The 60,906-nt window shown below is 39.7% G+C and overlaps 1 pseudogene; it reads left to right on the top strand.

Annotated features, from left to right (window-relative positions):
- The first annotated feature begins 6,042 nt into the window (after positions 1-6,042).
- Positions 6,043-39,255, top strand: LOC149166319 (uncharacterized; annotated as a pseudogene).
- Positions 39,256-60,906: the final 21,651 nt, after the last annotated feature.

Genomic DNA, 60,906 nt, shown 5'->3' with positions numbered 1-60,906 from the left:
AAGCGTGGGTGTCCATGTGGCCGTGCCACTTGCCAACCCACGTTTGCTGCACTGTACCAACGTCTTTAATCACCTGCATCCGGGAGTTCTGCATCATTCTCCACCAGATCAGTGCATTCCTATAAGTAAGAGCTGTCATTTAAAATGTCAAACGAGCTAGTGTTTATAACTCTTTCACTATCCACCCCCAGATTTGCTAGGAGATCTGCCACTTTATTGCCTTCCTTTTTGACATGTTGGAAAGTGATTGCTCTATTGGTTAAGAGAAATTTACTATATGCTCTAAATGAGTCGCTAATCTCCAGCTGCTGGCCACTTTGTGAGCAAGTGTTCCTTGGAGAATTTGATTGGTTATGTTGATATTGATTTGTGAGTCTCCTTCAATTACAATAGGAAAGAATCTATGCTGCTGATCTAGGCACAATCCCTGCCACAGTCCTTTTAGTTCAGCGGAATTGTTCATGTCCCAACCTTTTGAGCCAAAGAATAGCAGAAGTGATTTGCCTCCATGATTCTTGAAGATGCCTCCATACCCTGCCATGCCTAGGTTGCCTTTGGAGGCTCCTTCAAAATTTAATTGTATCATTCCTTGGGAAGGAGGCTACCATTTACTTGGAGCTTTGGGATTTTGAGAGAGGTTGTTGGGGTGCTCATGAGTTTGGTTAATCTAAAGATACAAATTCTCCCAAACGTTCTTCTCCCGGGGAAGGGTAGGAAGGTCTTCTTCATGCCATTTTTGAAGAGTCAAGGTTTCCTAAAGGTTGTCGTAGAAATTACTCCATATGTTATCTAGAGGTGTGCATTGATTCTTAAAAATGCATTTGTTTTTATAGTCCAGACGAGAAGGCCTGGAATAATTTTTCATAGGGAGTTTAGCAACCTGCTCTTGTAAGGATCGATTACCCAGGTACGGATGGTGTTTATAATATCCCCTGTTACTCTACCTCTTTTTTGACATCTAAAATCGGTTTTTTTCCATAGTTTATTGGCAAGTAGCATGGGTCCATAAGATGTTGTATTGTCTCTTCCTGTTGGTTGCAATTAGGGCATCTTGAGGGCCCGTGGGAGTTTTTTTTCCTTAGATTGTCCCAGGTGAGTATCATTTTTTGACATAACAGCTAGAGAAACGTTGAGACATAGCAGCTAGAGAAACGTTGAGATCTTGGGCCAAATACCAGGAGACCAGATTTTATCCCACATAGGGTCTTTTGAATCCTGATTGCTAATCAAAAGGTTGTATGCTTTCTTTGTGGTGAAAATCCCATGTGGTGTATACCCCCATCTCAGAATATCCTTCTTGTCTGAGAATCTAATTTTTCTATTCGTGAGTTCTGTGTCAATCTCATTGTGGATTTGCTCTGTTCCATGTCTGATAATTTGTGCAGCTTTTAGCCATTGTCTATATCCCTAGTTAAGGGCTGGAATCTAGTGTTGATTGACTTTTTCCTTCTGTTGTGGTGCCCAATCATCTGTATGTGGAGGTTTAAACAAATTGCTGAGTCGTGGTCTTTGTTGCCATGAGTCAACCCAAAAACGAGCATTGCTACCATCTCTGATTTCCCAAAAACTGTGCTTCTGTATCATGTTGCTATGCTGTCTGGCTGCATTCCATATTAAGGAGCCCTTTTCAGTGGGAAGAAGTCTAATTAAATCTTTTGGCGGTCTGTTATTTGCATATTTGGCAGTCCAAAGTGTAGCCCACAGTGTGTTTGGAGCTGAGATCTATTTCCACAATATCCTTGCTCCCATAACAACATTGTTGTGTTGAGGATCTCGGAGACCCACACTTCCATATTTTTTGGGAAGGAAAACTGTCGTCCATTTGACCAATGCCCATTTACTATTTTGGCTTGAGGATCTCCATAGAAAGTTACGTTGTAAATTTTTTATTCTCTTAAGCACCCATTTTGGTGCTGCTAAAACAGAGAAAAGATATAGAGGCATTGATTGTAGAACGGCTTTAACCAACACCAACCGACTAGCCATATTAAGGGCTCTAAAGGTCAAAGAAGAAAGATGGACTTCAAGTTTTTCGAGGAGCAATTGTCAAGAGGCATGCTTAAGTGCCTAAATAATTTGAGGGTAGAGAGGCTTTAGAGAATCCAAGAATGCGAGTTATAGAGGATTGAGTGTAGGGGGCATGTGAAAAAAGAAAATTTGGGATTTTTTAGTGTTGATACTGGCTCCAGATGCTTCCGAATATTCATCAAGCAGGGATTTAAACATTAATGCTTCTTGAACTGAAGGGTACCCAAACAACATGTTGTCATCCACAAACTGTTGATGTGTGATGGCTGGGGAGTCATGGAGTGAAATGCCTCTGAGCTGTTGAGTTTGAATAGCGTTCTTTATTATACGTCCTAACCCTTTAGCCATTAGCACAAAAAGAAAAGGAGAGAGGGGATCTCCTTAACAAATGCTTCTAGAGCGGTGGAAAGGTCGTGAGGGAATGCCATTTACTAAAATGGAGAAAAAAGTAGAGGAGACAAGATTCATGACCCATCTGACTCAGGGAGGAGAGAATCTAAAGGCAGTAAGCATTTTTTGAATGTAGATCCAACTTAACTTGTCAAAAGCTTTAGAGAGATCAATTTTGAGAAGCATACCTGCTTTTTTGTTGTGATTTAATGAATGAATTATCTCATGTGTGAGGATGATGCCGTCAATAACTTGCCATCCTTCTATGTATCCCGATTGTTCTGGCGATATTATCAAGGGAAGCAGCGGTTTCAGATGGGAAGCGATGACTTTGGAGACAACCTTATAGATAACACTGCAGAGAGCTATTGGCCTGAATTTGTCCAGAGTTATAGAATGCTCTTCTTTAGGAATGAGTGCAATAAAGGTAGCATTTAGAGATGGAAGCAACCAATTCAAAGTTCTAGATTCTTCCACAACCTGCCAAACGTCCACTTTGATGAGATCCCAGAATTTATGAAAGAAGTTGGAGGTAAAACCATCTGGTCTAGGAGCTTTCCCCTTCTTGAGCTGATTCATTGCTGATTCAACTTCCTGTAGAGTAACCGGTCGAAGGAGTAATTGATTATGTTCTTCCGTTATGATTTTAGGGATATGCTGGAGAATCCGTTCTATAACTGGCTGTCTATTGGTTTGTGGTTCCTGATGAACGCTTTTGAAATGTTGGAGGAGCTCTCTTTCGATATCAACGTGTTCTTCTGGTATTTTTCCTTGCTGATTCTAAATTTGTTTGATGTTGTTGTGCATTCTTCTTTGTATGGTGATGAGGTGAAAGAATTTCGTATTCTGCTCTCCCTATTTTAGCCATCTTACTATGGATTTCTGCTTCCAAATGATCTCCTCTTGTTTTGTTCTTTCGTCCAGCTGATTATGAAGGTTCTATTCCTTTTCTATCAGTGCTTTTGTCTTTCCTTCATTAATTATTTTCTGCTGAAGTTCCATCATTTCTTGTGCTAGAGCTCTTTCGGCTTGAAAGAGATTTCCAAAGGTCGTTTGATTCCATTGCTTGATATGCATTTTGAGATATTTGAGCCGTTGTTGAAATTGATACATTTTTGATCCTTCAGGGGGAATGAGGCTTTTCCATACTAAGAAGACCATATTGCTGAATTCTGGGTGAGTAAGCCAAAATGCTTCAAAACTAAAGGGTCTCCTTTTGGAGTTGCCAGGTCTTTGCCATTGAAGAGATATGGGCCAATGATCTGACCCAGAAAGAGGCAGGATTGTGGCAGTGAAGTCTCCTCCTAAATGAATGGCATTATCAGATAACAAGAAATGATCCAATCATGAGGCTGTTTACTGCGGGCCTGATCTTTTATTGTTCTAGGTGTACATTCCATTGTTAAAGGGAAGATCAATGAGCCAGTTATTTTGTATAAAATCCTTCAAGTGGCTACTTTCCATGTCTAATTTGACTCGGCCTCCATTCTTTTCCTCAAGTTTAGTAATCATATTAAAGTCGCCACCTGTAATCCAAAGAAGATGTACTCTGGTAGAGTTGAGCGTGGCAATTGTGTTCAGCAATGCCAATTTGTTCATGGCATCCTGAGGGAAATAGACATTGGTGATATGTCCATGAGTATTGGTCCCAATAATATGAAAAGTAGCTTGTATGAAATTATGAGTCGCATGAAAATCCGTGAGCGAAATAGCCTGTGTATCCCATGCTATTGCAAGTTCCCCTGAAGCTCTCGAGGCGTCCACTGATACTGAATGGCTTCTTGGCCATGCTTTTGAGAGAATGGTGCCAAGTGTATTACTGTTACATTTTTTTTCTTGCATGAGGAAAATTTGAGGTTTCTCCTGCTGAATCATGTTTTTTATCATTCTGTACTTCACAAGGCTGTTTAACCCTCTTAAGTTCCATGATGTGAGTTTCATGGTTCAATATTGGGTAGCGGCCTGTAATACTTTGTTTACTTGGAATATCTTCTTGAATCCACCAACATTTCCCCAATGATGATGGTTCTTTGCAGATCTGTATTTCTTCCTCGTTTCTTGGTATCTTTGGGAAGGTTTTTCCCATCCCATTGACTACTCGGTTGGATCCCTAAATTTCACTGCTGATGTGCTCTAGAAAGGATTACCTCCAAACTTTCTAACTGTCTATCTGGGATTTTATCAAACTCTTTCCTCCTGCATGCTTGCTCAAGGCTGAATATATCTAGATCCCCAATGTCAATACTTTCAGGCTCCTCTTCCATATGTTTGGGCTCACTGCTTCCCGCTACTAAGTCATTTGAATGGATTGGTTCTTGGAGAAAGTTATCAATTTCCATTCCATTAGACCTCCATTCAGTTTCCTTAGTGGGATTGGATGTTGGGCTTACCAGGGCATGAGGTGGCTTCAGGGCTTTCCTTGTGTCTGAGGGTTGGATTACCGAAGATGACTTGGGTATATCATTGGTTTGGTTAGGGGGTTCAGAGTCATTCAATGCTGGTTGTGCTAGGATATCAAAGTTGTTGCTGGTGGAGGGTATGGAGGAGATGGCTGTGGGATTTTTGGAGCCCAAGGCAGGCTTTTTGTGGTGCTTTTTCCGGGTATTTACTTTGGTAAATCCTTCCGAATCAAGTTTTTTTGAGGTGGTATTGGTTTTGGTGGTTGCATTGAGGGAGCAGTCACAGAAAAGATGACCATGTGCATGACATTTTCTGCATCTAAATGGAACATGTTCATAATTTATAGTCTAAATCCATTCAAAATCATCGTGATATAGAATTAGCGATTCTGGAGTGCCTTGTTTAGATGCATGTAGTCACAGATGTGAGCATAAGACGTATACCTTCTTAGTTTCATTTCTTCGGCTATCTTTATGAAGTTGCCTAGACCATTTCCAATGTCTTTTAGCAATTCTTCATCCTAGTACTCCAATGGAAGGGAATACAGGTGGATCCAGACCGGTGCCCAACTGAAATCCTCTTTGTCTGGATTGAATATTTCGATCCAGTCTCTAAGATACAGGCCCACAGAGTTGAAGAAGTAGGGGCCACCGTCTAGGACTCTGTTACGGTATTCTATGCAGTTGAAGATAGCCGTAAAGAAGCCTTTAGGTCCGAGTTGCAGGGTGACATGTCCTTTAGGCTTTCTCTGTCGGCCAGAATCTAATAAATTTCCCTATGAGAGCGTATTCCTTCATAAATTGGATTTGGGTATTGATCCTCTGTCCAGGTAGTTCTATCTCGGGTCACTTTGCTGCAATTGGTTTGCAAGTGGCAGAGGTCACTTTGGGGATCTCTCTATTCAATGTAGGATGGTCTTGCTGCTGAGTCTGAGGCATTGCCTCCGTATCTTGTGGTGATTTTTGCTTCCCATTCTCTGTTAGGTTAGTCTGCTTTGTGGTGCTATCAGGCTGAACTGTATCAAAATCCCTTTCAGTCCCATTGCGAATCTGAGTCTTGTTGCTTCCGCTGGGGGGAGGCTCCGAGTCCCCCCTCAGAAGGGGATCCATAGCAATGGGTTTGATTGCTGAGTAATGCTGTCGCTAGAGATGCTGAGTTGTTCATGTCCGGTGTTGTTCAGAGAGGTTCAGTTGCTGCAGAGTTGACCAGAAACCCTAAGCAGCCATGAAGCGCCGTGCAGGTTAAACAAGCATTAACAAAGGCACCAGTCCTTATTAGTCCTGATTTTACTAAAGGTTTTATAATTTTTTCGTTTGCTTTTGAACATACTGTTGCAGTTGTCCTTTTGCAGAAAAAAGCTGATGGATATGAGCAACCCATTGCGTTTTTCAGCAAGGCTTTAAGGGATGTTGCACTCAAGTACAATATAATGGAAAAATAGTATTTTTCACTGATAAAAGTAATTAAATATTTTAGAGTATATATCATTCATTCCCATATAATTTCTTATGTACCTAATTCTGTAGTTAAAAATCTATTGACACAAAATGGACCAGATGTTAAAAGAGGTAAATGGATTTCCATCATTCTGGAATATGATATGGAAATCAAGCCAACCAAGTTCATCAAAGGACAATGATTAGCCAAATTAATCGCCGAATCTAACTTTAATGATTTAGATATTAACTTTGTAGCTGAATTGGATGATCAAGAGGAATAGGTGACTCCACAACTAGATGAGGATTTCATGACCTCACCCTGGTATGCAGACCTTATTTATGTTTTATTTAATTTAAATTCTCCTCCTGGTCTAACAAAAACAAAGGCTAGATTTCTTAAACTAAAAGCAGTTAAATTTTGCATCATAGAAAGTGTTTTATATTGGAAAGATGCTGGTGGTATTCTACTAAAGTGTCTATTGAGTGATGATGCAGAAAGAACAATGCAGGAATTCCATGAAGGTGATTGTGGTGGCCATCTCTATTGGAAAACCACTGCCAATAAGATCCTTAGAGCTGGTTTTTACTGGCCTACAATTTTTCCAGATGTCCATAAAAAGGTAACCTCTTGTCACAAGTGTCAAATCTATGAGGGAAAAAGAAATTTTTTTCCTTTGCCTTTGAAGACCATATCTGTTGAATGCCCTTTCCAACAGTGGGGATTGGATTTCATTGGAGAAATCCATCCTCCATACTTTTCTCAAAATAAATGGATCCTCACTGCTACTGACTACTTTACAAAATGGATTGAGGCCACTCCTTCTAGACTAGCTACAGATGCTGTGATCATAAAATTCCTAGAAACCAATGTCCTGTCTGGAATTGGCTGCCCAAACAAGCTTATTACAGACAATGCTGCAACCTTTAGGTCTAATAAAATGATATATTTCTGCAATAAATACCATATTACTTTGGGGAATTCAACTTCTTATTACCCATAGGGTAATGGGTTGGCTAAATCTTCAAACAAAATTTTGGTAAATATTATCAAGAAATTGCTTAGCAGACAACAAAAAGTCATGGCATAACAAACTCATAAATGCACTTTGGGCTAACAGACTCACTACTAAGAAATCAATTGGCATGTCTCCATACCAATTGGTTTATGGAATGGATGATGTTTTTCCATCCTCTTTGGGAGTTCCAGTCATGAAATTAATTCAAGAATTACAGACGAGAAAAATGACATTCAAAGGAGGATTGATCAAACAATCCAGTTGCAACAATATAGGGAAGAAGTTTATAACAAAGCTCAAGCCATTCATGAGAATTTTAAGAAGGTTTTTGACAGAAGGACAAAGGCAGATAATTTCACCATTGGTGATAAAGTATTGAAGTGAGATTCAAGAAGAGAGGATAAAGACAAGCATGGAAAATTTGACAACTTATGGATGGGGTCTTATGTCATTTATGCTTTCAGAGGAAATAATGTATTTTTTATCAGAAATTTGGATGGGATAGAATTAGCTGGTGGACTTGTCAATGGCAGGATGCTCAAACACTATTTCTTTGAGGAATAAATATTTTCTCAACATTTCTCATTGTAAATATCGTTGTCCTTATTTTTTAGATTGGGTGACTGTTGAGCCTTGAACCTGCACCTTCCTATACACCCTCTCAGCCTTCTTTTTCCACTCATCTTATCCACCAAGTTGATTAAATCATTGTATTTTAGTTTAAAAACGAGCTTTTGACATTGTTTTCTAACTACGCTGATGGCTGTTGTTTGGTTTAGAAATTTGTTCAGATAGCTGCGGAAGCTTCTCAGTTTCCGCAGCCGACACAGGTTTCCGTAGCCGACCTAGGTTTCTGCAGCCAGCACAGGATTCCGCAGCCGTTTTGTCAAACACCATGCTACAGGTGTCCTCTGAAGAAATGAGCCACATGGGCAAGTTACAGGAGTCAAGGACATGGAACGTGTCCCTCCAGATCATCCAGCACGGCCATAAAAGCCCGCGGTCAAACAAGGGGCAAAGGATAGTCAACGGAAGTGTTCAGCGGTGGCACGACTCTGCGTAGCTATTTTTTTGAGCACGTGAAGCTACGTGGCACAGTCCTTAGCCACGAAGACATCCTGATAGCGTGAATCCAACAGCCATACCTCTCAGATTTAATAAACATGATGACAGTTACCTAGATCCGGGCTGAAGAGGATTTACGTGTCTCTGGCAGCGTGGTTAATAGCGTAGATTTAGTTAATCTGTTTAGCTTTCTTTCTTTATAAATAACGCGTCCATGAACGCTGTAAAAAAGGTTAATCTTTTGGAATGTAATTCAAAGTTGTTTTATTTCCCCACTGCACTTTTACGTTGCTGTTTAATATATGAGAAGACTGGTTTAAACTTAAGCTTGTAGCTGTTCGTTGAATCGGTTGAAGTGGCAGAGGGCCCCTGCTCACTGAAGCCTTGTACAGTTTTCCTTTAACTCTTGCATTACTTTTTCCTGTTCATGTATATTAGTTGTACAGTTGTCATTTAAATGCTGCGTTTCATTTCATCATGTATATTAGCTGTACATAACAAAGCTTTTTGATTTCTGTTGATTTACACTTTCATTGCTGCTCTTTTATGGTTACAACTGATTAGTGTTTTCTGCAGGTTTTCTTAGGCAGCCCGGGGCAATTTTTCATCTTTTCTTTTTATAACTATTGGCACACGAGATCATCTTGTCTTTGTCGCTGACTCTTGTTTTCTGAAGTTTAATTTCCAGTACTGTCGTTTCCTTAAGTTGTACATTTATTTTCTGCTCTTAGATATCATGCTATTCATCTGTTAACGGTTTCTTTCTATAATCAAATAACTTTATTGGGAACCAGAATATCACTCATTATAGCTTGATTTAGTTTGCTTTAGATCTCACATTGCTTGACTTGTTTATGACTGTTTCTCACAGGGTAAATTAAGCTGAAAGGCAAAAGGTCAAGAAAGTTAAAGTAGTGTGATTAGTTTCTTTTATGCAGTTTAAATTCTTTTAGATTTCACATTGCTTAACATTTCATGATATCTTTTCACAAGGAAGATTGAGTTGAAGAGTTGAAATAGTGTGGATTAGTTGTTCTTACTTTTAATTGAATTTAGTGTAGATTTCACTTTCATTTTCATTCAGCAACAAAGATACTGGGCCGATGTCATTAGTTCATTGTTTGATGTCTTTATTTCTTTTTAAGAATTGATTTCATTGCAGTTATTTTAAAGCTTTCTTTCTTTTAAGTTTTTAAAAACCACTTAGAGATCACCATCATCATCCATATTTCACTTGCTTTATCACCTTTTCATCATCTCACATTAGGGAAAGATAAATCCAAAAACAAACTTAAAAAAACTAAAAACGACAAAAGACTAAATGTTTGGTCATTTTAGTGTGATCTAAATTGCTATTTATAATGTCAACCCGGGGTTCGTAAACTGACGAAGTGAAGTGTACTATATGTACTAGATAACCATTTCCTTAGTCTTTTGTCGTTTTTAGTTTTTTTTTAAGTTTGTTTTTGGATTTATCTTTCCCTAATGTGAGATGATGAAAAGGTGATAAAGCAAGTGAAATATGGATGATGATGGTGATCTCTAAGTGGTTTTTCAAAACTTAAAAGAAAGAAAGCTTTAAAATAACTGCAATGAAATCAATTCTTAAAAAGAAATAAAGACATCAAACAATGAACTAATGACATCGGCCCAGTATCTTTGTTGCTGAATGAAAATGAAAGTGAAATCTACACTAAATTCAATTAAAAGTAAGAACAACTAATCCACACTATTTCAACTCTTCAACTCAATCTTCCTTGTGAAAAGATATCATGAAATGTTAAGCAATGTGAAATCTAAAAGAAGTTAAACTGCATAAAAGAAACTAATCACACTACTTTAACTTTCTTGACCTTTTGCCTTTCAGCTTAATTTACCCTGTGAGAAACAGTCATGAACAAGTCAAGCAATGTGAGATCTAAAGCAAACTAAATCAAGCTATAATGAGTGATATTCTGGTTCCCAATAAAGTTATTTGATTATAGAAAGAAACCGTTAACAGATGAATAGCATGATATCTAAGAGCAGAAAATAAATGTACAACTTAAGGAAACGACAGTACTGGAAATTAAACTTCAGAAAACAAGAGTCAGCGACAAAGACAAGATGATCTCGTATGCCAATAGTTATAAAAAGAAAAGATGAAAAATTGCCCCGGGCTGCCTAAGAAAACCTGCAGAAAACACTGATCAGTTGTAACCATAAAAGAGCAGCAATGAAAGTGTAAATCAACAGAAATCAAAAAGCTTTGTTATGTACAGCTAATATACATGATGAAATGAAACACAACATTTAAATGACAACTGTACAACTAATATACATGAACAGGAAAAAGTAATGCAAGAGTTAAAGGACAACTGTACAAGGCTTCAGTGAGCAGGGGCCCTCTGCCACTTCAACCGATTCAACGAACAGCTACAAGCTTAAGTTTAAACTAGTCTTCTCATATATTAAACAGCAACGTAAAAGTGCAGTGGGGAAATACAACAACTTTGAATTACATTCCAAAAGATTAACCTTTTTTACAGCGTTCATGGACGCGTTATTTATAAAGAAAGAAAGCTAAACAGATTAACTAAATCTACGCTATTAACCACGCTGCCAGAGACACGTAAATCCTCTTCAGCCCAGATCTAGGTAACTGTCATCATGTTTATTAAATCTGAGAGGTATGGCTGTTGGATTCACGCTATCAGGATGTCTTCGTGGCTAAGGACTGTGCCACGTAGCTTCACGTGCTAAAAAACAGAGCTACACAGAGCCGTGCCACCGCTGAACACTTCCGTTGACTATCCTTTGCCCCTTGTTTGACCGCGGGCTTTTATGGCCGTGCTGGATGATCTGGAGGGACACGTTCCATGTCCTTGACTCCTGTAACTTGCCCATGTGGCTCATTTCTTCAGAGGACAACTGTAGCATGGTGTTTGACAAAACGACTGCGGAATCCTGTGCTGGCTGTAGAAACCTGGGTCGGCTGCGGAAACCTGTGTCGGCTGCGGAAACTGGGAAGCTTCCGCAGCTGTCTGAACAAAATTCTAAGCCAAACAACAGTCATCAGCGTAGTTAGAAAACCATGACAAGTTCCACTAAATGCAATGATTTGATACGACAAGCCCCATACCACTCCTCTTCCACGATGTCATTCCATACACACCTTATTCATTTCTAACGGTCCCATGATCATTCTAAATTTATGGACTGCTCTCCCATTTATTGGCCGTACTTTGAGACGTGACCTACTGTACTACGACTCTCCTTCACCATAATTTCCGCAGCCATCTACTGAGACGTGTGCGCAAGTCATCCGATTCAAAAGGATCAGCCGTTATTCTGCCCATTTATCACTTCACTCCTGCATGCATTCGATGTTGAACTCGTTATTGTTGCTTACACTTTACTCCCTCGGTACTCATACCATTCCCTGTTCTCCATTTCCGCTGCATCCACTACAGCTTGCTCCAAACCCTGGCTACAATCACCACATACATCCTGAACTTCGATTACGGCCACTCTAGTTACCCTAAGAATCCCGTAATCAGCCCATTTTTCCCAAACCTTCATACGCAGTAGAATTTTCAGTCGGAATTTAAAGCCGAGAATGGGAAAACTACTAAGAGCTGAACCAGAAGGACCAAAATACCTGGAGGGTTATCCTCAAACGAAGGAGTTGTTGAAGAAAGCAAGGTGGCTGAGATTCATTCAAAAGTTCAGGGGCTATAACAAAGAAGTGACTAAAGCCTTTGCACGGTCCTTTAATGGACACGCAGTGGAGATAGGAGACTTAAAATTTACAGTGACCGAGGCCACAATAGCAGCTGCAACAAGTCTCCCACAAGAAGGTGAAAGGTGGTTCAAAAACAGAAGTGTGGACGATCAAGGATGGAGAATCCTGCTCCAAAACCCAGGTATGGATACCTCTGTATTTACAAAAGGAATCCCTGTGCATGCAATAAAATAAGAATGGTCCACTCTGTTATTACTTATCCAGAAATTTATCACATGCGAGGGTCGTTTTGGTACCATGTACATGTATCATGCCAGGCTAATGATGAATTTTATGGAAGGTTATACCCTTAATTTGCCTTATTTTCTGTTATCAAGCTTGAAGAAAATGAGCTCTACTGTTCAAAAACACGTAGGCAGTATTGAACCCCATCTTTACCATCACGGGTTCATAAAAATCCTTATTGAAGATCAGTTGAAAAACACTAAAGATACTTGGGAAAAGTTTTTGACAAGAAACCACTTCCAAGAACTGACTGAAGCCTCTGGAAGCAGTTCCCCAAAAATTCCAAAGAGAAGTAGGAGGAAAGAAAAGAATATTACAGCCCAAGACTCTCCTACAATAGACATTCAGGAAACTATTCAGAAAGAAGAAGAGGAGGGAGCTAAAAACAAGAAACAGAAGAAGGACAAAGGCAAGATAACCATTCAAGAAACCTATCCATCCCCTGAACAGTCCATAGAAGAAGATTAGCAACCTCTGTCAGAGAGATTAATAGATCTTCAAGCTGCTGCCATAACCAAGAAAAAGCAAAGAGGAAAACAGACTGCACAAGAAAAGAGTACTAGTTCATAGCTAAGAAGGAGCACTAGGCTAAAAGGGAAGGGGAATAAAACCAAAGAAAAACAATCTCACTTTATTGATTTAGATAAAGAGACACTTGAGAAATCTCCAACTCAGCCAAGCATTGAGCCAAGTCCTCCACGTGAGGAAAGCCCTTTTCAGCCGGAAAGAGAAAGCAGTCCTCCTTCACCAGAATTTGAGTTCAGGCCGAGAAAGACACCTGAGGTAGATTCTAATCAGCAAGAAGCATATAACTACCTAGAGTCCTTGGAACAATCAGCTGCAGGACCAAGCACCACCTTGCCACTTGATGCACAAGTACAGTCTTTAAAACAGGAAGTGTTTGAATTGGAAGTCCTAAATAGGCACATCAAACAGGAAAACGAAGCACTCAAAGAGTAGAGTAAGGTAGACAAGATTGTCCATGATAACACTATGCTCCATTTAGGACTGTGGCAAAAGAAGAACAGGAAGCTGAAGAAAAAGTGTAAAAAGTTGAGCAGGGCATTGATTAATCTTAAGTTCAAATGTCTAGTCAGGAAACCAAGGACCATTTTAGCATCAAAGAGAAAGAGAAGAGGGCTAGATGTTCTTGCAGAAGCCTCAGAGCATATGGATTGAGGGAAAATAACAAAGTTTTGGTTGCATGAGGACATGCAACACCTTCACAGTGGGGGTATGTTGAGCCTTGAACCTGCACCTTCCTATACACCCTCTCAGCCTTCTTTTTCCACTCATCTTATCTACAAAGTTGATTAAATCATTGTATTTTAGTTTAAAAACAAGCTTTTGACATGGTTTTCTAACTACGCTGATGACTGTTGTTTGGCTTAGAATTTTGTTCAGAAAACTGCGGAAGCTTCTCAGTTTCCGCAGCCGACCCAGGTTTCTGCAGCCGACCCAGGTTTCTGCAGCCAGCACAGGATTCCGCAGTCGTTTTGTCAAACACCATGCTACAGTTGTCCTCTGAAGAAATGAGCCACATGGGCAAGTTACAGGAGTCAAGGACATGGAACGTGTCCCTCCAGATCATCCAGCACGGCCATAAAAGCCTGCGATCAAACAAGGGGCAAAGGATAGTCAACGGAAGTGTTCAGCGGTGGCACGGCTCTGCGTAGCTCTGTTTTTGAGCACGTGAAGCTACGTGGCACAATCCTTAGCCACGAAGACATCCTGATAGCGTGAATCCAACAACCATACCTCTCATATTTAATAAACATGATGATAGTTACCTAGATCCGGGCTGAAGAGGATTTACGTGTCTCTGGCAGCGTGGTTAATAGCGTAGATTTAGTTAATCTGTTTAGCTTTCTTTCTTTATAAATAACGCGTCCATGAACGCTGTAAAAGGCTAATCTTTTGGAATGTAATTCAAAGTTGTTGTATTTCCCCACTGCACTTTTACGTTGCTGTTTAATATATGAGAAGACTGGTTTAAACTTAAGCTTGTAGCTGTTCGTTGAATCGGTTGAAGTGGCAGAGGGCCCCTGCTCACTGAAGCCTTGTACAGTTTTCCTTTAACTCTTGCATTACTTTTTCCTGTTCATGTATATTAGCTGTACAGTTGTCATTTAAATGCTGCGTTTCATTTCATCATGTATATTAGCTGTACATAACAAAGCTTTTTGATTTCTGTTGATTTACACTTTCATTGCTGCTCTTTTATGGTTACAACTGATCAGTGTTTTCTGCAGGTTTTCTTAGGCAGCCCGGGGCAATTTTTCATCTTTTCTTTTTATAACTATTGGCATACGAGATCATCTTGTCTTTGTCGCTGACTCTTTTTTTTTCTGAAGTTTAATTTCCAGTACTGTCGTTTCCTTAAGTTGTACATTTATTTTCTGCTCTTAGATATCATGCTATTCATCTGTTAACGGTTTCTTTCTATAATCAAATAACTTTATTGGGAACCAGAATATCACTCATTATAGCTTGATTTAGTTTGCTTTAGATCTCACATTGCTTGACTTGTTCATGACTGTTTCTCACAGGGTAAATTAAGTTGAAAGGCAAAAGGTCAAGAAAGTTAAAGTAGTGTGATTAGTTTCTTTTATGCAGTTTAACTTCTTTTAGATTTCACATTGCTTAACATTTCATGATATCTTTTCACAAGGAAGATTGAGTTGAAGAGTTGAAATAGTGTGGATTAGTTGTTCTTACTTTTAATTGAATTTAGTGTAGATTTCACTTTCATTTTCATTCAGCAACAAAGATACTGGGCCGATGTCATTAGTTCATTGTTTGATGTCTTTATTTCTTTTTAAGAATTGATTTCATTGCAGTTATTTTAAAGCTTTCTTTCTTTTAAGTTTTGAAAAACCACTTAGAGATCACCATCATCATCCATATTTCACTTGCTTTATCACCTTTTCATCATCTCACATTAGGGAAAGATAAATCCAAAAACAAACTTAAAAAAACTAAAAACGACAAAAGACTAAGGAAATGGTTATCTAGTACATATAGTACACTTCACTTCGTCAGTTTACGAACCCCGGGTTGACATTATAAATAGCAATTTAGATCAAACTAAATTGACCAAACATTTTTGCGCCGTTGATAATTTAACCTAAACTAAAACGACAAAATAAATTTAACCTTTGATAATTTATGTAGAGTTGTCTAAGACATTAAATTGACTAGACATTTTGGCGCCGTTGCCTTTTCTAAGGTCTTAAAACCTACATTAAATTCATCATTAATTAAATTCAGCTGCTCCATTATGTGCTTTTGTGCTTCTGATAGATTCATCCCCAACTGAACTGCCATCTTGAAAGTCTTGACTTGAAATTCAATGGGGAGCAGGACTTCTTTCCCATAAACAAGTTCATAGGGAGAATGTCCTGTTGTGTTCCTCCATGTAGTTCTATAGGCCCATAAGGCTTCAAGAAGCCTTTCTGCCCAATCTCTTCTGTGGAGATGAACAGTTTTGGTGATGATGCTCTCAAGAACTTTGTTTGTAGATTCCACTTGACCATTTGCTTGCGGATGGTACGGAGTAGATTTTCTGTGCTTGATTTTGTATTCTTCCATCAGCTTCTCCATCAAGTTAGATGTAAATTGACTTCCCTGATATGTCACAATTTCTCTTGGGACACCAAAACGAGTAAAAATATCCTGAAAAAGAAATTGAACAACTGAATTTTCAGTGGCAAAAGGCAATGCCTTGGCTTCTACCCATTTAGTGACATAATCAGTGCAAATCAATATATATTTCTTTTGTCTAGATGGTGGATTAATAGGTCCAATGAAATCTAAAGCCCATTTTTCAAAGGGTTCGATGAGTACCTGTGGCTGTAATGGCATTTCATTTGAAAGAGTTGGTCTCCCAACTCTTTGGCAACTATCACACCTTCTAACATATTGTTTTGCATCTTTGAAGAGAGAAGGCCAATAATATCCTAAAGAAAGGATTTTATAGGCCGTCCTCTTGTCAGTAAAGTGTCCACCGCATGGTTCATCATGACATGCCTTGAGGATGTCAGGCATTTCATCTTCCCGAACACATCTTCTGATCACACAATCTAGCCCTGTTTTAAACAATTCATTAGAAATCCATGAATAATTTGAACTCTCCTGAATAATTTTCCTTTTCTCATTAGGAAATAAGTGTGGAGGTAGCTTCCTTGTAACCAAATAGTTAGCAATATCTGCATACCAAGGAGTTTTAGTAGTTACTGCAAACAAATATTCATTTGGAAACTTATCCTCTACAGGAGAATCTTCGTTAGTATTTTGGATTCTAGACAAGAAATCAGCTACTGTATTTTGTTTCCCTGGTCTATCTAACACAGTAATATTGAATTCTTGTAAAAGTAAAAGCCATCTTGTAACTCTGCCATTAGTAACAGGTTTGTTCATGAGATATCTAATTGTAGAATGATCAATATGGACAAAATTTTCATAGCCAATTATATAGTGTCTAAACTTGTTGATTGCATGAACAACAACTAAGAACTCTTTTTCAGTCACAGTATAATTTAACTCAGTAGGAGTCAAATTTTTACTGGTGTAGTAAATGGCATAAGGAACTAAATCCTTTTGACCCAACACAGCTCCTAGAGCTGTATCTGAAGCATCTGTAGAAATATGGAAAGGAAGTTTCCAATTTGGCCCTCTCAAAATAGGTGCTTCAGATATTCTTGTTTTCAAAGTTTCAAATGCAGATTGACAGTCAGGATCCCACTTGAATTCACAGTCTTTTGTAAGTAATTTGAAGAGCGGAGATGCTATCTTGGTGAAGTTTTCAATAAATATTCTATAATATCCAGTAAATCCAAGAAAACTTCTAACATCTTTTTGACAATTTGGAATAGGTAGCTTGGAAATGACTTCAACTTTTGATCTATCAACTTTAATCCCATCTCCTGAAATATGATGTCCTAAAACAATCCCTTCAGTAAACATCATAAAACATTTTTCATGACTTAATGAAAGATTTGTTTCTTTACATCTTATAAGGACTTTTTTCAAATTTTCTAATGCCTCTTCAAATGAATTACCATAAACTGTAAAATGATCCATATAGACCTCTACACAATCATGAATTAGATCAGAAAAGATTCCTAGTACTGCCCTTTGAAATGTGGCAGGTGCATTACATAATCCAAAAGGAAGTACTCGGTAAGCAAAAGTTCCCCATGGACAGGTAAATGTGGTCTTGTCCAGATCTTCAGGTGCTACCTGAATTTGATTGTAACCACTAAAACCATCCAAGAATGAGAAATAATTTTTGCCCGCTAAAGTATCTAATACCTGATCAATAAAGGGTAAAGGAAAGTGATCCTTCAAAGTTGCTTTGTTCAATTCCCTGTAATCAATGCAAACCCTCCATTTACCATTCTTTTTAGGTACTATAACCAAAGGAGAAACCCACCGGCTATCTGAAATGGGGTAAATGAAGTTTACATTAAGTAACTTTTGGAGCTCTTCTTTCACTATCTCCCTAAGGTTTGGATTCATCCTTCTTTGCGGTTGTCTGATTGGTCTACTATTTTCCTCAATGTAGATGTGATGAATGCAAGTCTTAGGGTCAATACCTTTCATGTCGGTATACTCCCATGCAAATGCAGTAGAATGTTTTTGCAAGATTTTGGTTAGCTCCTCCTGTTGTGATTTTTCCAAGTTTCTGTTGATATTCAATGTTTTTCCTGGAAAAATCTCAATGGCAGAACTACCAAACTCTTCCATAGAGAAAAGAGACATTTGTCTAGATGATAGACACTCAATGTCAGAATCCAACTGAAATTGTGTGTGGTCATATTCTGAAGATGGTTCAAATTTTTCTAATGTATTCAGAATTTGACTATCTTCACTAATCTCAGAAATGGTAAAGACAGGTTGTATAGTATCTTCATCATCAACCCACTCATTATCTCCTATTTCTGTAATTGCTTTTGCTGGAGGATACAGATTGAACTTCTTTGTTGAATTACCATCAGAAATATACATATCCCCAAACCTACAACTGATAAAAGCATCAGCTGTCGCTAGCCAAGGTCTTCCTAAAATAAGAGGATGTCCTCCTAGATTACTCTTGGGAGTTAAAATCATGAAATCCACTGGATATTCCCAAGAGTCTAAGGAGACTGGAATGTTTTCTAATACACCATCTGGTTTAATAATTGATCGATCTGCAAGTTGCAATAAAGTAGGTGTAAAAAGAAGATTAGGAAGTTTTAGCTGTTCCATAGTCTGTCTACTCATGATGTTGATAACAGCCCCTAAATCAATCAAAGTATTTGGTATTTCTACCCCATTGATGTGTGTTTTGACAATTGGACTACCAGGATCTACATATTTCTGCATAGTAATTTTTCCCATCATGATATCTGCAATTTTCCCTACCAGGTGGATTCTTTTGGTATCTCTTGGTTTCCTTCCTGGTCTTTTAAGACTCAACTCCTTTATTGTTTTTGCTAGAATAGGAATCTCTTTAATGGCTTGTAACAAGGGAATCTTGATACAGACATTCTTCAATTCATCTAGAAAATTATAGTGAGGCAACCAAATTTGTTTTTCCACTCCTTTGTCAATTTGTAATCTTTCAAGAAAAGGAGGTGTGGATAAAGATGCAGGTTGCTCAACTATGGGAGTTGTGGGGGTTAATTCTTTTTCTTTTTCTTTTTGAGTGTTTGGGTTTTGAAGAGATGCTTCAGAACCCTTATTAGCTTCAAGAGAATCTTCCTCAAAAAAGCTTTGCTTTTGAGCATTTATAGAAGGCTTATCTAGGATTCTACCTGATCTGAGTTGTACTTCATTGAGAGGAACAATCATATAGGTAGGAAATTGTTGACCTTCCATCATGTAAGCATTTTGAGGGTTTTTATTATTGGGGTTTGGAAATGGCTGAGAAGGAAGTTGATTTGACTTCTGTTGGAATGGAAGCAAGAGTTGAGAATTTGGATTCTGTTGAGAAGGTTGTTGTTGTTGTGGAAATGGCAATGATAGTTGTGGATTTTGATTTGGAAGTTGTGGAGCTTGTTGGTCTTGAAAAGATGGGGGATATTGGTAAAATTGAGCAAATCTCCCATAAGGATTTTGCATACCTTGTACCCATGATTGAAAAGGATTTTGAGGTTGGGACCAAGGTTGTTGCCAAGGATTCCAATTTGGTGGGGGTTGAAAATTCATAGAGTTGCTAAACCCTTGATTTTGTTGCCCCTGCCAAGGTCTCCTTGCAACAAAACAGAGAGATTCGATTGTATTTGGATCTTCTTGAAAGACAACTTTGAGCCCAGGAATTGAAGGACAATCCTTGGTCTCATGATTCTCTGAACAAATTACACATGTTTCTACAACTTTTGCATCCAAAGGACATTCCCTTAGAGCATGTTTCTTCCTACACTTTGGGCAAAAGATGGCCAAAGCCTCAGCTTCTGCTTTCTGCTTATTGTGAATCTTAAGGGTGTCTAGTTGTTCGCTAAGACTCCCTAAGATGTCAGTTTTGAATTCATCAAGCATGTTGCCAATCTCAGCCCTACTTACTGATCCAGTTGCAGATTTGTTTGCTCTGATGAGAGAAGGATCTCTAGACCCTTTTTGAGTTTTAGATTTCCCCCTTGAGAGATGGACACATAGCTCTGCTATATCATGAAGTGGAAGTTGAGATATGTCTCCTTTTCCCATCATTTTCAAAATATCTATCCATTCATCTCTAATGGCTTTTAATAGAAGGGCTTTCAAGGTCTCCTCATCTAAGTTACTCATTTTTGCTCTTTTCAGGTTGTATTGAAATCTTTCAAGTAAATCCTCCAAGTTTTCATCTTCTCTTTGCACCATTTTGAATACCTCATCCTTGTGATTGGTGGGCATACAATAGTCTAGGTACCTATCCCAAAATGTTTGTTTCATATCATTCCAAGTCCTAATGGATTGAGTGAGTAATCCCATGAACCATTTCAAGGCTGCTCCTTTCAATGTTGAAGGAAACAGTTTGAGTTTTTGAGAGTCTTCCAGATAATCATAAGTTCGACACACGACTTCAAACTCAAATAGAAATGTTTCAGGGTCCTCATTCCTTAACCCATGGAAGTTTGGGAGGACAGATGGTGAGATGTTTTTCATTGTGGCTCGGGAGTCCTCATCGACTATAGGAAATCCGAATGAGTTATCTCCATCCCTATTTCCTCCAATGTTACCTCTACCTCCTCCATTGTTTCCTCCTCCTCCTCTACCTCTACCTCTACCAAATCCAGTTGCTCCTTCCTCTGTCATGGTAGTTTCCCTGGAGACTTCAGAGTCTTCTGGTTCTTCTACTAAGGGTGAACGAGAAGGAATTTCTCCCTCTTCTTCTTCAGATGATTCTACTTCTTCAATTACAATTTGTCTCTCTGTAGAAGGAAGGAAAGGATCTCTTTCTAATTCAGATTCGATGGAAGGTGTGGGAGAGTCGACTCCTGCCTCTTGAATTCCAGGAATCCTAGGGCTAGGAGTGTAAGTTGGAGATGATGGAGGTGTCTCTTGTCTATTCCTTGAAGTAGATGGACTTGTAAAAATCGAACTCTTGGCTCTAGCTAAAAACCTTCCCCTATATTCTCTTGCTCTATGCATGTCATTTTTTTTATTTCTTCAAGTCGGGGTAATAGTTCCTTTTCTGATCTTCCAGGTCACTCTAGGTGCAAGAAGAGAGCATACTCAAGAAACTATTAAACCAATAACTTTCTCTTTTCTGATCCTCCAGATCACTCTAAGTGCAAGAGGAGAGCATACTTTGAGAGGTTATCAAATTTCCTTCCTTGAAATTTTCTTGTTTTTTTTTTAAGAATTTGGCTACCTAATTTCACTTCCCCGACAACGGCGCCAAAATGTTTGGTCAATTTAGATCACACTAAATTGACCAAACAGTGACCTATTAACAGAAGTTGAAGCCTGTAGAGAAGGCCCTGAGCTTCTATTAATGAGTTACTATAGGTGGTGCAACACAGAAATCAGAGGTGGGTGTTGCTGAAATAAAAAATCAAGGCTATTGATCACATGTTCTTGGCACCTCATAGGGAGAGTGCCATCCTCAGTTGGAGACATTGTTAGGGTCCTATAATTTCTAGGATCTCAAAGTAATTGAGTGATGTATCTCAGCAATCCAATTTTGTAAATACTTGTCAATCTGCCAATGATTTCCAAATAAAAAAAATATAGAATAAAAATGAAAAGAGGGAATAAAGAAGAAAAATAAAGAGAAAAAAACAAAATATTGAAAAAGAGAAAAAATTGAACCCCACCAAAAGAAGAAAATAAAAAAAATAATACTGAAAGTGTTGCAAGTCTAAATGCCACTACTCATACATAGTTTTTTCTTCATTTCTATAAAATAAAGTCGTGTGTAGCTTGTTCAAAATGCCACAATCACTAGTTTTAGTTTAATCATATTGTTTAATCATGATTAGACTTCTTTAAATTTCTGTGAATTAGATAGAGAATAAGGGTTTATCCAACAATTTAATCTGGGTAAATCATTAGTTAGGTAGAAAATGACATTGATCCAACTGCTTAATCTAGGTCAATAGAAGAAATAAGGGATAGGTTAGATAGTTTTTCATTCTGCATAAAAGAAAATAAAAATGGGTTTGCTAGTCTAAGTGCACCCTGGAGATAGAAATAAAAATGTTAGTCTAGCTAAGGGTAGGTAGATTAGGTGATTGGGTGAATATCTGCCTATGAAAATTTTATCCTAAGTCTGAGAATATAGCAAAAGAGGCAAATGTGCATGATATGGATAATGTATTTCAAAATGTTTCATTATATTTACCTTATCCTAAGTTTGAAAACTCAAAGTGCGCGCTGTGGATAAAATATTTCACACTTTCATTACCCGTCCTTATCCTAAGTTCGGATAGAAAATATTAAAAAGCACAAGTGGATAGATATTTTTTTGTCGTTTGCGATTAACACTCAGTCGCATTCAGCACCTTGGGATCTGATCCGGCGATCCATCTACGACCCTTATTCTTTCTCGGCCCCCCTTCACATTCTCCCTTTACCATTGGGGGGTCCAGAAGGTGGTTTCTCTCACTGGGCCCCATCCTCATGTGGCGGCTTCCCCACATTTCACACCCCCCCAGCTTATACCACCTACTGCTCCCTACCCCCTCCGAAAACCTCTTCCCCCTCGTCCCTTTATTTTTGTCCCTACCCGACACCTCTGTCACTCCTATCTCGCCAAGTATCTTTCGCCTATTACTCCTGTGCCATTTCCAACGGGACTTTTTCTCAGTGTTTAAATAAATCCAAAGCATGTCACTCTCAATCTTTCACTGTTTCTTCTATTTAGAGTTTCCTTCAATGATCTCCATCAGAACATTCCTGCGACCAGACTGCAACATTCGTTGACTTCCTTTTATTTTTGCTTGACACATTGTTTTAGTTTTTGAGTTCAGTAGACCCTACTCTGCCTATTCATACTGTTTGAAAAATCTTTTATAGTCATGGATCCTAAGACCAAGACCCAAGACAAAGACATTAATCCTTTAATCCCCTCTTCCATAGATTTGGATCCTATACCATTAGCAGACATGGATTATAGAATAAGTGAAACTCTATGTGACTGTGATTTCCTGGAGTTGTATTTCTAGTTAGAGGATAAACACACAGATAAGACTGATGATATAGGACTCTAGTAGTCAAACCTCCCCCACTATAGATTTCCCTTGATATTCCATGCCCCAGAATTTACCAGAAGATGTCAAGCTTATTATGTCCCTGCCCTGAGAGCCATAATTTCCCCTACAGGTGACATTCCTTTCACCATTATAACCAAATCCATTGACCAAATGATGCTAGCCCTTATTGTGGAAAATTCTGCCCCTTTCTCCCTAGAAGCCCTCACCCAACTTTATTAGAAGCTGGACTTTGCCACCAGAGCCATAATTTTGGAGATTTTCTTGCTAGAGATCTCCCAATTGCCCAATAAGAATCCTCCACATCCTTCTTCCATTTTCTCTGATCATGCCAAACAAATTATTTCAATCATTTCTTACATCTTAGGCTATCATTCTGATCAGTGGGTAGATGAACCCATTCTAGGATTCCTCTCCACATGTTCCATAGACAACAAGCCCTTTATGATTTTCAATTTCAGTCAATTCTTGGCTAACAATATCCATGAACAATTTATTAAATTTCCTACAGAGCAGGTGTTCAATTACACCTCTGTTTTGATTTACATGTTCATCTATTATCAAGCAAAAAAGTTCAGTTTTGCATTGTATAAGTTGGATGATGAAAGGGTGTTACATATCCATTTGGGCACATCACTCCAATCATCTAGATCAGTATTTTTAGGGCTCATCAAACCCTAATTCAGTTGATACATGCCCTAGACAAGTCAACACTTTGAATGCCTCATTCCTTGACAATTTCATGGCTTGAAGACATCCTGAAATGACTCCTAGAGGGACCAGCGCAGGTAGGCCCATGCAAGGGTGCTCTGCAGAGAACTTAGGCCCACTTTGACCTGTGATGGGCGAGTTTGAGTGAAATTCACATAGGGTTTGGGGAATATTCTTATCTTCTGGAGCCTTTTAGAATATTCCCACACTTATCATCTCCTATGAGCTCGAAAATGGATGAGGAATGAGTTAAGATACCTCTTATCCTCTCATCCCTTCCTCCATGGAACTAATTCTAAGTATGGAAGGCCATTCAATACCCTCATTGATGACAAAACCTCCTCCATCTTCCTATAAATTGAGCACTCATCTAAGTGATCAGGGGCTGGACTTTGATGAATTGTAAGGAGATAATGTTAGTTTGAGAATTGAGACTATTGTAAGTGTCATTATGCTACCAGAATTTCATGCTTATGATGTGATGTGGATGGAACCAAAGCTGGAGGAGTGACTTCGAATCAGGCTTCATGGTTGTAATTCTTCCTGCTATTCAATAAAGTATTTACACATTTTTCCATATGCTTATCTTGATATGTGATGCTTATATGTGTGAATGTATCTGATTCCATTTACTTGTAATTAAATGATATTTTGCTTTGATTGGTTCTTTGTCTTCTGTTGATGTTTACAGGTACTTCTCAAGCGTGTTAAGTACGGGAAGGAGCAACAGGACCAATACAAAGGAGACAAAAGGAAAGCGAAATTACAAGTAGATCCTCTCATTCTCTTTGTCTTATCTATTGTTTATAGAAAAAAGTTAAAGTGATTTAAGCTGTTGTTCTAGATATGGATACTTATCTAGGGAATTAGTATTTATCTATAGATACCAAATTCCTCATAACAAATTGGCAACCATACTGGGTAACGATCATCATTCCAAGTAGCTTATCCACATCCTCGGACACTCTAGCAGAACTTACTTCCTTTCATTGATTGTATTTCAGCCTTGTTGAAGTGAATTTTGGTCAAAAATTGTGTTTAGTTACCTCTTGAAATGGCTTATTGTCACCAGCGCAGGCTTGTGAGGGACACAATGTGCTGCAGAGCACCCTTGGCTTAGGGACAATGCTCTGAAGTGCACTGTCTCCCATTCAGGGCTGTGCTGATCCTCCTTGGGTTAGTTTTCCACCTTTGGATAGGGTTTTTCACCAAATTTCTTCTGTTTATGCTTGCTTAATGATCAATGAATGTCATGTCTCTAAAATCAACATTGTATTTGCTTTGCTAGCCTTACTTTGGCTTTGATTGATTAATGTTTCTTAAATGATTTCTTTTTCATTATCGATTCATTGTTAAAGTTAGATTATAGTCGATTAATCTTTGTTCAAAAGAAAGTGTCATAAAAGTCTTCATTTCTTTCGAAAAGGAACTGTCGTAAAGTCTTCGTTCTTGCAAAAAGATTGATTAATTGTATGTGCATTAGTTTCCTTTTGTTCATTTCAACATTAAGGGAATTGAAAAGAAAAACTTGCATTGTGCATATTGTAGTTTGTGAATGCTTGATAGGAATAGTTAGGGAAATTGCATTTAGATGTGTCCTTTCTTCTTTGATTACAAGAATCTGATTGCTCTATCCATACTAGCTAAGGTTTTCATTGTCAAAATTGAATGAAAATGATGCTTATCATATTAGTTGCATTCTAGGAATTGAAAATAAATCACGTGATGAACCTTGAAAGACAAATTCTTAATCAAGATCAACTTAAAATTAACATCAATTAACCTAATGGAGCATTGTCACCTAATGCAAAACATTTAGAGGTTCTAGGCTAGAGACGTGTTCTGGCGTCATAAAACATAGCAGCTGTTACTAACTTGTCTGCGATACATCTCGAGTGTGATACCTCATTCCATGTATGTGAGTATATCATAGCTCATCCACGTAGCTGACACATATACACTGTTCATAAGCAGAGCACAAAATCATGAATCCGCTGAGATGTATTCATCTACGAATTGAACCCTAACACGTTGATATGTTGATATATTTATGATACGCTGATATACTTATGGTATGCTAATGTTGTAAACCCTAACACTCAAAATGAACGCAGTCAAGGCTCACAAGTAATGAAGGCAATATACATGTGAACGCAGTCACATATATATATGGAACGCAGTCATCTATTGAAGACTATACATATGAACATAGTCAAGGTAATGAAGGCTGTACATATGAATGCAGTCCAGGCACTCAGTAATGAAGACAGTATATATATACATAGGACAAATATATACATATGACAAATATATATATATATATATATATATATCTGCAGGCCCTAGATCTGGTAGCCTGGTCACACACAATATACGCAAATATATTAACGCAGGCCCTAGATCTGGCTGCGTGGTCACACACAATATATACGCTGGGGTGATACAAGTTATACGCTATGTATGTATATGGATAGTGATAATGTTAAAATTGGAAACCAGGGAAAAACTTCATGTGGGTCATCTTATTCATGGCTAATAATATTTTTATTAGATTCCTCTCGTCGAGAGGTGTAGGATTGATATAAATATCATCCGATTTCGATAAGTATTCATGGAGATATGAATTTATTTTGATTATGGAATTATTATCAAGCCGACCTACAACTCATGTAGGCTCAGAAGCCCAACAGTCGCATCTATTCACCCACCAACGTTGTGTATAAATATAAGAGGACCTTTCCTCATTTGGACTCACTCATCTCATCACATCTCTCTCTCTCTACTGCGCAGATATGAGTCTCTTCTCTACTGCGCTGAAATGGGTCTCTCTCTCTCACACATGTACTCCCCATGCTAGGATGACCTCCATTGATCTGGGATCAATGATACTAGTCTGGGACCAGTGGTAGGAGTTGTACCATACTATGACGCTGACTTCGGGTCGGTTGAGACTGGTCTGGGATCAGTGGTACATACTCTGAGACTGACTTTGAGTCAGTGGAGGATGATATTGGTCTGGGACCATTGGAGTTGTACTCACTATGACACTGACTTTGGGTTGGTTGAGACTGGTCTGGGACCAGTGGTACATACTCTGAGACTGACTTTGAGTCAGTGGAGGATGATATTGGTCTGGGACCATTGGAGTTGTACTCACTATGACACTGACTTTGGGTTGGTTGAGACTGGTCTGGGACCAGTGGTACATACTCTGAGACTGACTTTGAGTTAGTATGATACATCCTCGATCATTTCTTCTTCTTCATAATTCGGACAAAAGCAGAGTAGAACAAAACAATGCAAGAGCAGAGCAGAACAGAACAAAACAGTACAGATTAGTGCAGGACAGAACAAGACAAAGAAGAACAGGAAAAATAGAGCAGAGCAGGGCAAGGGTCAGGTTGTACAGGGCAGTGCATTTGATGGATGAATAGTAACGACCGATAGACAGATTGCAGATGAAGTTCTCCATGGTTGAGAGGGAGTGTTAAAATTGGAAACCAGGGAAAAACTTCATGTGGGTCATCTTATTCATGGATAATAATATTTTTATTAGATTCCTCTTGTCGAGAGGTGTAGGATTGATATAAAGATCATCCGATTCCGATAAGTATTCATGGAGATATGAATTTATTTTGATTATGGAATTATTATCAAGCCGACCTACAACTCATGTAGGCTCAGAAGCCCAACAGTCGCATCTATTCACCCACCAACGTTGTGTATAAATATAAGAGGACCTTTCCTCATTTGGACTCGCTCATCTCATCACATCTCTCTCTCTCTCTACTGCGCAGATATGAGTCTCTTCTCTACTGCACTGAAATGGGTCTCTCTCTCTCACACATGTGAAGCCGGAAGCTGAAACTGAAGCTGCAACTACAGAAGTAAAGATTGACTTGCGTGGCCTAGAAGATCTCCTCCTTGGAACTGTGTTGTAGGTTCATCTGAACCTCCTTTTAAAGCCGCAACTTTTGGTGGTGGAATGAAGTCAATCCGACGAACGGTTTGCAAGATATCGACTGCCCTAGTTTGAAGCTGGAAACTGCTGAAACTGAAGCTGCAATTGCAGAAGTAAAGATTGACTTGCGTGGCCTAGAAGATCTCCTCATCTGAACTGCACTGTAGGTTCATCTGAACCTCCTTTGGAAGCCGAAACTTTTGGTGGTGGAATGAAGTCAATCCGATTGTCGGTTTGTGAGATATGGTCTGCCCTAGTTTGATAATGAAGCCGCTAATGCTGATGCTACTGATCTAGGGTTTGCTACTGCTGATATGAATCAGATTTATTGTACTATTTCTCTCTGCTGAATTATTGAAGATAAAAGAAGATTTGATCAAAGGGTTTCCCCACACATTGTGGGGTTTGTCCCTGGCTAGCCGCCACATCTTGTGTCTCTTGTCTTGGCTTGTTTTCTGTCGATCGTTTAATGTTCTATCTGCACTTTACTTTATGTACATGTGATTGCTAATCGGTGGAATATAATAAGAAAAAGAAGTAAACTGTTATAAGCATAGAACATACCATAACTTAACAGATAAGGTATATATATGCAGGTTATGGCAATAAATATCTATGCAGGAAGAAGGATGTATTATCATAAGGATGCAGCGACAATATAATGATGCATGGGTAGCATGGGTAGCACAGTGATGTATGAGAGCATGAGCAACATAAGGATCATGAGCAATGATGGTTACAGTATCAACATAATGAGAATGATAAGAATGATATATCTCCGATCATGATGGGCATGGGCAACAAGATGATGCTAAGAGTAGATGAGAGCAGCTTAGTCATAGGGCTGCATGATGATAGAGGATGCAACATAAAAGGCAACAAGATAATTAATAAGATCATGGACATGGGAAACATGATGATAATCATGATTAGTGCAGCATGGTGTAGTATGCAGTGGTGCAGATGCAGCATGATGATAGGTGAAGGAGTCACCTGGAGGATCAGTTGAAGCAAAATGTCTTCAATTGATCTCATCGTTATAGGAGATGATCTATGCTCAGATCTAGACAAGTCAAAGTGTTGACTTCTGTTGTAAATGTACTCTCTCTCTCTTTCTCTGCTGAACTTTGAAGATAAAAGAAGATTTGATCAAAGGGTTTCCCCACACATTGTGGGGTTTGTCACTGGCTTGCACCATATCTTGTGTCCTCTTGCCTTGGCTTGTCTTCTGTGATTTATATTCATGTTCTATCTACAGTTTACTTTATGCTGATGTGATTGCTAATATGGAAAAGAAATTAAATAAATTCCTCCAGCATAGAACATACCTAAATTAACATGGTATTAGAGCTGAGGTGAAGACAATGCCCAAGCAAGAGTGAAAGAGCAATCACCAAATACAGTTGGGACATGAAAAAAGGATCAATGGGTTCCTCATAATTCACCTAGGGTGAAGTTGAAGCAGAGAATGTTATTAGAATGGCACAGCAAAACTTCTGATGGCATCACTTCATTGGGAAGTTCAGATCTAAGGGTAGGAAGGAAAGGTAGATGTCTTGGTTATGAGTTCGGCCCTTATGCGAAGGAGTGCTCGAATGACAGAGATGCGGGTCATCAAAGACAATGGTCGACTCTTCCATGAAAGCAAGGAACCCCAAAATCTCTTTTATGTACCTGATCAAACTTGGTGTCCATCTCGAAAATCGAAGTCAAAGGTTACAGGGTGGCACTTATCGACGGAAAGGTACATGTTTGAAAATAGATCTTTTAAAGATGTTTTTCATGGTTGTATCAAGTTGCAGGAAGTCCACTAGGGACCATGTCCATTGACTCAACTCTGGAGGTCTGTGAGTCAGATGGTGACTAGGATGCCTGAATTCAAAAACAAGCATGAAGGTACATGTCTGAAATGTACCGAAGGAAAATATTATAAGGGGACCATTCCCCTCATGCAGCAGGTTCACAGGTTTGGAACAACCCGAGGAGTTTGAGAATCATGATCAAGGAATCTCATGTGTACAGGTGGAAGAAAGCCCTCTATGGCTTGAAGAAAAACACCTCGGGCATAGTATGAGAGGATTGATAGCTATCTAATGTAGCTGAGATTCACTAGGAGTGAAACCGATCCATACCATTAATTGAAGGTTGTGGATGATAAACCTCTCGTACCAGCACCTATGTCTGACAGGTGCAGACCCTCTCATTTATAGAGACAGAGGGAGTTGGATTCTGAATGTGGGAATATAAGCTGCAAGCTTGTGACTGCCTCGAGGACCTTAACTTTAAGAAGTTATATGGTGATGATGTCGGACCAGATTTGGGAAATGCCTCTGAGTTTCATAAACTCATTCACATTGATGTTCTTGGAGAACCTCCGTTCGAACATATGTGTTGCAGTTAGCATGTTGAGCTCATATTTGGTTGAGCCTCACTGGATTGGTACCAAGAATCTTCTGAGATATCTTCAGTGGCACAATCTCTCATGGATTGAGATACACTGCCGAAAATATGAAACCACATGATTATTCGAATGATGAGTGGGCAGGCAGTGTGGAGGATCACTAGAGCACTCTTCAGTGTTGGTTCTCTTTGGATTCTGCTTCGATGCAGGAAGCAAAAGTCGATCACTATAAGCACCGCCAAGACCGAATACATGGCTATGAGTATGATCTTGTATGAAGTTGCATGGTTGCGGAATTTCTTAGCTATTTTCGATTATTGAGGAATCCTGTATTCGACAAGTGCTCCAGTGGACAGACATCAGATACTGCCTTATCTGGGATATGGAAAGTCGATGAGCAAGGAGGCTCCATCGGGGGAAAGATCAAATTTGTGATTTTCCCGAATGACTTGGAGTCATCAAGAGACCTTTGTAAAAGGGTCCTGTATGTTGCATACATTGAGCTCTGGGAGCTCTGTGGGGCTTATAGAATCTACTGGAGCAACATACGACCACAGGATGACTCACCCTCCCCTGGTGGTGCGCACTGGAACAAGATAATTCACTCTCTTGTGGGACAAGATGATTCACTCTCTTGTGTAGCAGGATGATTGGTTCTCCTGTGAGGCCTGGATTGATGTGTTCTCCATGGCGATTGTAGCAGGATTGATGTGTTCTCCTGTGAGGCCTGGATTGATGTGTTCTCCATGGAAATTGTAGCAGGATTGATGTGTTCTCCTGTGAGGCCTGGATTGATGTGTTCTCCATGGCAGCCTGGATTGATGTGTTCTCCATGGCGATTGTAGCAAGATTGATGTGTTCTCCTGTGAGGACAGGATTGATTAAGTTCTCCTGTTGAGGCATCCTACCCATGCAGTTTGGGACTCATGGGAAGTACCTCTCATCTGATCAATGAGCAGGGAAATGAAGTTAGGGACCATAGTAGTATCGATGGACGCATCGTTGTATCTACCGTACTCCCTATGCTAGGATGTCCTCCATTGATTTGGGATCAATAGTGCTGGTCAGGGACCAGTGGTAGGAGTTGTACATACTATGACGCTGACTTCGGGTCGGCTGAGACTAGTCTGGGACCAGTGGTACATACTCCGAGACTGACTTTGTGTCAGTGCGAGACTGGTCTGGAACCAGTGAGAGTGGTACATACTATGATGCTTACTTCGGGTCGGTTGAGACTGGTCTGGGACCAGTGGTACACTCTCTGAGACTGCGATACTGGTCTGGGACCAGTGGTAGGAGTGGTACTTACTATGAAGCTGACTTCGGGTCAGTTGAGACTGGTCTGGGACTAGTGGTATGCACTTTGAGACTGACTTCAGGTCAGTGGAGAATGATATGACTCATTCTCGATCAATTCTTCTTCTTCATAGTTCAGCGGAGATGAGCAGAGCAGAGCAGAGCCAGCAGAGCAAAGCTAGCAGAGCTGAGCTGAGCAGAGCAGAGCCAGTAGAGCTGAGCAGAGCAGAGCCAACAGCGCTGAGCAGAGCAAAGCTATCAGAGCCAGCAGCGTTGAGAAGAGCAGAGACGAGCCAGCAGAGCAGAGCAAAGCCAACAGAGCTGAGTAGAGCCAGCAGAGCTAGGCAGAGTAGTGCAAGGCACTAATGGCAGAGATAGTACAGTCGTACATATGGATCAGCGGATGGAGTTCTCCCTAGTTGAGAGGGAGTGTTAAATTGGAAACTAGGGCCAAAATCCATGTGGGTCGGCTTATTTATGGTAGTTGATATTTTTATTGGATCCCTCTCATCGAGAGGTGTAGGATTGATCCAAAGATCATCCGATTCCGATAAGTATTTATGGAGATATGAATTTATTTATTTTATGTAATTATTATCAAGCCGAACAACTCTTATGTAGGCTCTAGAAGCCCAACCGTCGTGTCTATTCATCACCCTCATTTTAGTATAAATATAAGAGGATTTGATGTCATTTAGACACACTCTTTAGGTGATCTCCTCTCCACGTCTGGGTTTTTGGAGAAGGAGAAAACGCTAAGAGTATTTGCTATGATGCCCTAAGATAATCCAACGTAGATCAATAAGATTAATACGCTGTTCATAGTGGATACGCTGTGGAAGTTACACACTGGTCATGAAGTTGTTCATGGTTATATATATACGCTGGTCAAGAAAACACATACGCAGTTAAGAGTGCCAAAGTCATCAAGCCGAAGTGATGAAGAGCCGCAGTAAGGGTAGGAACTTATATGCTGTAATGGAGTACATACGCACAGCATGAAGACAAGACAATGAACGTGATGACATCCGAATTCAACGCAGTCAATATATATACACGCACAACTTTCACACTCAGGTATACACGCAGTCACTCAGGCAATCTACGCAGCAGATATATGCAGGTAAATATGGACACCTTACCCACAGTGAATGAAGACATATATACGCTGATAATACGCAGATCAGCCGCAGTGCAAACATACATATATACGCAGGTAATAGTGCCCTAATACGCAAATCAGTATGCTGGTAATAGAGAAACCTTACGCAGTTAGACATCCACGCAGTATACGTTGTCATACGCTGAGCAGGCAATGTAGATATCTACGCTGTTCATATATCTTGTTCTTTACATAGGGCTGAAAGATTCATACGTTGTCATGGTGACACTTACAATGCTGTTCATATATGCTGACACATATACGCTGTTCATAAGCAGAGCACAGAATCATGAATCCGCTGAGATGTATTCATCTACGAATTGAACCCTAACACGTTGATATGTTGATATATTTATGATACGCTGATATACTTATGGTACGCTAATGTTGTAAACCCTAACACGCGAAATGAACGCAGTCAAGGCTCACAAGTAATGAAGGCAATATACATGTGAACGCAGTCACATATATATATGGAACACAGTCATCTATTGAAGACTATACATATGAACATAGTCAAGGTAATGAAGGCTGTACATATGAATGCAGTCTAGGCACTCAGTAATGAAGGCTGTACATATGAATGCAGTCCAGGCACTCAGTAATGAAGACAGTATATATATACACAGGACAACAATATCTATATATATATATATATATATAGATATATATATATATGCAGGCCCTAGATCTAGTAGCATGGTCACACACAATATACGCAAATATATAAACGCAGGCCCTAGATCTGGCTGCGTGGTCACACACAATATATACGCTGGGGTGATACAAGTTATACGCTATGTATGTATATGGATAGTGATAAGGTATATATATGCAGGTTATGGCAATAAATATCTATGCAGGAAGAAGGATGTATTATCATAAGGATGCAGCGACAATATAATGATGCATGGGTAGCATGGGCAGCACAGTGATGTATGAGAGCATGAGCAGCATAAGGATCATGAGCAATGATGGTTACAGTATCAACATAATGAGAATGATAAGAATGATATGTCTCCGATCATGATGGGCATGGGCAGCAAGATGATGCTAAGAGTAGATGAGAGCAGCTTAGTCATAGGGCTGCATGATGATAGAGGATGCAACATAAAAGGCAGCAAGATAATTAATAAGATCATGGACATGGGAAACATGATGATAATCATGATTAGTGCAGCATGGTGTAGTATGCAGTGGTGCAGATGCAGCACGATGATAGGTGAAGGAGTCACCTTGGAGGATCAGTTGAAGCAGAATGTCTTCAATTGATCTCATCATTATAGGAGATGATCTATGCTCAGATCTAGACAAGTTAAAGTGTTGACTTCTGTTGTAAATGTACTCTCTCTCTCTTTCTCTGCTGAACTTTGAAGATAAAAGAAGATTTGATCAAAGGGTTTCCCCACACATTGTGGGGTTTGTCCCTGGCTTGCGCCATATCTTGTGTCCTCTTGCCTTGGCTTGTCTTCTGTGATTTATATTCATGTTCTATCTACAGTTTACTTTATGCTGATGTGATTGCTAATATGGAAAAGAAATTAAATAAATTTCTCCAGCATAGAACACACCTAAATTAACATGATGAGTCAGATGTGGAAGCCGAATTGGCTCAATTTGTACGAAAGCTGAAGAAAGGATCTAAGCTTAAAGGCAAGTATCCTCTTATCTGTTTTAAATGTGGTAAAATAGATCATTATGCTGCAAAATGTCCTCATAAACATGACAATGATGATGAAGGAAATTCTAAAAGAATGGCACATAAAAAGAAAGGGTTCAATAAGAAAAACTTCTTCTCCAAGCAAGATGAGTCTGATGAGGATAAGTTTATGGTCATCAAAAGGAAATCAGATGAGGAAAGTGATCATGATGAAAGCCAAGAAGCATTATTCATGGCACTCGCACATGATGATGACTCAGTGCTGGAAGGAAATGTAGATGAACCGTTAATAAGTGGCATTGAAGAAAATGAGAAACTACGGAACAAAATCATTTCTCTCAAAGTGGAAAATGGGGAAATAAGGAGAGAAGATATCTTGGAAGCAAAGCTTAAAGAAAAGTAAGAGACTTGTGAAGAACGCCAAACAGAAATAGTGTCTCTGAGAAAGGAGTTGGAGAAAATTAAAAAGGGCTGTAAAAGCACTCAAATACTTGAGACTATTCTGAAAATTCAAAAACCTCAACATGACAATTCTGGAATAGGTTTCAAAGGAGAATCCTCAAGCACTAAGAATAATGCGAAAAGCTATGCCGATGCACTTTCCTGCAATCCAAAAGATGAAAAGTGCACCCCAGATCCCAAGAATGAAGAGAGAATTACTCCAAAGAAGAATGTGGAGTCGAATCATGGACACTACAGCAAATATAAACCTATAATCCACCAAGGGCCCATCACAAATCCAAAGAACGAGGGAGGAGTAATTCCCAGGAAGGAAATCGACTCAAACCGTGGTTGCTTCAACAAGTACAAAACCATCTTTCTTGGACACTGCTTTCACTGTAAAAACTTTGGTCATCAAGCCAGACATTGTATGGCTTGCAGAAGTGAAAAGACAAAGCTAAAGGATAGAATAATCAACTCATATGCCCCCAAAAGGCAGGGACAAATCAAAACCTTTAATTCATTTGATCCCTTGACCAAATTTGATCTTATTTGCTCTTTCTGCTATAATAATGGACACTATGAACAAGACTGCCCACTCAAAGGAAGAAAGATGAGTAGCAAGAACTCCAGCATGGAAAAATGCGGCCTGGCTCTATATGCTTAAAATAATGGAAACCAATGGTTTATAGATAGTGGGTGCTCCAGACACATGACAGGAGACAGAAAGAAGTTTCTCTCATTGAGCAAAAAGGAAGGGAATGTGTCCTTTGGAAGCGGATCTAGCAAAATTGTAGGAAAAGGAACAATTACTCTGATCAATGGAAAAGGAAAAGCTCAAGATGCTCTGTTGGTTGATGGACTCAAACACAACCTCTTGACTGTCAACCAAATATGTGATCAAGGACATAAGGTTGCTTTCAGCACCAAAGACTGTGAAATAAGGAACTCTGCCTCAGGGAAACTTGTGGCAAAAGGGGTGAGGACACCAGACAACATTTACATTCTGAACAAGATTCAAGAAAATAAATGTTACCTAAGTCAGACAGATGAGATTTGGCTATGGCACAAGCGACTTGGACATACAAGCTTCGAAAATCTGATCAATATCAGCAAGATCAAAGTTGTACGAGACATCCCAAGGATGTTCAAACCAAATCAAGCAGTATGTGGTCCATGTCAACATGGAAAGCAGACCAGAATCAGCCACAAGACAAAGGATCACTCTACGTCGAAGCCCTTAGAGATCATCCATGCTGATGTATGTGGGCCAACTAGAAATCAAGCACTCCAAGGAGAAAGGTACTTTGTGTTATTTGTTGATGATTATACTAGAATGATGTGGATATATTTCATAAAGTATAAATCTGAAAATTTTGAGTGTTTCAAGAATCTAAAAGCCCTTGTAGAAAATGAAAAAGATTCAAAAATTAAGTGCCTCAGAACAGACAAAAGAGAATAATTCACATCAAACGAGTTTAGTGAGTTTTGTAATATTCATGGAATTAAAAGGGAATTCTCGGCTACCTGAACACCTCAGCAAAATGGGGTAGTTGAAAGAAGAAACCAAGCAGTCCAAGAAATGGCAAGAAATATGCTATTAGCATCAGACTTACAACCTAGATTCTGGAGAGAAGCAGTAGGGACAACTATCTACACATTGAATCGAACTCAATTAAGACCAAATTGTGATAAAACTCCTTATGAGCTATGGAAAGGAAGACCTGCTTCGGTGAAGTACTTCAAGATCTTTGGAAGCAAGTGCTTCATAAAAATAAATGATGGTTCACTAGGAAAGTTTGATTCTTGGGTTGATGAAGGGATATTTCTTGGATACTCTACACGGAGCAAGGCTTACAAGTGCTACAATTATCGACTGAAGAAAATAGTGGAAAGCATTGATGTAAAGGTTGATGAAGATATTCCAGTAAAGGAAATTGAAGAACATGAATATGACTCTCTCATTGAAGAAGAAGAACCTAAAGAAGAAGAAATAGATGAGGAAGAAGAAGAAGAAGAAGAGGAAAGAGAACCACCTAATACCCCTTCTAAGACGAAGTATGTCCAAAGACACCATCCAAAAGAGCAGATCATTGGCGATAAAGATGAAGGTATGCAGACCCGAAGAAGGATAACAATTACACCCAAGAGAAAAGTCATTGCCCTCTTATCTATGATAGAACCAGAAACATTTACAGAACCAAGTAAGGATCCTCATTGGGTAAAAGCCATGGAAGAAGAAATGACCCAAATTGAGAAGAACAAGACATGGGAGCTGGTACCTCGTCCAAAGGACAAAAACATAATAGGAACCAAATGGGTGTTCAAAAATAAAATGAATGAGGAAGGACAGGTTATCAGAAACAAGGCAAGACTTGTCTGCAAAGGCTATTCACAAATTGAAGGAATTGACTTTGAAGAGACATTTGCACTAGTGGCCCGTATGGAAGCTATCAGGATGTTCTTGGCATTTGCTTGCTCAAAAGGATTCAAAATCTATCAAATGGACGTGAAATCAGCATTTCTAAATGGGGAACTCAAGGAGGAAGTCTACATGGAGCAGCCAGAAGGTTTTGATCTAACAACAGGAAAGGACTTAGTTTGTAAGTTGAAAAAGGCTTTATATGGGTTGAAACAAGCTCCTAGAGCTTGGTATGCAAGACTGGATCACTATCTACAACAACAAGGCTTCAAAAAGGGAGTGGCTGGAAGCAATCTATACATAAAGACAGATCAAGGTAAGTTACTAGTTGCTCTTGTTTATGTTGATGATCTGATTTTTGCTAGTAATAATGATGAAATGAGCCATGAATTTTCTCAAAACATGTCAAAAGAGTTTGAGATGTCAATGATAGGAGAGCTGTACCACTTCCTTGGACTTCAAATATCTCAAACTAGAGCAGGATTGTATATATCTCAAACCAAATATCTAAAAGACATACTCAAAAAATATGGAATGGAGGATTGTGCACCCATGAGCACACCTATGACAACAAACTGCAAACTGAGCAAAGATGATGACTCCCCTCTAGTAGATGAAACTCATTACAGGTCAATGATTGGAGCCCTTCTATACGTAATAGCTACACGACCAGACATAATGCAAGCAGTAGGAATGGTGGGAAGATTTAAATCTGCTCCCAAACAATCCCATTTATTTGCTGTAAAAAGAATTCTCAGATATCTGAAGGGAACTTCCGATTTCGGTATTTGGTACCCAAAGGACTCAACACTGACTGTAACTGCATACATCGATGCTGATTGGGCTGGAAGTATAGATGATCGGAAAAGCACTAGTGGAAATGCATTCTTACTAGGAGACTGTTTGGTATCCTGGCTCAACAAAAAACAGTCATCCATATCATTATCCACAGCCGAAGCTGAGTATATTACTGCAGCAGACTATTGTTCTTAGATACTATGGATGAAGGAAACTCTAAAAGATCTCGACATATGTACAGATCAACAATTTTCGTCTATTGTGACAACACAAGTGCTATCAGTCTCAACAAAAATCCTGTGATGCACTCAAGAACCAAACACATACCAATCAAGTATCATTTCCTCCATGAACAAGTAGCTGAACAAAACATCGTCCTGGAATATATCAGTACTAAGGAGCAGATAGCTGATATTTTCACAAAACCTCTTCCTCGAGAAGCATTCGAACATCTGCGTCAAAATATGGGGGTTATTTCTTTATCATCACTTAAGTTCATTCATAAAGATGTAGTAAGACAGGGGGAGCAGTTTGACAGGGGGAGTCCATATGCATCCCTTTGCCATTGATTTCAAAGGGGGAGAAAGCAGAAGAATATTGCCATCAATAACAAAGGGGGAGATTGTTGGACACAGATTGTCATTGATTTCAATATGGCAATATTCGAGGAGTAGATAGACGACAGAGATGGAGACTGTGTATGATTTGGGGAGCAAGATGATCGAAGGTTTGAGCAAGGAGAAGGTCCAGAGTGGGGATTTGATTGCGATCGATAAAGCTTCTGAGAAGATTACAAAGTTGGGGTGGTCTTTTGCGAGGTCCAGGGATTATGATGCAATGGGGCCGCAGACCAAGTTCGTAAAGTGCCCGGATGGAGAGCTTCAGAAACACAAAGAAGTGGCGCATTGCGTTACGCTGCATGAGATCGATGTCATCAATAGCAGGGCACAAGGGTTTCTGGCCCTCTTTACAGGAGATACTGGAGAGATCCGTTCTGAAGTGGGGGAACAAATTGACAGTAAAGTTGCTGAACGGAGGGAAGAAGGCAAAGCTGAAATTGTACCAGGTGTGCTTTTTATTGACAAAGTCCATATACTTGACATTGAATGCTTCTCATTTATGAATCGTGCTCTAGAGAATGAGATGGCACCGATATTGGTTGTTGCAACAAATCGTGGCATCACAAAAATCCGTGGAACAAATTACAAGTCTCCACATGGTATACCCATTGATCTATTAGACCGCCTGCTCATTATTTCGACACAGCCATACATGGAAGATGAATGTGAGCTGTCAGATCAAAGAGCAGTGGATCCAACGGTCGTCGCACACGAAAAACGCACGGAGATTAACGCGCGGGAGAACAACGGTTTCGGGCGGTAGGTGGTTTCCCCGCACCGCTTACCAGGGCTCGACGGTATCTGTATATGATGGCACGATCCCGTAATATCACGACGTGTGGCAGACAAAAACCACCAGCCCCATGGGTTAACATGCGCACAAGTCGCATGATCGGGGCTTGCGACTACCGTCCGATTGTGCGAAGGACGGTCAAATGACGAGGAAAGTGCGCGGGGTTTAATCATGCGGTAAACATAGCGGAGACCATCAGATCGTGGGTGATCGACGGTGGAGATCAAGGCGGATGGTTAATTACAGAGGTTTCCCACTGTTGTGACAGAGATTCCGCCGCAAATGAATTAACTTGGTTGTACTGCTAGAACAGTTGAGGCGCTGCTGTTAAACCCTTTCTCAAAGAATGTATTGAAGCATTGGATGATATGAATACCTTGTGACTACTATTCAACCTAATTGCTATCCATCTCGAATCCGAAGTGTTCTGCTGCGACCGTTCAGAAATTTGGGCTTATATCTTTTATTATCAGAAGTCTTTTAAAGGTAGAAAATAGAGACATGTCCGTCGTTTATTGGTGCTACCGGCCAAAGCCTCTTTCAAAATAATAATTTATAAAATCCTTACCTAATGGCTTTTAGACAGCTCGGCATTCATCGGCATATTGCCAAGAAACTTCTTCACTCACCAGAGAATGCTAGTGGGTCACTTTTTGGCCCAGCTTATTTCTTTGAGCACAATCTCTATCTCAAACAATCATCAGAGTGGCTTTCATACTCCAGATTAGTCCCACAAGTACCCATAAATTCCTCAGAAGGAAAAATAGAAGACAAAGACAGTAATGAGAAGAATTGGTCATAGCGATCAAGGAGGGAAGCTGAAAGATCAAGCGAGTCAGAGGAAATGACAAAGAATGAGGAGGAAGCCTAAGAGACGGTGTAAGTGGAAATGAATGGACAAAGGCATGGGAATGTATAAAACAATAGAAACAGAGAACTATTGGTGCGGCTATGGTGGTGAAGAACCCGAGGGTGAGATAGTAGAAGCAACAGAAGAAAAAGAGGGAGAAAAAGCAGTGGAGGCTGTAGAGGCAGCAGAAGCAGCAGAGGCAGGAGAGCATGAGTGAGACAACCTCAACTGAATAGAGTGCATCAACATACCTGTTTTTACCAAGGTTGGGTTGGAGCCCAAGAGGTTGGAGCCTTAGAACTGAACAGGACTGAAGTCATTGGTGTAGGTGCTCCTAAGTGCAGAACCACTGCAAAACAGAGTTGGTGCTCTGGAGGTTGGAGCCTCACTGAAGTCCAAGTTGGAGCTTGACAACTATTCACAATCAGATTTATACTTATATTGTATTTATTTCTTTGCACTGTCTTGAGGTTTAATAAAAGCATTAAATTCAACTGTTGATTTTTGTGTTCTGTGTATACATATACATATCTATATAGGTTGTTGGCAATCACTAGAACAATTAAAAAAAAAAAAATTAGTAAGAAATACTGATTCACCCCCCCTCTCAGTATTTCCAACAACTTGGATAATATAAATGGCACAAAACAATGCTTCCACATCCTCATCTTTTCTTGAGAGTGCATTTGCAACAACATTTTGCTTCCCTTTTTTTTATATGATTTCAAAGTCATAACCCAACATCTTTGTGACCCATTTTTGCTACTATTCTGATGATAATATTTGTTCTAAAAAGTATTTAAGACTATCATTGATTTGATTTAGAATATTAGATTGCTATGCTAAGATCCTCTTCAGATTAGAAACAAAATGCTTTCATTGTGCTTAAGGATTCATGAATTTTTGCAAGTGAAATGATGAGTTTTTATGTTAATTTTATGAGAAATTTAACATAAATAAGAGACTAAACAACATAAAAATGTACAGAACATCATCAAAAACAAATTACAATAGGAACATGATAAAGGAGTTCACCCCTTGTGGGCTATGTCTCCTTGGTCCAGCTTCCAATGGCTTGGGCCTCTCTATTATTCTCAAAAGTGTAAAATGATGTGTTTACAATGCTAAAATTCTTCTGCAACTTGCTCTAATGAGTCTAGAATACTTAAAAATGGTTCCCTAGCCTCTTTTTTCTCCTCATTTGGTCGAAAACTGCCTTAGTTATGACTTCTGCCAGTCTTTCCACAATTTCCTCCTCCAAATCTGGCTAACTGCCAGTTAAATTCATTATCTGGAGTTAATTCTGGCAGTTCCGCCGAAATTGGTGGTCCCGCCAACTTCCCCACCTATCTCGCGGTTAAGGTCAAGTGGTCACATACAAGGTGGTTAGGTTCGGTGGTTAAGGCAACAATTTCGGTCATAAACTATTGGCATCAACAACCCCATCTTAAATCATAATAGGTGAGAACCGGCGGGTCTTATGGTTTGTGAACGCGGCATGGGGCCACATGCGATAAATGACAGACCTGACTAAACTATCAACTGAAGCCCATAATCTTATCGCATCTAGATTATCGCAAATCACAATCGACGGAGCTCGAGGGTAATATATATCAGGACTTGCAATGTGCGATATGCGACTACGATATCACATCACAACTTGGTACTTTGAGGGCCGATTTCTGTAGTGTCATTCCTTTCACAATGTGCGATCGCATCACAACCCTGATCCTACCAGGGATCGATTCTTTAATGCCTTCCCTGTTGTGATGTGAAATTGTGATTATCGCATCGCACCTTGGCTTGCTCTAGGGTCGATTCTTTAATGCCAACCCGTCATTGATATGTTAGTTAAGAACTAACCTACGGACATGGCGGTAAAGCTTGGTGTTGTTGTGGGTGAGGTCGCGGGTTCGACCCAAGCCTACCCACACAAAATTTTATTCTAACTTTGAGAGGGTACGTGGTGGCCTCTGGGTTTGCCACATGTCACCCTCGCATTGGTCCACCTGTATGACCTTCAACCAATAGCATCCTGCTAACTCATGCCTATATGAACGTGCCACATGGAACTCAATCATTCACTGATGAGATTACCGTTCCACCTTAGTTGCACAGTTAGCACCAACCCGGAATCCTAGTCAGCAGTACGAATCGCTGATTGGGTTGTATTTTTTTTGTTAACAAAAAATTTACCTGTTTTCCAAACTAGACAGAACGCATTTCTGAAGCCATACTGTGTCCATTTCGCATGAAATGAGTTGCACCAGATTCAATATGATGAGCAATATGCGTTCGTTCAGGTTCCACACCATTCTGACAACTTTTATTTTTGAGCACTTGATCACTCCTCCCCACTGGAAGACTTTTGGACCCCAAAAGATCAGTTTGAGTTGTCAAGCAGGTGAGGGTACAATTCCCTCACCTTTCCAATCTCGGCCTATTTATCACTAACTTGGAACTTGTGATCTACACGATGCTTGATGTGCCTTGCTTTGTACTTACCTTTTCCCTTTTCAAGCTGATCTTACAATGTTTAATGTACCATTTGGAGTCGTTCAATGAACTCTTTGGCTTTGTCCACGTTACTATCAATAGCAACATCCTTCTTACCAATATGAAACAATACATTATGATGCAAATGGTAAACAAATCCCTCTACTTGATTCCTTTGAATAAAGCTTGAATATACATCTTGAAAGTATGTATTTTTCTGAACATAACTTTCACGTAAAAAAACATGATGCTTGAGGAAAGTAATTATACAAACTATAGGCCTAGAAACTACATCAACAAACTTGTCATTTATACCTTCCTTATACCTTTTGACCGAGTGGAATAGTAGAAGAAAACCCATCCAATGGAAGTGGCTTTGTCGCTAAAACTTGATGAGCCCCATAAATGGGTAATTATATGGGCTCATTTTGCCTCCTAACTTAACTTAATCCACCATTCTCATTAGTTTATTGCATGTTTTTGATTATATTTATGCTAATAGAGTGAGTTGGGTTGGTCATTATGCCTTGAAGTCTAATGTGTGTTTAATGCAGATTTTTGGTCAATTTTGGAGACAAAGTCAAAGATTTAATGAACATTTGGTAGCAAATATTCGAAGAAAACAAGGGAAAGGATTTATAGGAGGGTGTTCCCCTCATTTATGACTCCCTACTTTGAATTCTCCTTCAGAAAGCTCGGAGCACAAGCAGCCACATCAATGCACCAAAGAGGCAGCCGAGCAAGTGGAGTATAACTGCTGTCTATCTCAAGTTTTGGGAGCCAAGCCTCCCTAATTTTAAGGGAGCTGTTGGAAGCTCTAGTTGTATAAGTAGAGAGGCCTAAGGCCTCATTACGTTGTTGGATGTTAGTCAAATTTTTGCACTTTTGTTGCAGCTTTGCTCTGCTCAACTTCGAGCTTACTTTTGTTGACAATTTCATGTAATCCTATTATTTTTTTGATAATGAAGATGAGATCTTGTTCGAGCTAGCACTGAATTATCTCAGAGGGCTGAAGCTCTTGGGTTAGGGCCCAATCCAAGCAGCCAAACACCTCTTGTTTTGTATTTATATGCGTTTATGAATAAGTTGCTGATAGATAGATTTCTTTCTTAGTTAAGAATAGGTTGCTTTTGGTAATTTAAAAAGTTGTTTCCATTTCAGTTTGCTGTAGCAGGTTGAATAGGGATAGAAGAATATACAAAAATGCCATCAACAGAGCCTTCACCTCCTTTTTCCCCTTTGGGACCATGAAATGGGGCCAAGACCCTATTGCTGCGACAAAAAACACAGATTTGCCTTTGCCATAGGATTTCTAGTGTTGCAGCTTATTAAAAGGTTAATGCTTTGCTGTAGATCTATTTCATCATGCTCATTTCTGTATTTACAATAAATTTCTTTCCATGCTTTCTTTCCATATAGCATTGTTCAACATTTACTTTCTTAGATCAGAATTTAGACTAGCTTGATGAACAATTCTGTTTTTTAGTGTAGCTAGTTTCTTTGCTTGCTTAGTTTCAGAGCTTGATTTTCAGTTCTCTTGCAGTACATCTCTGCTCACAATAAGTCAACCAATCAGCCATCACCATATCTTTTTGATCCATGTTCCACAGGTCATCCGAAGTCCCTCACAAATTTGCCTTAATTTTCAGCACTTTTCTCATGAACTTTCCTCTCTTTTCTTGAACAAGTCCAACCATCTTTTTCTTCCCTATTCTTCCTTGATGAACCTTAGACACCTTAACACATCCTCCTAGCCATCAGCTACCCTTTCCACCCATTTTCCCACCTTCAAAGCCTCTAAAACAGCTCTCGACATGCTCCTGTAGACCTCCTGTAGACCTCTTGTAGATCCCCTGTAGCCTCCTATAGATTTTCTTGTAGGTGTCTTTTTGAAGTCCGATTGCAGGGAAAGCCTCTAGGAGGCCACTTGGGACCTCCTAGGACACCTCCACACCTTCCTACACCTTTGAAATCTCCAAAGTCACCCTTCGTCGTCACTTAATCGCTGCCACATTTACACACAAATAAATTACATGCATGACAATTTCACCTAAAATACATAAACATCCAAACAGATGTTTTTTTTTTCATTTCCTTTTAGAAATAGCTTGAATAGATGTTGTTTACTTCCTAAGTAGGTAATGGAATTCATTTTATGGTTTTTCACCTCTCTTTCTGCAAAAGTAGGGTTAGCTAGTTAATTAGGGTTTGCTAGGGTTACTTCACATTTCAGTGTTCTTTCATTTTTTGCAAGTAGAGTAGCCTCTGTAGGTTAAGCCTTCCTTTCTTTCATCACATATAAAGTTTCTTCTGGAATTCATAGAAGTTGGCTTGAGCTTCTAGTGATCTTGCGCCAACTGACCAAGTGACAGCCTACAGTAAGAACTAGTACTTGTGCATACAACATCATCGCTTCAAAGTTTGTTACGAACTACTGGGTTGATAAAAAGTAAAGTAATAAGCCCAGGAGTTGCAGCATTATTGCTGCAATACTAGTGCTCACCACTTTTTGGCATCGTTGCCAGGGAAGTGTTAGAGTATTGTGTGATTACTACTTTTCTTCTATTTCCTACTGCAACATTCTGCTAAGTAGTTTATTTCAGCAAAAGTAGAGTAGTTGTTTCTTTCAATTTCTACATTTCCTTGCTTTCATTTCAATTCTGCAATTTCCATTCCAGCAAAAGTAGATTAGCCATTTCCTTGCTTTCATTTCAATTCTGCAATTTCCATTCCAACAAAAGTAGATTAGCCATTTCCTTACTTTCATTTCAATTAAGCAATTTCCATTCTAGCAAGAGTAGATTAGTCATTTCCTTTCTGCATTTCATTTGCTTTCCTTTTTTAGTTTTGCAATTTCATTTCAGTTAGTTGCAATTTGTTTGTTCAATCAATTCGATTTTGCAGGTACAAGCAGAAAAAAGCAAAAACCAAGCAAAATAGATTTTCTTTCATGCCTTGTAGGAATAGAGATAATTCAGGAAAATTCTTACCCAACATCCCCACCATATCACATAGCCACCCTTCTCTCTTCTTCGGTGGCAATGATCTAGAAGAACCTTTAGGTGAACAACTAGAGATATTTGAATAACCTATAGGGGAATAAGAAGAAGAAAACATCCCTCTTGAGACAATGGCTGAAAACAGAAATGTTAGGGGGAATGGAGAAAGAGTTGAGGGTACCTTTCCCATCCGAGAAACCAATGAGGACACTAAAATGAAAAACATAAGCCCTTCAACCCTACCTCACTTCCATGGATTGACTACAGAAGATACTGACACCTTCTTGTTTGAGTTTGTTGTTATCTGTCAAACGTATGACTATGCAGAAGATGAGCAAAATTTGAAACTATTCCCTTCTACCCTCAAGGATGCAGCATTACGCTGGTTCATGGGGTTACCTGGCAATAGCATCACAACTTGGGCTCAGATGCAGCAAGCCTTCAATAACAAATATCGAGACTACTGTAGGTCAAAAGACACCAAGGAAGAAATCTTCCAAATGACCATGGGAAGTGATGAATCATTGGAAGATTATGAAGAGAGGTTCCAGCTCAGTTATAAAAGGGCCAGGTGCACACTTGACCCCAAATCGCTGAAGTTGGTCTTGCTCAGGGGAATTTCGGAAGACCTTCTAGACACCCTCCATCTGCTGGCTGGGGGAGACATCTACCAACTACCTTATGAAGACATAAACACTGTTTTTAGAAACCATTCTAGGGCAGCCAGAAAGAGAGGTAGGGGGAGTCAACCCATAGCTAGTACCTCCTCATCCAGTTCATCCATAAAAGGTGAACTTGGACACATGCTGGAAGACTTCAAGAGTGAGATGCTGCAAACTCTTGCCATGCAAATGGATACCTTGCATATCAAAAGGAAACAAGAGGAAGCAGAGAGGGCTTTGGCCATTTTTTGTCCTAGGTGCACCAGAAGGCATCCTAGGAACGAATTTCCATTGAACTCCATAGAGGTTTGTTCAGTTTGTGAAGAAGATAATTCTACAGATAAGTGCCCTTCCTTGCCCAGACTTAAAGCTGTATACTAAGGGCCGAAGGAGCCACTGAACCACTCTATTTCATAAACCAAAGGAGACCACATGGACCTAGACCATACCAACAGGGAATGCAAGGGACATCTCAGGCATACTACAACCCCAACCAAGCCACTTCCATACCTTCTTGGGGCCCTCCTGCTCATCCTTCCTGGTCCACACCTCCTCCTTGGTCCTATCCATCTCAATATCATGCCCAATCAACTGCTCATGCATTTCAATCCTATGCTCAGCCACAACCTCAGTGGAATGCATCTAATCACGGGTGGAGGCCCCAGTACAACTCTCCTCCTGCTCTTTTGCCTCCACCAAGGCAACCCCAAATGCCTGCTCAACCAAACCCGAACCCGAACAAAATACAAGCTCAACAAGTATATATTGGGGAACCATCATGCCCAACCTATGCTATGGAGATTCAAGAGATTAACCTACAATTTGGGAAGGTTCTCCCAAATAGCTAGCCTCCCCCTCAGGAGGTTGAGGAAGATAAAGAGGAAATTGAACCAAAAGCAATTCCACCCTTTCCTGAGAGACTATTCAGGACAACACAACCCACCCCAGAAGAAACTGAACTTTTGGGAGAATTGAAATAGTTATGTGTAAAGATACCACTTCTCCAAGCCATAAAGGATGTGCCTATATACAATAATATGATCAAAGAGAAGTGCTTCAGGCATCCAGGCAGGTGCAAAAGAGATGCCCCAACCATCAATGTCATAGGACAACTGTTCGACCTGATGTTGGGGCAGGTAATCTGTCCGAAATATCTAGACCCTGGAAGCCCAGTAGTTTATGTCCACATCAATGGCACCATGATCCCACATACCTTTTTTATCTGGGAGCTGCCATTAATGTGATGACAAAGGACACCATGCTCAAGCTCAAACTCCAGGGCTCCTTGAGAAAGACCATGACAGTACTGCAGCTAGCAGACCGCTCCACTGTGACCCCTGAAGGGATTGTGGAGGATGTGATGGTCTCCATTGATTCTTGGGAGTACCCTGCTGATTTCTTGGTTCTCCAGCCAAAGGAAAAGCTCACTGGGTATCCTCTCATCCTGGGAAGACCCTGGTTGGCCACTGCCGATGCTTACATCAGTTGTCGGGCTGGGAACATGACCATCAAGAATGGGCATATGTCCAAGTAGCTAATCCTATACCCTCCTGCCCAACCCCTGCTAGAACATGATCTACCTCTCTGGTTGGAGGAGGAGGATGAGGATGAAGCCTATTCTGCACCACTGTGTGCAGTAGAAACTGTCATGGGGGGAAACCGCAAAATGAGGATGATATCATTGGAAATTTAATTCAGAATCCACCCCCCAGTATTTTGCCATTAGAATATCTAGTGAAAGAAACCCAAGACAATCCCTTAACTGATCTTTGTGTGGCTGACCCGACCTCTCTCCATGTTAAGAATATAGAGTTCGGCCCAGAAAGAACCTTGAAAATCAACTCATCCCTATCCACCTCCCAGGAGAAGGAACTGTGCAACTTATTAAGAAAACATTTAGATGCCTTTGCCTGGAGTTATAAGGAGATGAAGGGAGTGCACCCTTCAGTATGTACTCATCATATATACATTAAGGAGGATTGCAAACCAGTCAGGAAACCTCAAAGGAGGATGAATCTAGCCCTTAAAGACATTGTTAAGGAAGAATTGCAAAAACTACTTGATGCAGGATTCATCTACCCCATCTCTGACAGTGAATGGGTCTCTCCTTTGGTGCTAGTGCCAAAGAAAAATGGTAAGTGGAGAATCTATGTCGATTATTGGGAACTGAACAAGGCTACTAAAAAGGACCATTTTCCTTTGCCTTTCATAGATCAAGTGTTAGATGGTCTGGCGAGGAAAAAGTTTTTCTCCTTCCTAGATGGGTTTAGCAGGTACAATTAGATTCAAATCAGCCCGAAAGACCAAGATAAGACCACTTTCACTTGTCCTTGGGGTACCTTTGCATACCAGGTCCTTCCTTTTGGTTTGTGCAACACTCCAGCCACTTTCCAGAGAGCAGTATTGAGTATATTTTCTAAATTGGTTCATGATGCAGTGGAAATATATATGGATGACTTTACTCCTTATGGTTCTAACTTTCAAGAAGCTTTATCTAACCTAGGGAAAGTTTTGGACAAGTGTATTGAAATGAACCTGTCCCTCAGTCCAGAAAAATGTGAATTTTTGATGACTGAAGGGACCGTGCTAGGTCATGCAATATCTCAACAAGGATTGTAGGTGGACCCCAACAAAATTGCCATCATCCAAAGGGTCCCACCTCCTCAAAAGGTGAGAGATGTCTGAAGTTTCCTAGGCTTAGTAGGATATTATAGAAGATTCATTAAAGATTTCAGTAAGTTAGCCTCTTCATTGTTTGGTCTTTTGGGAAAAGATGTCAAGTTCATATGGACTGAAAACTGTCAAGAAGCCCTAGATACCTTGAAAAGCAAACTTGTGACTGCCCCAATTTTGAGAGGCCCAAACTGGGCCCTACCTTTCCACATTCACACAGATGCCTCGAACAAAGCAATAGGAGCAACCTTGGGGCAGATTGATGAAAAGTTACCTTATGCCATATACTTTATAAGTAAAAATTTGTCAAAGGCAGAGTTAAACTACACGGTCACCGAGAAGGAACTCCTAACTATAGTGCATTCCTTAAATAAGTTCAGACATTACATCACAGGCTATCAAACCTTTATACACACCGATCATGTTGTAATTAGGTATTTAATGAATAAACTAGATGTAAATGCTCGCATTATTAGATGGTTGCTTTTACTGCAACAGTTTGATTTAACCATTGTTGATAAGACTGGTAAAGAAAATGTTGTTGCTGATTTTTTGTCTAGAGTAAATTTGCCTGCAGGTGAGGAAGGAATGGTGGACGATCAAATGTCAGATGAGCACCTATTTGCTATATCAGTACTCTCTCCATGGTTTGCTAATATAGAAAATTACTTGGTTTCAACATAGTTCCCACCACACCTGTCCTTGAAAGAGAAGAGCAAGATCGTGAGGAAAAGGGCCCCTTTCACTTGGATTGGGGGAAATCTCTTCAAACTTGGCCCGGATTAGATCTTGTGAAGATGTGTCAGGGAGGAGGAAGTTTTTGACATTCTCCTAACCTATCATGATGGGCCTTGTGGAGGCCATTTTGCAGAAAAAAGGATTGCCTTCAAAATCTTGCAAGCAGGTTACTATTGGCCCACTCTTCATCAAGATGTGAAGAGATATACCAGCCAATGTGATCGGTGCCGAAGGATGGGGAAACCTACTCCAAAGAATGAGATGCCCATGCAAACTCAAGTGACTTTTGAGCCATTTGAGAAGTGGGGCATGGACTTTGTGGGTCCTATTAACCCTCCTTCAAAACAAAGGCAATACATCATTGTGTGCATTGATTATCTGAAAAAAATGGGCAGAGACAAAAGAAATCAAGGCAACAACAGAGGAAAAAGTAGCCGAGTTTTTAAGAGAGAACATCTTCTATAAGTTTGGGTATCCAAGAGAACTGGTTACAGATCAAGGCAGCCAATTCACTTCCAATTTGATTGAAGACATGTTCACACATCATAAAATCAAGCACAGGACTTCCACCCCTTACCATCCGCAAGCCAATGGGCAGGTGGAAGTCACTGACAGAGCTTTGGAAGGAATTCTGACCAAGGTAGTGAGCAGCAGCAGGAAATATTGGGCAGGTAGACTAGTTGAGGCCACCTGGGCCTACAACACAACATGGAAGACTACCACAGGGTTCACACCCTATGAACTGGTCTATGGGAAGAAGGCTTTGCTATCAATAGAATTTGAATACAATACACTAAGTATGGCAGCTCAGCTGGACCTAGACCTTAGCCATGCATAGAGGGAAATTCTACTCCAGCTCAATGGATTGGATGAACAAATATTGCAGGCCCTTCTCCACACAGAGGTAGTCCAACTTCAAAGGAAAATATGGCATGATCAAAATATCAGGGAGAAGCAATTCCAAGAGGGAGATTGGGCACTGCTCTATGACTCAAGGTATAAAGACTTCAAAGGCAAGCTGAGGACAAGGTGGCTGGGACCCTACACTATGGAAAAATGTAATGACAATGGTTCAATTCTGATTAGAACCATTGATGAGGAAGCCATCCCCATGCTTGTCAATGGACATAGGTTGAAAATTTACAAGAAGCCCCTCTCCAAGCAAGAGTTCATTGAAGATCTGAATAAGACAGTGTTGGTAGTGGAGCAGGTCTCAGCCTCCACTCCACCCACTTACTAAAGAAACAAAAAGAAAAAACAAAAATAATAAGGGCTTGAGTGAAAACCTCCATGAGGCGCTTGAGTCCCATCATTGGGTTGAAAACCTCTTTTGAGGTGGCCCAATGATGACAAAAGAAAAGAAAAGAGAGAATAAGATCCCTGGGTGAAAACCTCCCTTAGAGGTGCCTAGGGCAAGCAATTAGGGTGAAAACCTACTGGAGGCGCCCTAGTTGTCTTTCAAAAAAACAAAGAAGAAGAAGAAGAAGAAGAAACAAAGAAAAAAGGAAGAGGAAATTGACTTTTAACATGCATTGCAGGTTACAGGTGGACCACAGGAAGCAAGAGAGGATGCCACAGAGCTTATTTCACCTCCTCTATACTCTTCTCAATCATCTTTGACCTTTCTTCCACCTCACTATGTGTTTTTTCCGAACATTGTGTATCCTACAGGAGGCCCTATGTGTTCTACAGGAGGCTCCTGTAGAAATCGCAACGAGCTCGAAATGGGTTTTAAAAATATTTTGAGGAGTTGGGATGTTTCATGAATAGCCTTTAGGCCCTCCTACAACTATCCACCCTCCTAGCCATCTATCCCACACTTGCACCACCTCATTATCATGGATTTCTTCCCTTCCTGGAAAAAAAAGCACAGAAACCAGTTTTTAGAAAAAAACAAAGAAATAAAAGGAACAACACCTCCAAAGCTCACCTGCAGCTTACCAAATACCTCTCCATCACCATCAACATCTCTGGTAGCATCCTCACAGCTCCCAGCACAAGAATCAACTAAAAATTTAAAGGGAGAAGCAGCTACAGGAGCTCCTGTAGGATTTCCTGTAGCAGCTAATCCCCTTAAAATCAAGCCACAACAGCAAAATAGGTGTAGCCATAGGATTGAAGAGGATGTCTGAAGCAGATCCAGCCAGAGGGTACCTGCACAAAGCAAACAAGCCACACATCAGAGAGTAGAAAGCATACAACAGAGGAGATACAGGCATGCAACAATTGAAATTTGAGCATGTAGCAACAAAGGAACCGAAATGCACCATAGCACGAACATTCGACTTGCAGGTAAGCGTCTAACCCTCTCCTCTATTGCATATGTGTAATTGAAAATATGCATAAGCGAATGAGATGGTTAGGGTTGAACGATAAAGGTGGCCAGTTAACTAGCCACCCTCATCCAGTTGACTGCGCTCATTCGGAGATGCCACCACACGTGTGCCTAGTCAACTCATAGAAAATCCAAAGGACAGGTAGTGGAGGTTATACAAACTCCGATGCAATGATGGGAAGTGATTGCGGGAAAGAGTCATGAAGAGCCATGATGACAGAGTAGTGGGGACCAATGGTCCAAATCTGGCAACGTACCTTTTTTCCAGCTCACCCCATCACCGGAAATATCTCAAAGAAGACATAAGTATTCCTCCTCGAAACTCCTTCACCACATTTTCTTCCATTTTGTCCTCATCCACTTAGCTGCAGAAAGCTCCATACCACCTCCATAGCCTCGAAAACATCATTCTCTATTGATTTCATCCAACCTTCTGCTATCGGAGTCCTACAGGAGTAGTAACAGGTTCTACAGGAGCACCTACAGCCAATTCTATAGGAGGGATAGTAAGCAATTTTTAAGGAAGAAACACGGGGTTTTTGCTCAAATTTTGGCTTGAAGAGATAGGCTCTGTACAGACCCACCTTGAATATTAATATGTGTAAGAAATTATACAATTTTAAGTAGGAATTAAACCTATAGAAGAGAGGAATTCCATAAAAACATTTTTGCCTGTTTTATGAAAAAAACACAGTTTTTCTCTGTTTCCCGTGTCTTCAATTTTTTTTTGTCTCCATCTCTACCTGGGGTGTTCCAAAAGGGTATAAGAAAAATGACAGGGGGATTCATGAGGAAGGAACCCACAAATTCAGTCAGGCTCCATGAACATCCCGAGGTGGTAGCCATTTTCACCAGAGCAAATTGGATGCCATTTTTCAAAAAATTTCGAGGGTTTGATGAAGAAGTGGCTCAGGAGTTTTCCCTTGCTTTAGTACCTCGCTCAAAGACCCATGCCACTATTAATTTCAGAGGTCCCACCATGGAAATCACCCCAGAATATATCAGTAGAGTTACCAACCTTCCCCTTGGATTACCTTGGAGTAAAGATGAAAAGCCAATGGGACAAGTTGCCAAGAAAACCTTCTTCGAACCAGATGAACATCCTGTAGAAGACAAAAATGGCATTAGAAGAACAAACATACCTTATCCTTGGGATGAGGCCAGTTAAAAAATCATCAAGTATATTTCCTGTGAAGGGAGGTATAACATAGTTTATGGCTACCATTTTAGACTTCTCAACGAGCGAAGATATGGCATGGACACTCCCACACCCCAAAAACTCAGCATCCCCTATTTTCTCCTGCAGTCCCTTATAGAATCTAGCATGAAGTTAAAGGCAGGAGGTCCATATTAGTTGGCTCACCATGGGTTAATTAAACTATTAGTGGAAGAAGCCCTCCACACCTTCACAATCCCCATAACATGGGAAATCTTCAGAAATATGACAAGAGAAGATGATATAAAGGCCCTCACATATGACCACAGTCCTTCTAAAAGTGAGGGGGAGGAACAAGAAGAAGAAGAAGGGGAGGAAACTGAGGAGAAAACAGAGGAGGAAGACACTAAAACAGAGAAGGAGGAAACTAAACCAGAGGAGGAAGAACACAAAATAGAGCAAGAGGAAACAAAATCAGCAGAGACAGAGAAGACAAAAGGAGAGGAACAAGGGGCAGAAAAGACAGAAGTGTCTCCTGAGACCCTAGAAAGGGAGGTAGCAGCTGCTCTTGCTGCCCTCAGCACCCCTGTTAAACCCAAACAAAAGAGGAAGAGGTGAACATCAATGTACTTCAAGGCTCAGGATAGTGCAAGGATAAAAATGGGAAAACTGTAGCCATCTTCAACAGTGGCTATTGTAATTGAAGATTCACCCACTGTCAAAGGGGAAGAATCTCCCTCTAAAACCCCCATCACATATGAAAGAGGAAGTCCCAGATCTTCCACTTGGAAGGAAAGAGTGCAACTACAGGACTCAAAAATAGCTCTACAGGAAGCACAGACTGTTCTACAGGAGACCCTAACTAAGCTACAGGAGACCGAAAAACTGGAAAAAAGGGTAGAAGAATAGCCAAAGGGGAAGGAGGAAACAATAGAGACCCAAGAACCTGACCCCCAACCTAGTTTGGGCTCTTATTACAATCTCCTTGAGGGGGGAAAAATCATTCCACAGAAATTTACAGTCCCACTTTTCTTTAAGCTGGAGAAAGAAAGAATAAGGAGCCATAGATGGATGAAAATTGCCAAATCCAAGGGGCTAAAGGATATTGGCCACATGGAGAAAAAGCTTAGAGAGATGGGTAGGGAATTAAGTGATGTAAGACATAGAGAGGCAATCAGAAGAACTCACTTGGAAACAGAAAATGAGTTGCTAAGAAAACAACTGCAAGAAAAGGAGACACAATTGGCATGCATGGCCAGCTGGTCTATGGAGGCGCTACAGTGCAGGACACCAGTAAAATCATATGGAGTATACCTCAAAGACCAATGGCTACAGTTTTAGATCAAGACTTTGGCATAGAGAGGCACCATGCCTTTCCAAGATTATAAATAGTTTACAGACCTATGTGACCAAAGTTCAGCAGAAGACAAGGCAAAGATAGCAGAGTTTTATTTGCATAGCATGGCCCTCACTGATATGAACCTATGGGACCCCAATGCTAGGCTAGGGGACTTGCAACTGATGGCCATGGCATCATGAATGAATCATGAGGAGAAAAAGGCAACAAAAATAAAAAAGTTGATGGCAAAATAGCAAAATCAACCCTTAATGATCAGAGCTGAGCCATAAGACCCCATCGCTCTCATCAGTGTCCACCAACTGCTTGCAAATAATCCTCAAAGTGCCCCTAAGTAGATCAATGAGCAGGCTCAGGCCATTGCACATTTTGAGGACATGGAAAGATTACTTGGGGAAGATTGTATTCGTGCTTATATGAGAAGGTGGAACACTCTTCCACACAGTTTGCAAATCAGGGAGTATCACTCCCCAACAAGGATGAAAGAAGCATTAAGGAGAGTACCACTGTACAAGCGCTCTATGCAGAGTTTGAAGGCCAATTGGATTGGCCTCAAATTGAGTCCCCCACTGATGCTAGGCCTACTAGAAGGTGGAAAAGAGGAAGAAGAAAAACAATAGTGGGAAGAGGTGGACAGAAAGGCAAGATTCCATGAAAAAGAAGAGGACCTCACATTAGAAGCATGGGATGTTAGGGAGGCCATCAGGGTCATCAAAGATGAGGAGATGGACTAGTTGCTCAGAGGATGAACAACACATTCAGTAGGGGGTGATGATGAGCCCCATAAATGGGTAATTATATGGGCTCATTTTGCCTCCTAAATTAGCTTAATCAACCATTCTCATTAGTTTATTGCATGTTTTTTATTATATTTATGCTAATAGAGTGAGTTTGGTTAGTCATTATGCCTTGAAGTCTAATGTGTGTTTAATGCATATTTTTGGTCAATTTTTGAGACAAAGTCAAAGATTTAATGAACATTTGGCAACAAATATTCAAAGAAAACAAGGGAGAGGATTTATAGAAGGGTTTCACCCTCATTTATGGCTCCCTTCTTTGAATTCTCCTTCAGAAAGCTCGGAGCACAAGCAGCCACATCAATGCACCAAAGAGGCAGCCGAGCAAGTGGAGTATAACTGCTGTCTATCTCAAGTTTTGGGAGCCAAGCCTCCCTAATTTTAAGGGAGCTGTTGGAAGCTCTAGTTGTATAAGTAGAGAGGCCTAGGGCCTCATTAGGTTGTTGGATGTTAGTCAAATTTTTGCACTTTTGTTGCAGCTTTGCTCTGCTCAACTTCAAGCTTACTTTTGTTGACAGTTTCATGTAATCCTATTATTATTTTGATAATGAAGATGAGATCTTGTTCGAGCTAGCACTGAGTTACCTCAGAGGGCTGAAGCTCTTGGGTTAGGGCCCAATCCAAGCAGCCAAGCACTTCTTATTTTGTATTTATATGCTTTGTTTCAGTTTATGAATGAGTTGCTAGTAGATAGATTTCTTTCTTAGTTAAGAATAGGTTGCTTTTGGTAAGTTGTTTCCTTTTCAGTTTGCTGTAGCAGGTTGAATAAGGATAGAAGAAGATAAGAAAATTCCATCAATAGAGCCTTGACCTCCTTTCTCCCCTTTGGGACCATGAACTGAGGCCAAGACCCTATTGCTGCTACAAAAAACACAGTTTTGCTTTTGCCATAGGATTTCTAGTGTTGCAACTTGTTAAAAGGTTAATGCTTTGCTGTAGATCTATTTCATCATGCTCATTTCTATCTTTACAATAAATTTCTTTCCATATAGCATTATTCAACATTTACTTTCCTAGATCATAATTTAGACTAGCTTGATGAACAATTATGCTTTTTAGTGTAGCTAGTTTCTTTGTTTGCTTAGTTTCAGAGCTTTATTTTCAGTTATATTGCAGTACATCTCTACTCACAATAAGTCAACCAATCAGCCATTACCATCTCTTTTTGATCCATGTTCCACAGGTCATCCAAAGCCCCTCACAAATCTTCCTTAATTTTCTGCACTTTTCTCATGAACTTTCCTCTCTTTCCTTGAACAAGTCCAACCATCTTTCTCTTCCCTAATCTTCCTTAATGAACCTTAGACACCTTAACACATCCTCCTAGCCATCAGCTACCCTTTCCACCCATTTTCCCACCTTCAAAACCTCTAAAAAAGCTCTCGGCATCCTCCTGTAGATCCCTTGCAGCCTCTTGTAGATTTTCCTGTAGGTGTCTTTTTGAAGTCCGATTGCAGGGAAAGCCTCCAGGAGGCTGCCTGGGACCTCCTAGGATGCCTCCACACCTTCCTACACCTTTGAAAACTCTAAATTTTCCCTCCATTGCCACCTAATCACTGCCACATTCACACACAAATAAATTACATGCATGACAATCTCACCTAAAAATACATAAAAATCCAAAAAGTTGTTTTTTTTTTTTTCATTTCCTTTTATAAATAGCTTGAATAGATGTTGTTTACTTCCTAAGTAGGTAATGGCATTCATTTTATGGTTTTTCACCTCTCTTTCTACAAAAGTAGGGTTAGCTAGTTAATTAGGGTTTGCTAGGGTTACTTCACATTTCAGTCTTCTTTCACTTTCTACAAGTAGAGTAGCCTCTGTAGGTTAAGCTTTCCTTTCTTTCATCACATATAAAGCTTCTTCTGGAATTCATAGAAGTTGGCTTGAGCTCCTAGTGATCTTGTGCCAGCTGACCAAGTGATAACCTGCAGTAAAAACTAGTACTTGTGCATACAACACCGTCACTTCCAAGTTTGTTATGAACTACGGGGTTGATAAAAAGTAAAGTAGGAAGCTGAGGAGTTGCAGCATTATTGTTGCAATATTGGTTCTCACCACAACTTAAACACTTCACCATTGAAAATTTCTGAATGAAAAGAAATGGGCTTACCAAATTACATAAAGACTGCGCCCATGGCATAGTCGCATATATCAACCTGAAACTCAAATGAATTTTCGAAGTTTAGAAGAACAAGTATAAAGGCTGAACTGATATTTTGTCTTAAAGCATCAAATTCCCCTTGTTGTTTTTCCTCCCCATTGGAAGACCTTTTAAACAACTGCCAAAGAATGCAAATGAGCTATAATAGAAGAAAAATTAACAAAATCTTTCCTCCAACATTGGGCTGCTCCCAAAAAACCTCATATCCAAATGACTATCTTGAGCATTGACCAATATATAATGGCATCAATCTTGGAGAGGTATAACTTTAGCTCATCTTCTCCAATATCATGGCCCAAGTACATCAAAGAAGTTTTATCCAACATATACTTTGACATCTTCAAAAACAAATGTTCTTGACATATGACATCAAGTATTTTTTTTCTCACACATGATATGTTCATAATGAAATTTTCTAAAAATGAAAATGTCATCCAAGTAGACTAACATGTCTAGAAATGGATGCAATACATCTTGCTTCATATGCATGCAAGTAGTAGGAGCATGGAAAAATACTAAAAAGCATAACAATCCATTCAAACAAACCTTCCTTGGTTTTCAATGTCATCTTCCATATGTTTCCTTCAACAACTCTACCTTGATGAAAACTACTTCTTGAATCCCATTCAATGAAATGTTTACCATTCTTCTGGGGCATCAAAACAAGGGGTGCACCACATGGTAAAGGAGAAGTTCATATGATCGTTTTGTTCAGCAATCCTTGGATTTCTTTTGTTATTTCTGAACTTTCCCTTCTTAACATCCTGTGCATGTCAATGTTAGGAAGAATACACTTTTGCTTCAATGTTATTTCATGTTGGATTATCCTCTTGGAAGGAAATCATTTTACTTTCTGAAACACCTCATCATCATGGCTAACTACATCAACCAAATCAGTTTTCAAGTTTGAATTACAACCATCAAACACTTGATAATCAATATCAACATTGGGTTTGATCATAAGAAGCACTGAATTCTTACTTGAATTCACTAGTCTTTTCATTTTCCCTGCATTAACTAATGAAATATTTAGTTTCTTGCGATGAGCTCTCACAATATACTCCATACCATCCTTGAGCAAGTGGTACTTGTTTTCATGACGATAGAATATTTATTTTCTATCATAAAGGTAAGGACTACCCAAAACAATTCCTGATATATCAAGTGGTACAACATCTAATTCAACTTTATCAATGAAGTTTGTTGTGATTGAAAAATGAAGAATACATTTTCTTGTAACTTGCAAGTTTGTGTCCTTGCATATCCAACCCAATGGATATGGCTTGGGATGTAAAATGGTTTCAAGATTAAGTTGTTTGACTAAGTCATCATATATCAAGTTGGCTTGAGACCCACTATCAAAAAGTGTGTCGATTTTTGTATGTTTTGGAGTACTAATGTGACAATTTGATATATTAGTTCTAGTAATGGATTATTTTCCTTTTATACCCATGGCTGTAATTTTAGTTTCATCACCCGAATCAGATCCCAAATCCTTTTAAATGACGGTAATTGTCTTTTCTTTTCCTTTGTTGTTGAATTTCTCTGGTTTCATTTCGGGATGAAGCTTCCAACAATGAGCTTCATTGTGACCCTCTCTAGAACAATGTTTACATATTGTTTTCTCTCATTCCTTTTTAATGGATGCATTTTTATTTCCCTTGAAACCATTTTATTTCTCTTTACCCTTAAATGGCTTTTTACTACCTTCTTCTGGAGTGTTTTTCCCTCTTGCCTCAAGATGGGTGGCTTTCACACACACATCATCTAGATTATTGGGATTAAACATTAAGATAGTATGCCTAAGGTAATTGTGTAAACCTACTATGTACTTCAACAATGTGCCCTATGATTGCAAATATACACCTGACATCAAAGACCTTTTTTTGAATTCTTGGGTGTAATCTTGCACATTTTGACCTTTAAGTTGTCTAAAGTTCTGAGAATTCATGATGAATTTCTACATATAATCTAGAGGGTAGAATTGTCGTTTGATTGCAGCAACGAAATCATTCCAAGAAATTGAGATCTTATTGTGTTTTTTAATATCCTCTTGGATCTTTGATTCCCACCATACTAGTGTTGCACCCTCCATTCTCAAGGAAGCTAACTGAATCTTTATGTCATCCTCTTGAAGGTTCTGAATCCTGCAATAGACCTCCAACTGATGAATCCAATTATCGAGCTTCTCTGCATTCACTTCACCATTATAGATGGGAAACTCAAATTTAACATCAAGTTTAAAAAAAGGTGATTTACCAGTTCCTTTTGAAGTATGATGATGAGTATGAGTAAGGGTTGTGTTAGTGGAAGAGGGTGAAGATGCTTGTGAAGAAGAAGACGAAGAAGATGGTGGAGAGGGTGGAGGTTTGTATCCATTTCCATTACCTCCTTTACCATTACCTCCTCCTGAAGAACCTTCTCCTCTTGGAGGTTTGGAACTTTCCCCTTGCAACTTGGTATTCCTCTCTTCATAGAGGACCTTCACCATCTCTGTCATATCAAAGAAAGCATTTATGAAGGTCTTCTCATCTTCTGTCATGTTTGTAGGTTCTCCTTCATGAGACACGATCTCTGGAGTCTCAACTGCAACTTGAGGCTGAACTCATGTTGGATATTGTGGCAACCTTTCTCTCCTTCCCCTTGACCCAACTTTAGGGCTTCCAACCAACTTCCCTTCTCCTCTTTTGAGTTTTAACTTTGTAAGCATGACATAAACTTGCAAATAGTTAAATCCTTCTTTCACAAAGAAAACCTAGAGATCTAATACCAGAATGATATGAATTAGAATATTATATTGTTGTGCTAAGATCCTCCTTAGATTAGAAACAAAATACTTTCGTTATGCTTAAGGATTCATGAATTTTTGCAAGTGAAATAATGAGTTTTTATGTTAATTTTATGAGCAATTTAACATAAATAAGAGATTGAATAACAACATAAACATGTATATAACATCATCAAAAACACATTACAATAGGAACATGATAAAGGAATTCACCCCTCTTGGGCTATGTCTCCTTGGTCCAGCTTCCAATGGCTTGGGCCTCTCTATTATGCTCAAAAGTGTAAAAATATGTGTTTACAATGCTCAAATTCTTCTACAACCTGCTCAGAAGAGTCCAAAATACTCAAAAATGGTCCCCTAACCTCTTTTTTCTCCTCATTTGGTCGAAATATACCGTAGTTATGACTTCTTCCAGTCTTTCCACAATTTCCTCCTCCAAATCTGGCTAACTGTCAGTTAAATTAATTATCTGGAGTTAATTCTGGCAGTTCCGCATAAATTGGTGGTCCTGCGAACTTCCCCGCCTATCTCGCGGATAAGGCCGAGTGGTCACATACAAGGTGGTTAGGTTTGGTAGTTAAGGTGACAACTCTGGTCATAAACTAT

The sequence above is a fragment of the Pinus tabuliformis genome, chromosome 5_1 (genome assembly GCF_031772625.1).
Source record: "Pinus tabuliformis cultivar Carrire ecotype Pingquan chromosome 5_1, CPIR1, whole genome shotgun sequence".
NCBI classification, from domain to species: Eukaryota; Viridiplantae; Streptophyta; class Pinopsida; order Pinales; family Pinaceae; genus Pinus; species Pinus tabuliformis.
This window is presented reverse-complemented; position numbering and strand designations above follow the sequence as displayed.